The following is a 60,948-nucleotide window of genomic DNA, read 5'->3' as shown; positions in this document are numbered from 1 at the left end:
ATATTAATGATACACTTACATGTACATGCAAATGCATGATCATTTTGCGCTTCTTGCTCCCAGCAAGATAGTTTCCTTCTACATTTAATTTTGTTGCTGTTGTGAGTTTATATTCATATTTTTGTTATCAAACAGGAATAAATAAATGAATATATAAATACATTTGTACAATGATAGTTGTACAATGATGATAGAAGAACCAATGAAAATCGCAACTGATCTTCCTTAATTCCTTTTCTTTTCTTCCTCTTTGTTTTCTGTCCCTTTCTCTCCTCTTTCCCTTTCACCTCCCTTCTCCTTCTCTCTCTCTCTCTCTCTCTCTCTCTCTCTCTCTTGCTGAGGGGGGGGGGGGGGGTAGGGGTACAAATCGGGACAAATTGCAACTGATCTCCCCTACCTTTCTTCTTCCTCTTTCCCCCTCCCCTTTCCCTTCCCTTACTTCGCTCTCTCTCTCTCTCATTTAAGTTTGCTGAGGGAGGCAGGGGCCTTTCGCCCCCTCCCCGATCCACACGATGTTAGTGGGATTAATCGCAACTGATCTCTGCCTCTTTTCACCCTTTTCTTTTCTTCTTCCTCTTTTGTGTTCCATTTTGGCTCTCCTCTTTCCCTTTCCATTCTTTCTCTCTTTTTTTTGGCGGGGAGGGGGTGGGGGTGGTCGGGGAGGGGGGGGGGCAGAGGGAAAGGCCTTTCTCCGCGATCCACATCTTGTTTGCAGGAAAATTGCAACTGATATCCCTTCTTTTCTTTTCTTCTTTTGTTTCTTTCCCTTTCCTTCCTTCTCTCTTGTTTTGCGGGGGGGGGGGGAGGCAACAGCATGGGCGGCAAGGCCCTGTCGGACCCCTTTTTCTTTTCTTCTTCCTTTCCTCTTCTCTCTTCTTTCCCTTTCCCTTCTTTTCCTTCCTTCTCTCTCTCTCTCTCTTTTGTTTGCTGAGGGGCCAGGGGAGGGCAGGCGAAGGCCTTTCGCCCCCGATCCACACCGCGTTGGTGGGAAAAATCACAATTGATCTCCGTACCTTTCTTTTTTTCCCCTTCCCCTTCTCTTCTTTTCTCTCTCTTTTAAGTTTGCTGTAGAAGGGGGGGGGGGACAAGGGCCATTTGCCCCCCCCCCCCCCTAATCCCCAACTTGTTGGCGGGTAAACTGCAACTGATATCTTCCTTCTTTTCTTTTCTTCCCTTTATCTCGTCTTTTCCCCTTTTTCTTTCCCTTCTCTTCCTTCTCTCTTTCTTTTTGCTGGGGGGGGGGGGGGCAACAGCCTGGGAGGCAAAGCCCTTTCGCCCCCCCGATCTTCTTCTTTCCCCTTTTTCTTCTTCTTCTTCCTTTCCCTTTGTCTCTTCTTTCCCTTTCCTTTATTTTCCTTCCTTCTCTCTCTCTCTCTCTCTCTCTCTTTTGCTGAGGGGGGGGGGGTGGCGAAGGCCTTTCGCCCCCGATCTCCTTTGTTCCCCCCTTTTCTTTTCTTCTTCCTCTTCTTCCTTTCCCTTACTCTCCGCTTTACCTTCTCCCTCTCTCTCTCTTCATTTTTTGTTGGCGGTTGGGGGTCAAGGCCCTCCCCCCCCCCCCCCCCCCCTTGATCCGCGCCGGGAAGACCTGTAGTGTCATCCCTAGCTAGCTGGCAAAGCTGAATATGGGTTATCCAGTCGTTTCATATATTTATACTTGTATTGACTAGAGTACGGACATTCGGTGCGGCAGGCGGACTATTGGTGCGAGACCTCTTCCGCACAGATTGTCCGTCGGACATTTGAGGCGCGCACGGAATGTCCGACACGGACATTCTGCGCGGATAAAATCCGCACCGATCGTCCGCTCTCGATCGATCTCTAATAGGCGGACGATCGGTGCGGGTAACATTCTACGCGGTCACACCGGCGAATTAGCGGGGATGGGGGTAATTAAGGAGCACTAATTTATTCTCCTCCCAATAGGCCTGTTTACTAATGATATGCGAGTGACGTCATAATCCCTCGCACCCTAGCGATTGTTACTACGTAGGGCAAGCTTTGCGTGGTGCGGCACGGTCGCCACATTGTTTTTCCATGCCCGCTACGCTATACACATACAAAGCCATTGCTAGCGACCGCGACGTTTTTTCACCCTAATTTCTACAATGGCATCGCCTTCGACATCGAGTTGTAGTTCCAGCAAGCCGTTTTCGCAGTGGACAGTGAAGGAGCTCACCGATTATTTAAGAAAGAGAGGAGTTACGACATCAGGGTACAACAAACAGAAACTAGTTCAACTTGCGACTGCTGTGGCCGATATCGCTTTGCCCCAAGACCCGGACCTTGCGAGCTTCGACTCCGCACGGTCGCTGCGGGAGAAGTTGGAGCGTGCGGGGTGCTCGTTCGACGACCCAATGAAAATCACCGGCTACACCGAGAACTTTGAAAGTATACCAGATTTCGGATTATACGACATTTTCAACTACCTGATAGTAAATAGAACTGACTACGACAGAAAGAAACTCAAAGCATATAATATGTCGATTCCAAAGTCCTTTCTTCCACAATTCTTAATCCATATTTTACACTTCTCCAGGTTCGTCTTTGGTTTGGGGAACGGGATGAAAAACACACCATTCATATGGGGTCTGTCTGCGTACCGTGAATCGCTGTTACACGTGCCGTAACAGCAATGCTTACCTCCCATTTTTGCGATATTTCGTCGGATTTCGGAAAATAAAATCGAAGATTTGTCATGTACAACTGAGAAAAACTATATTTATTTTAATTATATACCCTAAGGTTGGAAAACAAACAGTTTTAAACGAAGTTTATTAGGACGATGATCAGCCTTTTTTTCCTCGCATTCCCCACATCGCCGTATACAAAGTGTGTGTAGCAGGGCCGTAGCAGACACTGCGCTCGGTTTGTTTGCCAGAGCTTACAACCGTGTGCAAATTTAAAGGTCCGTGAATACATTAGTAAACAGGCCTATTCATGAGAAAATATTTAGCGTCGAATCAACCAGCCGGCGAATAAGTGGGGGGGGGGGGGGGGGGGTAATAGCATTCTTTTTTGCTCAACGCGGGGGGGGGGGGTAGGGTAGTGAGCGCTAATCTGTTTTTTCCCCTCAACACCCCCCCCCCCCTTTAAGCCAGGGGGAGGTGGGTGTTGAGTAAAGGGGGAGGGGGCCCGTCTTTTTTATTTATTCAAGAAAGGTTAAATTTACCTGTTTTTCGGCCAGGGGAGCCCCCCCCCCCCCCCCACCCCTTGTTGATCCGCCACTGCATTAGCGAGCGATGGAAGGTTTTATTTCAAGTGGCGTCGCCAGATCAATTTTTTTAAATAGGGGATGATTTAACTCTTAATGTCAATTTTCAGGAAAGTTACACCTTTAAGTTCAGATGATAGCCTATACATGTAGGTATAACGACACAAGAGCGTTGTCTTTTATATTTAGACAAGTCTTTTTATTTTAATACCATTCAGATATTTATTTATTCAAGATATCCATTACGTTCAAGGTCAGACCCCCTTCTTCTGCAAATCCCCCGCATCAATTCGAAGAAGGGTCAACAAAATATAATTTTTTCTGGTCCCACTATTTGGAATAGTCTCCCTTTAAGCATTCGTTCTTGCACCCCAGTCGCATTATTTAAGAAACACTCCCTGTAAAAATTCATTTGTTTTCTTTGTAATTGTCATTTTTTTTTTTTTTTAGAGTGTAATGCACTTGGAGAGTATATAACTATTATGTTTGTATTTTAAAATGTAAAGCGCCTTGAGCATGTTCATGTAAAGGCGCTCAATAAATACCAATATGTATGTATGTATGTATGTATGTCATGTATGCATTTGATATTCGTCATTGATATATTATGAATATAGTTCCTAATAACTATGAGATCAACGAGAAAAGGTACAACCCCTAAATTGTATAAGATTATGAAATCATGCAAGATATTAGATAGTGTTAGAATTATGGCTGTTTCTTCTTCTTCTTCCTTTTCTTCTTTCTTCCTAAGCCTCCGCCTCCTCCTCTCCTTTTTTCGGTGTCTCGCGGGGGGGGGGGGGGGGGTGGGGGGTATGCTGCGGCGGGTTCAGGACTCATCACCCACCCCCCCCCCCAAAAAAAGGGGGGCGGAGGGCCGGAGCCGTGTGGGCAAACGCATTGCGAGCGCGTAAGCGCAAGCCTTTTTTGGTGGAGGGCAATATAGGCAGATTTTGAGCGAAAGAAACACTTTTCTCATGTCAATAAATAAATGAACTAATTCAATTCATATATAGATAGATTAATAGATAAATAAATACATGAGTAATTGAATAAATGAGTTACATTGATTTAATAAAACAACAAATCAATTAATGATAAATCGGTATGGTTCAAGTATTGACCAAGTACTTCGAATCTCATAGCCGCCCAATTAATGGTGCGTGACGTAGGCCTACCATGCGGTTACTGGCTCAGGAAAAAGTATGATCAAGTAGCGGTTCTATGGGCGGCACTGGCGTACCTATGGGGGGGGGCAGGGGGGGCAGAGTGCCCCCCCTGACGGGCTCCAGGGGAAAAAAAGAAAAAGGGGAAAGAAAAGAAAAGAAAGGGAAAGGAAAGAAAAAGAAAAAAGGAAAAGGAAAGAAAAAAGGAAGAAGAAGAGAAAAGGAAGAAAAAGGGAAAAGAAAAGGAAAGGAATAAAAATGGGGAAAAAAAATAAAGAACATGGCCGTAAGCACCGGGGGGGGGGGGCAGTTGACCCCAGATATTTTGAAATCGTACAGTTTTTTTCCTGAAAATGTAGTGTAGGCCTATACCAAATCCTTTTGAAAATGCAAAATTACCCTCATGACCAGTTCGGTCGCTCGAACTCCCTTCACTCCTTTTGCTTTTGAGATTCTTCGAAAACTTTTAACGCATCTTTCTCCCTTCCCCCATCAGAAAAATATTCCGCATACGGCCCTGACAAATTAAAACAAATGAAAATAGGAAAATATAAGTGATATAACTAATTTGAAACTCTTCGCTGGCGCGAACTGCTTGCTAGCCTTTTTTGTATTAAATGTTTTCACTTCCTCGTCCCCCTGAAAAAAGAAAAGGATTAGTATTGCCTAGAATACAATTGTGCCTGCCTCGACGGGCCCCGACCTGCAACCATGGCAACAATAACACACAATATATGTACCAAATGTTACTAAAAGAGACTAATTCATTTTTCTCGCTCGCTACACTCGCTCGCGAATAAAATGAATAGACATTGCTTTGGAAACAATTGTGCCCACCCTTGACCTGCAACAATATCATTAAAAATGGAAGAGTTTTTTCGCCCTCTCGCCAAAAAGTAATTGAATCGCGTTAAACGCGATTGCGTCCATCCTGACCTGCACCAATAAAAACAAGTTTATTTATTAATTTCTATTAAAACAGAATTTTTTTTGTTGCTTGCTCGCTATGCTCGCTCGCCAAAATGGAATTGACACCGCTAACGTGCCCGCCCCAACCTGCAACAACCAGTTAATAATTATGTACGAAACGTTATTCAAAGAAGTTTTGGTGTGCTCGTGCTCGCCAAAACGGAATTAACATCAAGCTTAGACATGATTGTGTAAGCCCTGCCCTGCAACAAAAAAATCTGAAATTTATGAACCAATTATCATTACAAAAATTTTGCTCGCTCGCTACGCTCGCTCGCCAAAATAGAAATAACACCGCTTTTAATAATCACGTCCCTGACATGGAACAATTAAACCAAGTTTATATACCATATTTTCCCTATAAAAAGAAGTGATTTTTTTTTTGCTCGCTCGCTACGCTCGCTCGCCAAAATAGAATTAACACCGCTTTTAAAAATCACGTCCCTGACATGGAACAATGAACCCAAGTTTTATGTACCATATTTTCCCTATAAAAGAAAAGTGATTTTTTTTTTCGCTCGCTACGCTCGCTAGCTCGTGGAATTATGTGCCCACCACTAACCTGCTACAATATCATTAAAAAGAGAAATGTAGGGGGTTGCCTGCCCGCCAAAATGGGATTGACATTGCCTTAAACACGATTGTGCCCGCCCCCTACCTGCAACAATGAAACAAATTTTATATAGCAATTCATTGAGAGAAAGATGTATTTTCGCTCGCTAGCTAAAATGGGTATAAAATCACCCTAAACACAATATTGTTCCCGCGCCCTGCATGGGACAATTGAACCAAGTTTATGTGGCAATTATTAAAAAAGAAGTGATTTTTTTCTTGCTCGCTACACTAGTTTGCAAAAAAATGAAATTAACGTCGCTAACAAGTGAATGTTCCCACCCCCAACTTGCAACAATACCAGTTTATATACCAAACGTTACTTCAAGATTTTTTTTTGCTCGCTCGCTCGCTCGCCAGAAGTGAAAATTAGCATCGCCTTTTTTGTTTGTTTCGGTCGCTTGCCCCCCCTGACGGAGTACCCCAGGTACGCCACTGATGGGCGGGGTTTCCCCTACAAAACCAGGCACATGAAGAAATGAACGCAAGAACCCTTCAGGCCTAAGCCCCCCCCCCCCCCCCCCCCCCCCCCCCCAAAAAAAAAAAAAAAAATAGCGGGAAAATGTTTTCAAGAACGAATGGTGTCGATGCTGGAAGAAACTCAAATTAAAAGGGAAACCAAGGACAGGGGGGGGGGGGGGGTAAAAAAAAAATGAGTGAAAATATGAAGATAAAAGATTAAGAGCCCTGAGTGAAACATATAGAGAGAGCCTAAGAGAGAGAGAGAGAGAGAGAGAGAGAGAGAGAGAGAGAGAGAGCCTTAGAGAGGGTTATAAAATTTGTCCTAGAAACGCTTAAATTCCCCTCAAAATACTCCTCCCCTCTCCAAGTCCTTTCAGGCTTAGAGAGCCGATGTGATATCTGATCTGTTGTGGGAAATGTTTTCTTGGGTAAAGAAGAAAAAAAGTTTCGAGAAAATTCGATGCTCAATAAAGACTGAAAGGAAGCCTACGTAATCCACACAAAACACGTTTAAAATGGCCGAAGATGACGATAGATTTGACGGTATGCTGATGGCGATGGCCCAGCAACAAGAGCAAGGGATTCATCAGGTGAATATCATATTATCAATTAATCATAAGGAAGTTTTTAGTGTGTGTAATGTACTATTTATCTAATTTTGCAAAGCATATCTTTTGCTACATGTTCGTCTCGGTCCCACGCACTCAGTATTGTGTTGTTAGTTTCATTGAGTTCCTTTCGACAACGGTTTGCTTTCCATGCACTGTGTACAGAGTTTAACAGTTTTGCATTGAGCTACACCACATGCGCAAAATCCATATAGGCCTATGCATAATTCATGAGGCAGCTTACATTCATATTCTTAAGCAACAGTTCATCGCATGTGCATACTTCTCTTCTCGCACATCTACCTTGCCAAGCCTCCTTGCAAGTTGCACACACTCGGCACTCGCACTTGTAAAAACTAACAGTAACATCAACCGATAGATAAACATGACAAGAATCCAGAAAAAGATATCACAATATTTCACAAATTATACAAAATCAGTCAAACTTACTGTTTAAGAATACATTTTTTATAAGCTAGGGCTGCTAAAACTCGAATTAGAGTAAAGTAGCCGGTAAAACGACCAGCTCCAGTTTTCGGCCGATCCATTGGATGCATGGTAAAATCCCTTTAAAATACATCGCATAATAGCATATCACGTATCCCACACATACCATACCATGCCAGAGTCACTGAAGAACCACATTTGCAATGGAAAATATATCCTAAAATATCACATTTTAGCGATGTAATCGGCGGTCCCGCTACCCAAATCTGAAAAATCGAGTTTCTTACGCGTGTATGTAAGAAATATGGGTACCATAAAATATGCTTTATTTCAAGTATTTTTCAGATTTAGAGCCCGATTTTGTGTTAGTCGCAAGCTTAAATGTATCTCATCGCATGTATTAAATCAATGCAGCCGGACCCCGCCACGCACACACGATATGTCTGTCTAATTCAGATTAAAATTGTCCGGAAAATGACGGGCTTTCGTAAATGATGCTCGACAATTCTTGGTATCAACGTATGGAGAATGAGGTAAATAATGCCATGTCATTTCTGAACTGCATTGTGGGACAGGCTTTCAGTGAATTTTGTAGAAAGAACTTTGATAATGATCCGATAACATAACGATATCGTACCGATAGCCAATCTTCGTCGGCTGCTACAGTACCATCGGACAGCTGTGCGCATGCCTCGTTCAGCAAACCGTTACAAGTGCTTTCTTCTTTTTTCATTTGTGGTCTGTGTTTGTAGAGATTGATTGGTTCCTAAATTGTATGAAACATAAAATCAAGAGAATTGAAAGATCTGTCATGTGATTTGATTCAAGGCCCTGCAGTGGACATTGTGTGTGTGTGTGACTGTAAATGTAATTGGGTTTTTACACTTAAAAGTTAAACTTAAAAAGTTAAACTTAAACTAAAGAAAGTTAAGTTACAGTTACAGAAGTGTATCAATCAGAGATGATTATTTACGTCTTGGGGACCAACTACTAGTCTTAACCTTTAGGGCTAGGGGATAATATGAAATAAGATATTGATAGTTGATAGCACCTACGGTAGCCTTAATTGCCACCCATACCCGTGCGTGGAGAGCGATGTAAACAAAACCTAAAATGCCTTCGTAATCCCCACGTAATATTTCATATTATCACCGAGCCTTTTAGTTTAAGGCTAGGACCAACCTTAATATCACCATCCAAAAGAAGTGGTTCAGTTTCGAACCGGAGTCAATCTGAGTCAGTTTGTGAGCATAGACAGAGAGCTGACCAAGTTAATGTGGTGGTTAATGGTGGTTATGGTTATTTTACCTGACTGTTAAGAAAGCATAAATGCTTGTAAGTAAACAACCAGATGGCCGATGGCTTTAGGTCCTCTCTGAGGGACCTGGTAATGAGGATTAATGCCTTACCAAAGGGCACTAGTGCATCGACTTTGTTTGGAACCCGGGTCACCAGATTGGAGACCACTGCCCTACCAACTGAGTACTGCTAGACTGCTGGTAATGAGTTTATGATTTCTCCAGTGACAGATTTTCTCCAAGGAGACCATTGTAAAATCTAGCCATAGAATATCCTGGGTCAATTCCATCACAGTGGCAAATTAGTATATGCTTTTGTGAATCAATTTTACTCAGATGGTCAATTTCACACTAACATCCTAGCCTCAAATGCAATATCACATTGAAGCTACCGAAAGAATGAGCTATCACAACGGTCAGTAAGATATGTCGTCGCCGTTTTCACGAACCGGCACAAGCCACCGAAATCCCTTCAAAATGTAGTTTTTATTTTTTTTGCATTTTTAGCATAAGTTATCAACAATCTTTCATCTCACCAAATTTCAGCATCCAAAACGCTTTAGTTTTTGAGATATCCATGGTTACACAAATGACAAAAACGACACACGAGCCAAAAAGCACGATTCATATTTTCACGAACCGGCACGCGCCGTTATAAGTCAATGGGCTGTGCCGGTTCATGAAAATATCTTTGCGCTTACAAGACCTAGACGACGCGACACAGGCGGTTGTGCCGGTTCGTGAAAATAAAATACGCGCTAAGACAGCGCGAGCGCTTTTGTCTTGCGCGTAAAGTTACATAGGAAAAACGACACAGTGGCTTGTGCCGGTTCGTGAAAATATTTTTGCTACGTAAACAGCAAAATAATATTTTCACGAACCGGCACGAGAGTCCAAAGCTTCGTAATATTAATAGTAATTGTCATTATGCTTAACAAATGGAATGTATAGAAAATACAGAATATTTTCCTTTCATTGATATGTATTTTGTGATATAAAATTTGACATAAGGCATGTTTCTGGCGAATTCAAAACGGGCTAAACGTAAAACGCGTTTTTCTCAGAATGTACTTATTTCGTTGCGCGTTGGGCTGTGCCGGTTCGTGAAAACGGCGACGATGTGTGAACAAGTTTGATTTCCCTCTGTTGAAGGTGGTAATTATCAAAATTGCATTTTACTTTTAAATATGATCAATTATGATTTATTTGGTTTCTTATCCTTTATTGAAAACAGCTCATCAATAATTTCTTTGGATTTCTGAGGAGAAAAACAGACTTCTTCGCAGGTGCACAGAAAGGAGAAGCAGAGAAGGTAATTTTTGTAGAACTAGGATTTTATTCTTTGGTTTTATTTTGTTATTCTTTTCAAATTGTAAAATAAGTGTTCAAAAGAGTTTTGAAAAATCCTTAATAGGTTAGGATAAAGAGGTGAATAGAAATTGTTGCAATATCGATTTAAATTGGTCTATGACAGATTATGATTCCAATCCAACCCATGAATTTGTAGAGTGCAAATTTATTATGACTGTCTTTCTTTTCTGTTAACAATTTAATTCGAATATTTAGTAAACATGTAGCCAGCTTAAAGCTGCATAGTGCAAATTTAATTTTTTCTGCTTTTTTGTCATTTTGAAGTAATGCCAAATGCCATTAATGAGATCTACATGTATAAGGTAGTACAGTGGACTTTCTCTTTCACTAAACAATTGACATTCACCCTTGACCCTTGACCTTTGACCTGCTGATCAGGTTGTGATAGGAAGCTTCAAGGCTCATCAGAAGCTTGCCCTGGATGCTAAGAAGAAGAAGGAAGACGAAGCAGCGACAGCTGAGAAGGCTAAAGCAGAGCGTAAAGCCAAGGAGGCTGCAGCAAGACTAGCTGCTGAGACAAAGAAGAAGAAAGAAGAAGAAGTCGATCCACCCAAAATACAGGAGCTCACAGATGAAGAGGCAGACAGGTTACAAGCTGAGATAGATAAGGTCAGTCATTGCTCCCTTTTATCCATGGAAACATAGAAATAACCTTAGGTTTATTTTGTTCTCTTTGATACGTGATCATTCATATGTAATAACATCAACAGATCAATTTGGTATTAGGGGGGTCAAGGGTTAGATTTTTATGGCATCCAAATGTCCCAGGTACCTGTTAGTCCCGAGTCCTGTCAAAATGATAACCCTTTAATTGATCCCTTTTCAATAATGCAGTCACATTTTTATGATTTTACTACATTTACTTCTATTCCAGTCCGTGATATGATGGATGCTGGTATAGGGTTGCGTTTATCTAGGAAATTTTTGGCTAGAATCAGGTTTCTCAAACGTCTTTCAGGCAAATTTAGAAGTAGATAAACGCAAAGCCTTTTTCAAACGTCTTTAGATATGGGCATATCTAAAGACGCAAAAAGGTGCGTTTTGTATGTCACATACAGCCAGAATCACGTTTCAAAATGATCGATAAACGCAAAGCTGTTTTGTACCTCACATACAAATAAGACCGCCCAGGTGTTGTGTACAAGCATACGTGTGAAGTTGACCTCCGAGAAACTGTCTGCGTCCCGGGTCAAAACAGCTGGGCAGACACAAGGCCTTTATTTTGAATCGTGAAGGGTCGATAAACGCGACATCCCGCAAATCACGATCGTATAGTGGGGTACGATAGTGGGGTTCGATAGTGGGGTACGATATGTACATATCTAGTGGCAAGCCTAGATAAACGCGCTCTAGTATCAGACGGAAGAAGTTGAAGTAGAATTATTTGAATTATTCAAGCAAAAACAATCTGTAATCTGTTTTTGAGGTCCAACACGCTTATCACAAAAACTCTTTCAGTGAATGGTGGTCAGAGCTGCTTCAAAAAAGCAATATATATACTATAGCATATACTAACAGCATAGTATATATACTATGCTGAAATAACTAGAGGGCTAGAGGGACGTTCATTAAAGTTTATAATTTGACATTTCAGATTTCTAATCACTCCCAATTTCTGTATTCATTTGGATGTTATCTGATAGATTCTTGATAACTCTTTGTTTGTTTGTTGTTTTTGTTAATTTTTAGGAGAAAGCAAAGCCCAGTGAAGGAACTGAAGCCAAAGGGGATACTGGAACTACAGAATCAAAAAAGGAAACTAAAGAAGACGTGAGTTTGTAGAAATATGTCATTAAAAGTTAGTTCAAAATGTCTGTCATGGTCATGGATTTAGTAAGTTTTCTTTGTCAATTGAGTAGGTCTGAGACCGACCCAATAATCAATATTCTTCAATAAGCTTTCAAAGCTAGGAGTCCAATATATAGGTCAGTAACCTTTCTGGCTGGACAAATCTGTTCCCCCCTATGTTGTACTTTTGAAATTCCCAAGTTAAAGCTAATGGGCATCGTATGTCAACAGTACATGGATATAATTCATTCTGGATTGTTTATACTGCAGAAGATTGATTGTTTGAACTAGTAAAATAAAAAATCTCACAACGAATCACCTTTGATAAAAACCACAACTGTCATTTTCCCATAGGGACTTGTGTAAAGCACATGGTGTTGGGCCTACTTACCTTGATTTCCTTATCGTTCTATGCTCATTACTCAGCCCCTATACATTTTCTATCAAAATCATTTAACATGTCATTTATTTGTAATCTTGAACATTTAGTGTAAGTTTTGTTGGATTCTGTGAGAATTTATTTTCTATCATTACCAGAACTCGAGCTTAAAGATAAAATTGATTTCTGGTCATGCGATTGCACTGTCAAGAAACGGTGTGGTATCGATCAGAAAAGGTTGATCATCTAGCATATAAGTATTGGTGTGTACTGCAAGATTCTGGAATCATCCAAATGATAAGAGATTTGGCCTACCGGTAGTCTTGGTAAAGTTACAAGCACTGTACACAGAAATATGTATATGGGACTACACAAACATGTGGCATAAAAAGCCGTCCCGATTTTTATGCTTTAACATGCCATATTTAAAATATTAAGGCATTTAAAGAGCCATGCTTTTCAGAGAACATTTTATATCTAATGTTCTTCCACACTTGCATTATAACAATGATATAAAGCTCCCAAATTATTTGTTTACCTCTTCCCAGAACTCAACTTTTTCTTTAATGTCATTTTTTATTTGGAGATTTGTCAACATGAATAGAACCTTGTTCAGAGAGCTGTATACCATGTAAATACAATATTTGTCTATGAAGTTTTACATCAAAGCAGGGAAAGGTAATTTACACCTACCTACCTGCACATGGTTTTTCTGGGGTGTTTCACAAAGATCCCAAGTCAAACTTAACTCTAAGTTGGACTTAAAAGTTATAGAGAGCCATTTGTAGCCTTAAAACAAAATATGCCCAAAAGCGAAAAATCAAGTATTTTAGACTTTTTATAAATTCCACATCAAGAACATTAAATCTCCTTGATAATAGAAAATATGAATGATTTGAATCAACATTTTATGTCTTTTGAATATGCTAACGGCTTTCCATAATTGTTAAGTCCAACTTAGAGATAAGTTTAACTTAGGATCTTTGTGAAACACCCCCAGGACTATTAATGTGACCTTCTTGCTTGCTTGATGCTGATTATAAACCATTGTGATTGTACAGGATGAAGATGAGGAGGAGAGTGAAGAAGACAAGAAGAAGATGAAACCAAACTTAGGCAATGGAGCTGACATGCCTAACTATGTATGGACACAGACACTAGGAGAAGTAGAGGTAAGATCACAGATTGGATTTGACCTGACTGCTAAGAAAGCAAGTATATACTTGTGGGTAATCAAGTAGATGAACCTGTGGCTTTAACTTCTATGATCAAAAGTTTTGGATATGTGCTTGTTTTAAATTCATATATGGTATACAGTGAAACCTGTCTATAAAGACTGCCCAAGGGAGACAAGAAAAGCAGTCTATATAGACAGGTGGTCTTTATGTGCAGGTGCCTATAGTACATGTTTCAATGAGAAACCATTTTCAAGGGAAACAAAAAATGTGGTCTTTGTAGACCGGTGGTCACTAAAATAGGTTTGACTGTATTATTATTATCAAAGTTAGTCTGCTCTCAAGATACCAACCTATGTCAATGGTAAAATCAGTTATCTGCTATATTCATACTTGTATATATATTTGTATATTTTCATATGCCTTGGTCTTGTATGACAAGTTTTTTTTTAATTTTCAGGTACACATTCCAATGCCAATGGCAGTTAAAAACCGCGACCTTGTCGTATCCATCACTAAACGACGTCTGAAGGTCGGGTTAAAAGGTCATGAACCTTTGCTGGATGGAGAGTCGTGCAATGAATTGAAGGAAGAGGAGAGTCACTGGGTCATACAGGACAAGAAGATTGTTATTCTCTACATAGAGAAGGTTAGATTTAAAGGGATCATTTAACAATGTTAAATCTGAGATGCATGACCCTACGTGTTATCTGTGTCTGTGATATGGTGTAATATTGAAGCCCTAAAAAAAATTGCGTTTCAAAATGATCATGAAGTGCCTCAAAAAAGTAAAAATCTTTTAGTGACCGGTTTTACCATACTCGTTTCCCCCAATAGACTGCAGTGTTATGAAAACCGTTTGTCAAACAAAAAATTCGGTTTTGATTTCCAATCATAAATATCTTGATAATCAGACAGGCGGTCGACTTTTAAAAGTCATGGGGTTCCTGACTGACCTAAAGGTTTATAATTATCATTGCAGCATGAGTTAACCCAGGATTTTTTTTCAGAATCTGAGACAAAGTTACCCAATCCTTTTACTAGACTGGAAGAATTTTGTTTTCTATGCTTGAGATGAAGGAAAGTAAAATGCTCAATCATGACATACCGGTATAAGAAGTGTAATCCAGGGGGGTGTTTCACAAAGCCTTTTTTCAATGACAAATAACAAAAATCAGTGACAAATCTGCTGATAACCAATCAGAAGCAAGGATTTCAGTAGCTTATAACACAAATTGTCATTTGTCACTGATGACAAGTTTTGTGAAACGCCCCCCCTGGTAGTGTAATCATACAACTGCTTTAGGACAGGGTTGGTGTAGAAACCAAGTCATTGTAGGAAATCTATTTATTTTCTCCTGATTCCTTTCATTTACAGATCAACAAGATGGAATGATGGGATAGGTTAGTCAAGTCAGATCCTCAGATCAATCATATTCTCCTGATTCCTTTCATTCACAGATCAACAAGATGGAATGGTGGGATAGGTTAGTCAAGTCAGATCCTCAGATCAACACCAAGAAAGTCAATCCAGAGAACTCTAAGGTACCAAGATTTTGCTCTCTTTAGGAGTGCTGGGGGTGTTTCACAAAGATCCTATTCAACTTATCTCTAAGTTGGACTTAACAATTATGGAAAGCCATTAGCATCCTTGAAAATATTTTGTAAACGTTATTTCAAAAGGCATAAAATGTCAATTCAAATCATTCCTATTTATTATTATCATTTGAGATTTCATGTTCTTGATGTGGAATTTATGAAAAGTCTAAAATACTTCAATTTTTGCTTTTGAATATATTTCAAAATAAGGCTACAAATGACTCTCCATAATATTTAAGTCCAACTTAGAGTTAAGTTCGACTTTGAATCTTTGTGAAACACCCCCCAGGACTTTGTCCATCTTATCGCAATTTCTTACCTTGTCATTTATTTCAAAGCTTTAATTTCTTTCATTTATGACAAAGTTGTAGTAATGTTTGGATGCTAGCAATTCACGTTCCGCCCTCACTCTGAAAAAACTGTGGAACCAGAATCTTTTGTATGCATCAAGCTTTTGTGAATTTTGTGAGCGGTTCAGATTTGTGAAATAACATGTCATGGAGTAATTTTTGCAATTTATGAATGCCTTTTTCTGCAAAGTGAAAGGCTTTTCAGTAGGGTATATAATGGTATAGCAAAATTTATCTCATTTATTCTTTAGATCAATCATTCAATTCAAGGTTTTATTTCGAAAAACATAGAGTACAATGATGCACATGCTGCAGCTAAAAAGCTGAAATGTATGTGTTTACAATGATCGAGGATACATATAAATAGGAAAGAATATCTATATCTAGATAAGACATTTTTACTAAGTTTTTTAATATTAATAAATGGTGTTTTTTGTGATTCTAGCTGTCAGACTTGGAAGGAGAGACTCGTGGCATGGTAGAGAAGATGATGTACGATCAAAGACAGAAAGCTATGGGATTACCATCATCAGAAGATCAGAAGAAACAAGACATACTCGACAAGTAAGTTTCCCCCTCTCTCTCTCTCTCTCTCGCTCGCTCTCTCTTTCTTTCCCCCTCCCTCTTTCACTCTCTCTCTTTTCAAAAGGAAAAATACCTCTTTAAGATACAGGGATGGCAGTTTTCAGGCAAAAGCCTAAATTTAGGTGTTAGCAATGTATTTCTTGCCACATTTCATGCTTATTATATACAAAGTAGATCATTTTAAAAGATTTTCAGACCTACTTGTGAATTCTGATAACCCTAAAGATAGGAATTCTCTTTTTTGTGCCTCGCTACAAAGTAGCTGGAGGCATTATGTTTTCTGGTTGTCCGTCCGTACATCTGTTTGTCCCGTTCTGGTGATCACGTTATCTCAAGAGTTGATTGATGGATTACCGCCAAACTTGGGTCATGTATGTATCTTGCAGAGCCAATGAACTATATAGATTTTGGGGTCACAGGGCTCATTATGTATGCAAAATCAGCTCGTGATCACACTTTTATTAGAACCAACAGATGGATTACTATCAGACTCATGATATGTATTTATCTTGCAGGAGTGTCATGTATGACAGACATGAGCGCTATACAAGAACCCACTATTATTATTATTATTATTATTATATGAAAAATAGCTTGTAATCACGATATTCTGGGATGTTGATGGATTACAATCAAACTTGAATATTAAAAGTTGCTTCCGTTTTGATTTGTAAAATCGCTCAATGGCGGAGGCATCATTTTCGACTGCACACAGTCGAAGTTCCGTCTAGTTGTGTTTTGGTTTTGGGGAGGTCATTTTATGACCATAACAAAAAGAGAGCTGGTGCATGAGTTGGACATAAATGGGGATAATTGTCTACATCCGCCAACAAACCTAAGTGTGATTTTTCTGTTTTCTACTGCGATTCAAGGCAACAACTTTAGCTATGAATGTTTAATTTATCTTTAGTAGCAAAATGTTTTATTCTGCAGCCCTTCTAAATACTTCCACATAATCTCTCTCTTTGTTTTAGATTTATGAAGCAGCACCCTGAAATGGACTTCTCTAATGCCAAATTCAACTGATGGTGATTTTCAAGCTCATCCACGTCACAAACATATACAACATTCAACATTTTAAGAGTGAATCAAAGGTTGATTAAACATGCAGCTTGTTACTAAAAGAATATATCCATGTTGGACTTTTGTACATCTTATTTCACTAAATGAGGACTTTGATATCACTCAGAAGATTCATGTATGCAACAGTTAAAGAATTCATCAAGTATCGTAAACCAAATGTGTGAATGTTTCAGGAATAAGGAGTAGGGTTAATGCTACTTTAATATTCCAGAAGTATTCAAAATGGCCACCGCAAGAGGTCCATTATTTTTACTCCTTCAAAGTATCCAATTTTCTGCAGTGTGCAGAAAGAAGTGTCTCACAAACTGAACAAGTATGGCCCATTTAAAAGAATTTGATTTATATTGCTAAAAGTTACATTTACTACCTCCCTCTTTAATATTATATGCATATTCGGACTGCTTTTATGAAGTCGACATGAAACATTAAAGGAAGCACTTTCATAATTTGCAAGCATGCATACAAACAAACATGAGGTTTGTGAAATGCAATGTTGTCATTCATTTTCTCTGTGATGGTTGTAGATTCCTTGTCCATTGATACTAGTGCTGTGATAAACCAGTAATCTCTTCTATATGATGGGTTTGTTTGAGGGACCAGGGGATGGGGGTCCGGTCAGTCATGAGGACGCTTCTCCTAAAATTGCACGTACCCGGTAATCATTTTTGTGATACGTCCCCCCCCCCCCCCCCCCACTCAGTGTTATTTAGGGTACGGGTATGCATGTTCCCCCCCCCCCCCCCTCCCCCCTTTTGAAAACACCCCCCTAAGTCTGGTGTATAAAGACAATAAGGGCTGATTTTTTTGCTGATATTGTTTGTGTACTACGAGCCGGACTTTGCTGCGTGAAAAGTAACCCTTTACCGGACATTTTGGGAACATAAATGCGGTCCCTCCGTCCCCGGAGTAGGGGGGCTGGGGATACGTCTCGTGATGTAGTGACATACATCAGTCACACTGCGGACTTCACATCGACTCCACACTGACCGATTCCTGAACCTTGAGAGTAACATCATTTTGTGTGTTCCGTCTGCTGCCGGTCCGGTGTCGGCTGGCTATTAAAGACATATTTCAGTACATGTAGTGAGTCAGAATGCATACATTTGTTCTGAAGGTGGATGTCTGTCCATGTAGAACATACAGGGTTCAATGACACAACGACGTAACTCCATATTTTGCCAAAATTAGTATTTGATATCAAAATGTTCAGAAAAATGTGGGCTTTCCAGGAAACACAAAGACTTAACTCCACCCAACACCCCATTGAAGTCGATGGCTAGTGAAACATAGACGTAACTCCTCAAGGCCCAAGTGCTCAGTGACACAGAAACCTCCTTTTCTCAAAATGGAGTTATGTCTTTGTGTCACCGACCCCTCTATATAAAAGACATGAAAATGCCACATTGATGCAGACAAAACTAGTTAGCACCATTTCATTTCTACAGATGTTGATTGTTCTCTTTACTTACATTGATTGTAGTTGCTGCCATACAATCTGTATACTCAGACTTGTGACGTTACTTTCTTCTTTCAGGTTGTCCTTGTTCATCATCATGAATATGTTCTCTTTTGTTATGTAATGATGGATGTCAGTTCAATTTCTTTTCTACATTAAAAATTTCATTTCCATGCAACTTTTTGCAGTTCCTGTGTAAAATGTTGTTTTGTTTGTTATTGTACGAAGCCATTACAAAAATATTCATGTTTAGCATCCCTGCTCGCTTCCTTTTTGGGGGCCGCCTCCTTTAAAACAAAAAAGGGCCTCCTCCTTCCTATTTTTCCAAAAAGGCAGGATGCTAGACATGTTTTGTTTTTTTATTTAGGGGGGGGGGGGGGAGTGTCATCAAGCACTGGCTTATTTGATATTTTATACCTGGTCAAGTGTAATTGAATACATGTAGAGAATGAGGGATGAGGAGGAAGGGGTAGAAGGAGTAGACAGGGGATGTAGAGGAGAGTGAACGAGACAGAGAATATGAGGGAGAGAGGGAAGGAGAGAGAGATAGAGATATATAAATGGAGAGATGTACAAAACAGGGAATGGAATATGATAATGGAAGGACTGCATACATAAGGAGGGAATAAAAGAGCGTTGGAAGAAAAAAAAGGGAGATGACAGAAATAATGAGAAGTGTTGGAGAATGAAGAGGATGGGTAGTGAGTAGTGGACTGGGTTTACAGAATGAGGTATAGAAGAAGAAAGAAGGAAAAGTTGAGATTGAGAATATATAGGACAGGAAAAACAAGGAGAAGAAATAAAAGAGATACTTGGAGGATGATGAGAGAGAAGAGAGCGGGAAGAGGCTAGGCAGGAGTATAGAGTGATGAAGTGTGACGTCATTTTAAAAAAAAATCAATTTTTAGAATTTCTCAATTTTTTCTTCATTTTCCGAAAAATGGTCATATCTCAGCCAATACTTAAAGGTACTATGTCCCTTTTGCAGCCAACCTCAAATTCTGTAGAACTTTGCAGGAATTATGAATATGTCATGTATGTCCTATCTGTGAAATTTAAACATTAGCAGTGTCCTCATATTCAAATTATGCAAGGAAACCTGTTTACTTGCTAGACTTCACTGTCAAGACACTATTGAGTGACTGACTGGCTTTTTTCTTCTTTTGTAATAACATACATGAAAAGAGTTGTAAAGGGTACATGAGCATTTGTCTACATCAATAACCCACTTCTTGTGATGGCCAAGATTAAACTGATTGAATCTTTGCGCAGCATAAAACGTATGACCATTCGGTACAATTGTCTGAAAATCAAGACTATTACTTTTGGGCTCTATAGCCCTAAAGTCGATTTGACAACTAATAGTCGTTATTTTCCCACTTGAAGACATTTTCAAGCCCCACCTTTTTTAGGGAAGTTCTAAATTAGTATTATCTTTCAAATGCAGTTGGAATTTAACTTTCTCATTTTTTTGGCCTGCAAATGGGACATAGTATCTTTAACATGTTCAATAGGTTTTCGACATTTGGACATTATTTTGTATGCTCTTTCGGAAAATGAAGAAAAAACAAATATTTCTAAAAACAGATTTGGGCAATAAAAACAGATAGTGAGAGACGGTAATATGGAAGATTGAAAAATGGAGGATGGAAGAGAAGAAAATAGAAGAGAGAAAAGAAAAAGAATTAATGCAAATGAGAGAAAGGTAAGGAACAATTATTTATGAAAAAATGTACAAGAATGTAAAAACAAAAGTAGAGATAGCTTGAAATACAGAGAATAAGGATGGTTTCTAACAGCCTAGATGACAAAAACAAAACAAATGAGTTGTGATATTTTCACAAATTATATTTCATGTATACTTTTTTTTGCATGTACAAACCGATACTTACAAAATTAAATTATTACTCCCTTTACATAGAATTATCTAGGTGGATAGGGAAATTAAGGGCACCATAAACTTTTTACATAATTAAAGGATGGGGACAGTTGAAACTCTGTCATTGACATCAACAATATTATATTACTTTCATGGTAGACATATTGACAAATATTCTCTATGCTGTGAAAGGAAATTCCCTATTGATGGAGGATACATAATGACTGCATTACATTTTTCTCATGAACAAATTACTTTGACCTTATAGAAGTGGAAGTATACATATAGTCCATTAGATTCAATGTTTCCAAAAGGTTCAAATCTTTGAGTTCTATTCAATCAGACACATTTACCTATTCAGATGATAAGATCATACAGGATTTTTATAAAGCTTTCAATTATACTTATTCAACTTTTGAACAAAAATAAAATAATAATTACAATATGTTTTGCTACTTTACCATATACATGTACAATTCATCTTTTGAATGAACTGTTTGTTTAACTAAACATATTTTCAGCCTACTTTATAAAATCCTGTACTCTTTTCCACGATAATGTCAAAGTATAACAAACTGACATGAATCAATTTACTGTACCTTTCTATCTACTATTTATTTTACTTAATTGATTTAATATGGAAAACTTTAAACAGTAAGTATCTCAAGATTTTCAATGTTAAATGTAGAATACAATTGTAAAAGTTCAGCTCTATATATGCATTATTTATTTCTATAACGGAATCACAATTGTTGTGAATTGAATAGAACAAGATAATTTAAAAAAACGGTTACACCATCTCGTTAGCGCCCCACAATGGATAGCATTGCAAACTCATATAATTTTACAGTAAGACTGATATGATTTACATCAAATTACATGCTTTGACAATGGTGTGTACCATCATTTAAATGAAGAGAGTGATTCGATCATGTGCAAATGAATTTAACATAACACTTTCCACTTCATCAATGTCCAAGATTCCAATATAAGTTTTTTGCAGTCACATTAATCCAGAGATGCCAATCTCTTGACACAAAAATCAGACTGAATAGCCTAAAAAAAGCTAACTCCTGATCTGTCTTCCTTCTAGTAGGTTTGATGAACCCTAGAAACTGAAGCTCAGAGACAGCTCGGATGAAACATGCTCTGAGAGATGATAGTAGTCGTTGTCTTAGCAACCACCCCATGTGAGCCTAGCAACATGATCTGTTTTCCTTCTAGTAGGTTTGATGAACCCTAGAAACTGAAGTTCAGAGACAGCTCGGATGAAACGTGCTCTGAGAGACGATAGTAGTCGTTGTCTTAGCAACCACCCCATGTGAGCCTAGCAACATGATCTGTCTTTCTTCTAGTAGGTTTGATGAACCCTAGAAACTGAAGCTCAGAGACAGCTCGAATGAAACGTGCTCTGAGAGATGATATTGGTCAAGGAAAAAGGACAAAAACTTGGTACAGTTCAAATTTTAGTACATGTAAGAATGTTAAATGTCATAAACACACATATCTTTTCAATTTGAAGTAGAAAATAGTTAACATAAATCAATTACTCGCTAAGATCTGCCAAGACAGCAAAAACAACAACAACAACAGCAACAAAATCTGACTTTTCGTCCACAATTCAATTGGTACTCCTCTCAAAATTGACAAATATCCCCTGATTATCAGCATTTATACCAGCACCAGTGAGACAATGATACAAAAGATCCCCAAATTATGTCTGAGTTAACGCCCTTGTGCTCTCACAAGATAACAAGCTTTGTAAGGATACTGTAATACTGGATCAGGTTTCTTAGCTGTATCTGCATTGTCTGTCTCACTCTCTCCCTGGATCACAGTCATAAATGCCTGACAAATGATAAGAAACATTGTGAAAACAAGATCAATTTGAGGCATAATATAAAGTTTGCTAAAAATGAAATCTGAAAGAAAGGCTCCAAAATTGTGATACCCGGTTGATGTAAGTTCTCTAATGGACAAGAGTTTTTTCTTTTCAAAATTTTCTTTTAAGAAGACAACTGAAATATTAGAACTCGGGGACCGGTCATTTCTCTGTGCTGCCCCTAGATTATGGAATAAATTACCACTAGAAATAAGGAAAGCCCCATCACTAGATAATTTTAAATAAAAACTGAAAACTCACTTGTTCATATAGTATATATAGCACAGCATTTACGAGCTCTTGCAGCGCAGTAGAATATATCCACATAGTTATTGCGCTTACAAATGAATATTATTATTATTATTATTAACTCTTGAGGCTAATCCACACAAAATGCTGTAAACCATCATAACCACAGACACCCCCTTCCAAGAAAAAAAGGAAAATGCTAAAGCAAAATAAAAGATAAAAATAAAAGCAAAACAAGTGCACTGCACATTTTTGTATCTTACAACACATACATGTAAAAGTGACTATTCATCAGGGCCTTTGATGCAAACAGTTTTCACCCCATTTGCCATTAATAATTGATACCTAAAGTTTACCCGTATTTATTGTGATGTTATTCATTTTTCATTTATTTATTTATTCACATACATTTTTTGTTCATACCTGGAGCCAATCATAGATATTAATGAGCCTTCCACATTCAAGATGAAGCTTGTATACAATACACACATCAGGAAGTGAGCTGGTGATCCCTTCTTCTAATGTCTCACAATCAGGATTCTGTATACAGTCATATGATAGTTACAAAAGATGTGGTCAGTGTATACCAATCACTCATCTCTAGTCAGAGGAATTCATCTAGATAGTCTGAACATTTTGAAACAAATGTGTCATAAGGACAATAATTGGATTTATAAAGCATGTTTTCCTCTTCAGTACAAAACATTTATTACTATTATTCCATAATAAGTTGCTCAAGTACTCAAGCTTTCCAAGAATGTGTTAATAAATGATAGCTTGCAACCAAATTGACTAATGTAAGCTAGTCTGAATTGTACAATTGAGTGATCCTCAATCTCTTATCTTGCCATTAAAGTTGGGGGGAAAATAATAATATATGATGCTGTTTTCTTGCACATATCCTTCTGCCACAATAATATCCTCCGTTTTTACATTTCTATTTTACACTATGCAAATTTTGGTGCAAAATCTTTCATATTTGTGATACATCCCTTTTCTACAATGAAAAAAATAGAAAAGTCTACTCTAGATTTACCTGGAGGTAGTAGTTAGGGTTACTAAGAGCGGTTTGGATTGCTGCCCTTGGTGGTGCATTGAGACGCTGTCTGATCTCGGATACATTATTATAGTAGAAGACTTCATGCAGAGGTAGGTTCTTTGGACATGGTAGATACTCCCTTTGAACAAAAACAAATACACAGGAAAGAAGTATATTATACACTAAAGGGTAGCACAATCTTTTATTCGGCACCACATAGCTTTCACGCACTAAGTTCTAATGAAACAGCAAGGTATCAGATATTCTAAATATCAATTTTCCACCAAAATAAATAATTTCTGAAGCGTTGTTTTATAAAAGCTCTTCACACCCGAGCTTCTCTGTACTACAGGCATGTTTCTCATGGTATCTATACTGTTTGTCAAATCATTAACATGAACCTCATGCATGCATATGGAATCGGGTGTTTCCTGTATTGAGTTTGGGCGATGACAGTAATCGGTCATTTTGTTGATTTTGGGCCAATGATATCACTGATTACACACAGCATTAGAAATAAATGGATCAAAAATAGTAAAGACTCAACTGGTCAATTTGAAGTACATTATACCTAAACGGACAAAATCCTACTTGTAAAGCAATAAAGAAGCCCTTTGTAACAACAAGGATAATGTGCTATACCTAATACTAATACTGACTTGGATTAGAAATATTACTCCAATCCTACCTGAATAATGCATCAAAGAAGTCTAGTATTTCATTGCGGAGTATTTCATATGGGGTCATCCTCCTCTTCTTCTTAGCATTACTCATCAACATCTGCTGTAGGGAATGAAGCGTCGTCTTCTCTCGTCTCCCTCTCAGGTTAGTTTCTTCTGTGTCATGTTCGTTCTGTTTGCTGCCCTCTGTGTCAACCTCCTCTTCATCATCCTCCGTGCTGTCTATCTCAACAGGCTGGTTGCAGGTATCTGTTTGGATTGGAAATGAAGTACATTTAGCATTGTCAAGATTACAGAAATTAACTGATAAAAATAACATTCCATTCTCGTATTCCAATCGCAAAGAACATATCTAATAATAATAATAGTGGCTACTTGTAGAGCGCACAGATCCACCTTTCGGCGCTCATGGCGCTCATATCTCTGTTCTTTCGGGTAACTTTAATCCTAGATTCAGCTCCTGTGGCTATTATCTGTGCACAGAATATTCTGAGGAGTATATCCTACCACATACTCACATACTACTCGGTCAAGATCTAGACTACTGCTAATAAAAACCCATCTCTAAGATATACACCAAGTGAAGATTACAACTCTTAAACTTCTTGATTGCAAATCAAGTTCAAATCTATACAGAGATGCTCTCAGATGCTCTTTCATGCAGATTCCTGCCCCATCTAATATCTTATTTTCTATTTAAAGTCTTGAATAGCTCCTAGTATTGCCATCTTTGCTTTTACATTCTTAACTTCTTAACTGCAATTCAAGTCAAGTTTGTGAAGCGCTATTTCAGGGAATAGTATTTCATCCTGCTTATTTCAAGAATCTTTGAAGACCGTACCTCCAAGGGTTTCCATCTTTGCTTGTAGAGTCTCCAGCTGAAACCTTGCCTCTTGTAATCCCTCGCACCGTGAGAGGCTTTCTTCACACATCGTCATCTTTTTAATCAATTCATCTCGAGCTAGCATTCTGATAAATGGATTACAAATGTGTATAGAGCTGGGAGTTAGTAAGACGTGAGGTTTTCTTTCATGTTTATAGTTTGCAGTATGTTTGTGGACAATAAATTCATGCGCAAACTGTTTTGCCAATATCGTTGATTTGTTCACTATATATGCCATGGCATACATTTGCAGTTCATCTCAAAAGAACAAACAATAAAGAGGTATAAAGGAGTTCTTAATAAATAATTCCGAAGAATTCAAAGGCATGCCATGGTACTACAATTCAAACACTTTATAATCAATCTACTGGTACATTTAATTTTCTTGATACAATATAAACAAAGATACTGTAAATGTGCAGATGAAATGCAGACACATCATGTAAAGAAGCTCCACAAACTGCCATGAGAAAAAATCAGAATATTTCTATCACATAATGGTATTAATAATTATTCCCTCCCATCCCTGATATAAATGATAAAAAGTGAACTTTGATCGTTTGCCCTACTCACTTCATGAACTTGAAGGCCTCTTGATATGCTTCCGTTGCAAATATATCTCCCTCTGTTGCCATGGCAAACAGCTCTCTCATCTGCTTGCCTAGAGGATGATAAGGCAGTCCCTCGGATAGGATGTGAAGACATTCCAAGACAGGAAAGAAGGCTTTATGGTACTCATTCATCTGTTTCAGAAGCTCTTGAAGGGTTTTCTAAAGGGCAGAGAAGAGATAGACAATTATATCATTTCTTCTTGCTATCAGCCTGGATATCAGCTCTCTCTCTCTCTTTCACTTTTAAAGGTATAGACCAGTTCTGGTCATGCGATTGCATTGTGAAAGAAACGTTGTGGAATCAATCAGAAAAGGTTGATCATCTAGCATATAAGTATTGGTGTGTACTGCAAGGTTCTTTAATCATCAAAATGATAAGAAATTTGGCCCGGTCTTGGTAAAGTTACAAGCACTGTACACAGAAAGATGTATACGGGGACTACACGAAGTTATATCTATCAGGTCCAAATAGATATAATAATTTACCAAATATATCAATTAGTAGGCGGTTTTTTGGCAAGATTTGTATGATCACTCATTAGTCAAAACATATTCTTTCACATGATTGGTAATAAGAGCTTCCATTTCATTTTTTGAGAGGTGGGTGTTTCCAAAACTGATCTTTACCTTTAACCTGATCACCTCAAACTCTATGGCTTTTATTATATATCTTTTTTTGCTTCTCACTTCATTTATCTCTTATCAATTCCTAAAATTACATATCTCAACTGAAAAACGAAACATGTGAAAACCGACAACAAACGCACCATTCAACTCTATTTATAATCTTTAAGTTTTATGTCTTACAATTATCAAAAACATCCTTTAGTTGAACTGTATGTCTACACTATTCAATCTGAATATAAGATGTACATGTACCTTCAATCAAACACTTGGTTTAACAGGTACTGTACATGAACCTAAACAGTTTAAATCAATTGTTAGTCTTGCAAATAATCTAATAAATTTGAACCTTACCTTCATGTGTTGATCTTCTAAGACCAAACATTATATTAGCTACTGCCTGGATGAACCTTACCTTCATGTGTTTATCATCTAGGAGAAGAGCTCTCTGATCACTAGCAGGCCGACCATCAACATATCTGCACAAAAATTAAGATTAGAGGATCATAAAATTTCTTGATTATTCATAAAAACAAATATTACAGTGAAACCTGTATGGAAAGAAAACCATCCAAGGAAGAAACAGTAAGTGGTCTTTACAGGCAGGATGTCTTTATACACAGCTTCCTTTCATATTTTTCAAGCATTGTTTCGAGAGGAAACACATAAATGTGGCCCATATAGAAAAGTTGTCTTTCTATAAAGGAGAAAAATAACTCAATTTTGACAATACCATAACAAAAATATAGAAAAATACAGATGTATAAACAGTAGAAAAGGTGACCATGTTGATGGTTCGTGAATTAGCCTATAACTGCAGGGTAGCAATCTATCTTATATGAATGAAATACACACTTTATACTTCAGGGCCAAGAAACTGTATCATGTCAGCAATGGTGATCAACCCCTTTTTTTTTTACTTTGAAAGTGTGTTTTTTAATATTTCTTTATCAATCTGAAGAGAGAGTATCCCCATTTGTCCTATTACCTCCTGAATGAAGAAGCTTGTCTGAAGAGCTCTAGCTGGTCATGTGACAGGTTACGAGTTCTGTTGATTGCATCTCCATAGCGACAGCATAAGATGCTGAGTGGCTGGGAGAAGTAGTGATCTAACACTGCATACTGAGATTGAGGTCAACAAAAGAAATGTAATTCAGCATGTTCCTCTGTATGTGATGCTCATTCATAAGTAAAGGAAGAAATAAAATCTATAATTAGCATATGAAAATATAAAATATGAATGACCAAAAAAAACAACTTTATATTTGTGTTCAAGATTCAAGATAATTTATTGTCATGTAAAAAATACATAAAATTTGCCTTCGGACATTTAAAGGTGCTTACATGTTCCTATCCAAAGACATGAAGCAAGAAAATCCAGTTCATGTAAAAGTGGAAAATACAACTTCTCAACAATGAAGAATAAAATGGATTTCGTTCTCTTCAGAAAAAATGGACAATCATGGAATTCACTTAAACAATTATACAGTGCGTCCCAGAAAAAACGAAACCGAGAAGTATTGATGTTTTATCATAACTTAATAACAACCATAATTAATGAATGATACATATTTGGAAAGCTTTAGAGTCTCTTCTTTCAGTTGATGGTGTCATATGAAAGGGCAGAAATTCAACTTTCTAGAAATGTGAATTTTTCTTCGAAATTCAGATACCGCCCGCCAAATGTCTTTTTGGTTTCCTTCCTTCAAATTGCTTTTAATCACTCATGCGTGAAAAATGCATCATCTGAGTAGCATCACATGAAAGAAGAGACTCCAAGCTTTTCAAATATGTATCATTCATTAATTATAGTTGTGATTAAGTTATGATAGAACATTGATACTTCTCGGTTTCGTTTTTTCTGGGACGCACTGTACAAATCCATTGAAAAAAGGTGTATGTTTAGGGGACACAAATTGTGCTACTGTTCAATTTTTGACCCAATTTGTCCACAAAAAAAAGTGTTGGATTCTTTAAAAGTAGGATACCTTTGCAAATGAACTACACTTCATCTCAATGTTTGACCTTAATGTGACCTTTCAGTATACTGACCTGTAACCCTTGTACAAAGTTCATGACCTTAATGTGACCTTTCAGTATACTGACCTGTAACCCTTGTACAAAGTTCATGACCTTAATGTGACCTTTCAGTATACGGACCTGTAACCCTTGTACAAAGTTCATGACCTTAATGTGACCTTTCAGTATACTGACCTGTAACCGTTGTACAAAGTTCATGACCTTAATGTGACCTTTCAGTATACTGACCTGTAACCCTTGTACAAAGTTCATGACCTTAATGTGACCTTTCAGTATACTGACCTGTAACCCTTGTACAAAGTTCATGACCTTAATGTGACCTTTCAGTATACTGACCTGTAACCCTTGTACAAAGTTCATGACAGAGAAATCATGGTAGAGAAAGAGATCTAGTAATAGCTGGAAGACCTTTGACCCCAGCTTGAGCGGATGCTTGGCTGTCAACAACACCTAAAGGGAATAAACAAATCAAAAGGAGGATTTTAGCTGTAATATCAGAGATACCAACCTCTTGACACGAAAAAACAGACAGAGTAACCTAAAAAGTCTGATTTTGGAGAGAAAAATAAGATTTTCACGAAAACTCGACACTACCACTAGCCCGTCGGCCCCGTAAAATTTCAGAAAATGTTGGCTCTTTCATTAAAATTTAATGAGAAAATTGTAAAGCAAAGTTTTTGTTGGGGTTGCGAGGGTTTACTTGTCCATGTTTCTATGCGATTCTGCTGTTTTTATGGGTTTAAACCAACAACAAACTAGATGGAACTTTGACTGCACGCAGTCAAAAATGATGCCTCCGCCATAGAGCAATTTTACAAACCAAAACAGAAACAATTTTTAAATTCAAGTTTGATTGTAATCCATCCGTCGGTTTTAATGATAATGCATGCACAACCTATTTATAGGCATACATAGTGAGCTATGTGACCTTTGACCCCAAAATCTAATCAGTTCATTGGCTCTGCAAGATACATACATGACTTGAGTTTGATAGTAATCTGTCTATTTGGTTCTTATGATAATGCAATCACAAGCTATTTTTGGATACATAAAGAGCCCTGTGACCTTTGACCTGGTGACCCCAAAATCGAATTATTTCATTGGCTCTGCAAGATACATACATGACCTGAGTTTGGCAGGAATCCATCAATCGGTTCTTGAGATAATGCGATCACAAGCTATTTTTGCATACATCATGAGCCCTGTGACCTTTGACCTTCGACCTTGTGACCCCAAAATCTAATCAGTTCATTGGCTTTGCAAGATACATACATGACTTAAGTTTGGCAGGAATCCATCAATCGGTTCTTGAGATAACGCGATCACGAGCCATTTTCGCATACATAATGAGCCCTGTGACCTTTGACCTTGGATCTCGTGACTCCAAAATCTAATCAGTTCATTGGCTCTGCAAGATACATACATGACTTAAGTTTGGCAGGAATCCATCAATCGGTTCTTGAGATAACGCGATCACGAGCCATTTTCGCATACATAATGAGCCCTGTGACCTTTGACCTTGGATCTCGTGAATCCAAAATCTAATCAGTTCATTGGCTCTGTGAGATACATACATGACCAAAGTTTGGTAGGAATCCATCAGTCGGTTCTTGAGATAATGCGATCACGAGAACGGGACGTACGTACGTACGTACAGACGGACGGACGGACAACCCGAAAACATAATGCCTCCGGCTACTTCGTAACGGAGGCATACAAAAACAAAAAAACAAAAAATCATGTTTTTAGATTTTAAGATCGTATTACACTCTTATTATCGTACTGAATACGATTTAATTGTACTGGTTGGCATCTCTGTAATATCAAAGACATACACGTACCAACATAACCCAGACAATACAAGAGAAGTCAACGTGGGCAAAATAGCTGTTTTGTTATCATGTCATTTCATGGGGTGGGGAGGTGGGTTGGAATACAACCCCGTCTGAAAGAGGACCAAAATAACCTGACATTTTACGGCTAGCAGACAAGGTTGGCAATTCTACCCCCCTCCCCCCCCCCCCCCACCTATATTTTAAACATGATTTATATCAAATTAATCCAATGGCTCAATCTGAAATCCCTGACCGTTTTTACAAATCATTAAATCAGTGATTACAAATAGATCTATTTAAAGAGAAATCCCTGCAATAAGTTGCAATCAACGTGCAGATTTTTCTGAATTTCATATCATGATACATCAACACCAATCTATCTATCAGCAGCTAATCACTAAATTACAACAAATATCAGAATGTACTTTCTACTGTGATTTTGCTTCTTTCTCAAAATCTGGCTGGCAAACTAACTAAGAACAAATCAACTCTTTTGAAGGACACTTTATTGATCTTCTTATTTAATAACTAAATAAACGCAAAACTACCAAACAAACTGATATAAGTTCTCACCTTATCAATAACTTTTGAGAGGTAGATAGAAGAAGGCTGAGCTTGGAACTTCTCAATACTGAGACATGATGAAACAGACTGAGGTAATAGACGATGGATCACTGTCACTGATGTAGCTATTCCAAAGGTCAACACCAGAGGGAGCTTCTCCAAATACTGACTGTCAAGGGTCAAATCATTTCATTTTCAATTATTACAAGAACTGAAAGATTCTATACAAATTTTGTATTCTGCATATGAAAAGGGTAAATAGAATCTTAACAAATGTACATATACAGTACTTCTAAGAATAGGCTCCCCAACATGAGTATTCAAGAACACAGATAATTGTATTTAATCGGTTATTGGTAACAAACAAGTCAAGATACGGCATTAACAAAATTAACATTGAATTTCAATCTCACACAGAAAGTGATTTTTAAATAATGCTAATATATTTTTCTTTTCAAATAAATTTGTTCATCTACATCTCGTGTGTGTGTGCATTGGGTTTTTACAGAAGTGTATCAATCAGATATGATTATTTAAACGTCACCATCCGTAAGACGTGACTCAGTTTTGAAACTGCGTCCTCGGCTGAATCAGTTTGTAAATTCCATTGTTAGCTGGATTACACGCGCATGCCACAACGCCTCGTCTTTCGCTAGAAGCAATTTTAACAGCGCCTGAAATCAGTTTGTTACTTCCATTGTTAGCTGGATTACAGGCGCATGCCACAACGCCTCGTCTTTCGCTTGAAGCAATTTAACAGCGGCTGAAATCAATCTTACTTGAACATACCTGCAGATGTGGATGAAGTCCTGGATGACCACGGCCTTGAAACCTTCAAAGTCTTCCAGGACGATGATGATAGGAGGACACTCTGGGTAAGAGACTGGCCCACTCATTGATCTGCGCTTCCTTGATCGACGGGGCGATTTAAACGTTGCTGTGCTGCCGGGCAATTTCCTCTTCTGAAGTTTGGAGAAAAGAGAAAAAATCAAGACTAAAACTCAATTCCAAATACCATCTTACTATGATCATAATAGCATATCACACAATTTTTAAAACAAATTTACTGCACAAATGCTGTAATCCTTGTCAACCATTGTTATGAAATGTTTTGTATTTTATCTGTACTCAAAATCTAACTTGTACATATGATATCTGGAATATAGGTATAAATGTAATATTTTAAATATGAACAAAGCAAACTGTGAGCAGAATTTTCATGCAATCTGCTCAGCATCTGGAACATTTTACAAGGCTCCTAATGACAAGCAAACCACCCAAACCACAAATCATAGGAATTTAAAGGAATCGCAATAAATACAAGACTATATCATACCTGTACATTATCCTTATACCAAGCTTGTAGAACATACCTGTACATTGTCCTTATACCAAGCTTGTAGAACATACCTGAACATTATCCTTATACCAAGCTTGTAGAACATACCTGTACATTGTCCTTATACCAAGCTTGTAGAACATACCTGTACATTGTCCTTATACCAAGCTTGTAGAACATACCTGTACATTGTCCTTATACAAAGCTTGTAGAACATACCTGAACATTATCCTTATACCAAGCTTGTAGAACATACCTGTACATTGTCCTTATACCAAGCTTGTAGAACATACCTGTACATTGTCCTTATACCAAGCTTGTAGAACATACCTGTACATTGTCCTTATACCAAGCTTGTAGAACATACCTGTACATTGTCCTTATACCAAGCTTGTAGAACATACCTGTACATTATCCTTATACCAAGCTTGTAGAACATACCTGTACATTGTCCTTATACAAAGCTTGTAGAACATACCTGTACATTATCCTTATACCAAGCTTGTAGAACATACCTGAACATTATCCTTATACCAAGCTTGTAGAACATACCTGTACATTATCCTTATACAAAGCTTGTAGAACATACCTGTACATTATCCTTATACCAAGCTTGTAGAACATACCTGAACATTATCCTTATACCAAGCTTGTAGAACATACCTGTACATTATCCTTATACCAAGCTTGTAGAACATACCTGTACATTGTCCTTATACCAAGCTTGTAGAACATACCTGTACATTATCCTTATACCAAGCTTGGAGAACATACCTGCACATTATCCTTATACAAAGCTTGTAGAACATACCTGAACATTATCCTTATACCAAGCTTGGAGAACATACCTGCACATTATCCTTATACCAAGCTTGTAGAACATACCTGTACATTATCCTTATACCAAGCTTGTAGAACATACCTGTACATTATCCTTATACCAAGCTTGTAGAACATACCTGTACATTATCCTTATAACAAGCTTGTAGAACATACCTGTACATTATCCTTATACCAAGCTTGTAGAACATACCTGTACGTTATCCTTATACCAAGCTTGTAGAACATACCTGAACATTATCCTTATACCAAGCTTGGAGAACATACCTGCACATTATCCTTATACCAAGCTTGTAGAACATACCTGTACATTATCCTTATAACAAGCTTGTAGAACATACCTGTACATTATCCTTATACCAAGCTTGTAGAACATACCTGTACGTTATCCTTATACCAAGCTTGTAGAACAGGGAAAGTACAAGGCACCTTCTTCATGTTCACTTCTGGCATTGTGTCTTCATCTTCAGAAGCCTGCAAGTAAGAATTATGTATATATTATGATCGATTCAGAATAACAGAACAAGAACTTGTGTTGTTCTTCTTTAGTACGTACAGAATTTTGTTGAAAGTGTTTAAAGAGCTTCAAGAGAAAAGATCATTACTTTATTAAGGCTTGCACTCATGTCATTTTAAATGTTTATTATGAACATTAATATCAACACTAAACTGGAAACCGTCAGCTGGAAAAAGAAAGGGAGGAAGACCAATATATGGAGGAGAGCAATGGACAATGACCTAAAAGACGGAAAAAACAACAGGACTCAGTGGAGGAAGCTTCTGGATCAGTTTTTGATCGCTTTTGGTCAAAAAGTCTAAGGTAATATCACTATTGACCACTGAGAAAGAGTTTTGGAGATGAATGAGAATTATTGTAGCTTGCTTCTCTTACCATGTACTCAATACCCATGAGCTGTGACACCACCGACCCCATCAGTCCTTTCAACGTTGTACAGTCTCTGGACATGAGACAGACCACATGAGGGCTCACCCTCTCCTGGAACACCGAGGCTAACTTGGTAAAGACGTCATGATGGTCCGTCACATTCACACCTGTATGTTAAAGATAAAGTTGAGTTCTGGTCATGCGATTGCATTGTGAAAGGAAAGGTGTGGAATGGATCAGAAAAAGTTGATCATGTAGCATATAAGTATTGGCGTGTACTGCAAGGTTCTGGAGTCATCAAAATCATAATAAATTTGGCCCAGTCTTGGTAAGGTAACAAGCACTATACACAGAAAGATGTATATGGGACTACACAAATGGTGTCGGGGCTACTTTACCTTGATTTCCTTATCTTTCTATGCTCAATACTCAGCCAGTATACACTTTCTTCCAAAATTGTTTGGCACATGACATTTATTTGTAATCTTGAACATTCAAGTGTAAGTTTCGCTTGATTCTGTGAGAATTTTTTTTTTTTTATTATTTCTGTCTCTAGGTCGATGATACAATAGTCTGCTGGTTAGCCACATTCACATCCAGATATCAAATAATACATTTGTCTTCAAAACTAGTCTCAAGACACATTTATTCAAAATTGCGTTCGATGATTAATTATCTCTGTTCACTTTGATGTGTATTCCATATGTATTGTTATTTGTAGGTTTATTTGCATTTTTAGTTTTGTATAAGATGTAATTGTATATCAGTCTATTTTGTGTGTATAGCGCTTAGAGACTTCGGTGGTAAGCGCTTTATAAGTAACGTTTTTATTTTTATTATTATTATTCTTCTTGTGATCTGCATTGATATGGAAGGTTTAAAAAGATGACATGATCATCACTCTTTAGTAACATTCACATTCATGCATCGATTAGGAACATATCATTGTCATTAAATCTGCATTAGTACAACAGCTTCATGAAGAGATAGTGGATAATCACAATCCACAACGAGAATAAAATTTTAAAAACTTTGACTTCATTTTGAAAAGCATTTCCGCATCCCGAAAATCGCAGAAATTAAAGTTAATATGAGTTTAAATGATCACAATCTAGAATTGATATTCAAGTGCATGTAAGCAAGTCAGTATACCAGTGACCCTCTTTCATTACATCAACTTTGACCCATCAAGATCACCTTTAATCTCTTGTACCAAATCAAATTTACAGAGCCCATTTTCAGATATATGCGAAACTTGTTTAACAAGTCCTTAACATAATAATTTATGTAGGTTTAATAACCTGTCACAAATGCAGCTGTTGGGATCTCTTTCAGTCTAGATCTAGTCCTACTTGTATCCAGATCCTGGTCTAGCCTGAATCCAGCCTGAGCATTCTTGATGAAGTTAAGAAGATCATCAAACAGCGTCTTGTTGACATCGGCCTGCAAAGACTACAGACAAGAAGACAAGTGTTCATGATCAGTGGATGATCAGTGGAAGATCAGCAAACAGCGTCTTGTTGACATCGGCCTGCAAAGACTACAGACAAGAAGACAAGTGTTCATGATCAGTGGATGATCAGTGGAAAATCAGCAAACAGCGTCTTGTTGACATCGGCCTGCAAAGACTATAAACAAGAAGACAAGTGTTCATGATCAGTGGATGATCAGTGGAAGATCAGCAAACAGCGTCTTGTTGACATCGGCCTGCAAAGATTACAGACAAGAAGACAAGTGTTCATGATCAGTGGATGATCAGTGGAAGATCAGCAAACAGCGTCTTGTTGACATCGGCCTGCAAAGACTACAGACAAGAAGACAAGTGTTCATGATCAGTGGATGATCAGTGGAAGATCATCAAACAGCGTCTTGTTGACATCGGCCTGCAAAGACTACAGACAAGAAGACAAGTGTTCATGATCAGTGGATGATCAGTGGAAAATCAGCAAACAGCGTCTTGTTGACATCGGCCTGCAAAGACTACAGACAAGAAGACAAAGTGTTCATGATCAGTGGATGATCAGTGGAAGATCATCAAACAGCGTCTTGTTGACATCGGCCTGCAAAGACTATAAACAAGAAGACAAGTGTTCATGATCAGTGGATGATCAGTGGAAGATCAGCAAACAGCGTCTTGTTGACATCGGCCTGCAAAGACTACAGACAAGAAGACAAGTGTTCATGATCAGTGGACGATCAGTGGAAGATCATCAAACAGCGTCTTGTTGACATCGGCCTGCACAGACTACAGACAAGAAGACAAGTGTTCATGATCAGTGGATGATCAGTGGAAGATGAGCAAACAGCGTCTTGTTGACATCGGCCTGCAAAGACTACAGACAAGAAGACAAGTGTTCATGATCAGTGGATGATCAGTGGAAGATCATCAAACAGCGTCTTGTTGACATCGGCCTGCAAAGACTACAGACAAGAAGACAAGTGTTCATGATCAGTGGATGATCAGTGGAAGATCATCAAACAGCGTCTTGTTGACATCGGCCTGCAAAGACTACAGACAAGAAGACAAGTGTTCATGATCAGTGGATGATCAGTGGAAGATCATCAAACAGCGTCTTGTTGACATCGGCCTGCAAAGACTACAGACAAGAAGACAAGTGTTCATGATCAGTGGATGATCAGTGGAAAATCAGCAAACAGCGTCTTGTTGACATCGGCCTGCAAAGACTACAGACAAGAAGACAAGTGTTCATGATCAGTGGATGATCAGTGGAAGATCATCAAACAGTGTCTTGTTGACATCGGCCTGCAAAGACTACAAACAAGAAGACAAATGTTCATGAGGCCAAAAAAAAAAAATTGTTTGGTTGTCCTCGATTGCTATTTTGGAGTAGGGGCGGGCGGGCGGATTTTTTTTTTTTTTTTTTTTTTTTTTTAAACTTCATGTTTTGTGTGTCTTTTTTTTTTTTTTTTTTTGTAATATTTTTTTTTTCCATAAAAAAAAAAATCATTGGGATTGTCAAGCATTTAAACAAACGAAGTCTATAAAACACTTTAATATGGTAAAAGACTAGTTTAATATACAAGGAATATCAAGACCAACACAGAAAGTATTTTGGGCTTTGAAATACAGCACCTTTTAAATCTCCATTGTACTACCGGTACTTATAGCTACTTGCGCCCTCTATGTAGCAAACAATGCCTAATCGGTGACCATTGGTCCCCCATTATCCTTTTTATCTTATATTAACTGAGAGCTGATTTGATGAGATAACCACCTGTCCAGTGACCTTGCAGGGTGGTCTAATCCCTCCTGTAAACTAGAACAGATGAGCTTTAAAATGAGTTACAGAATGCTCAGAACCTGACTAGAATGAACGGCATTTTGACATAGAAAAATAAAAATGGCAAGTTTAATAAATACCTAATTGTGTACTGAAAATACCAAACTGGCAACGGATCGCATTTTGATCCTTGCAAATGCATAAAATGGTATTTTAGGCATTTAAGATTGCTCCCACATAAAAAATTAAATTAAAAAAATATTTAAAAAAAAAAAAAAAATGAATTAAAAAAATTTAAAAAAATATTTAAAAAAAAAAAAAAATACGAGCGGCCCGATACTGACGAGCGGGCGGTCGAGGACAACCAAATGATTTTTTTTTTTTGGCCTGATCAGTGGACGCTACCATATTTGTAAGCAAGATCAAAAACCAAGTCAAAATAAAAATAATAATAGTAATAATAATAATAATAATTATAATAATAGTAATTATAATAATAATAACAATTATAATAACAATGATGATGGTGAGGACGGTAGAAGCTTCTTATAAAGTGCTTAGGTCTGTCGAGCAGGACGCTCATGGCGCTATACATAATATAGATGAGAATACAACAACATACAACTTTTTGAAACAGAAGGCATTTCAACTGAAAGCATATAACCGACTAAACCAATGTAATGAAAACAGTTTTCAAGCATAGAGATGATCTCTGCTTTCGAAATTAACTTAGGGCACAATAGGAAAACTGACATAGGGTACAGTACAAAATTAAATAAAATTGAATTGGCTTAAATTATGGTACAATAATCATTGCTAGAGCAATGTAAAAGTTTGGAAAGAGAGTCAGCATTCCATAACCCAATATATATGGTTTGGATAGTACAGTCAAACCTGCTTTACAAAAGCCACTTTTTGTGTATACCTTGGGCAGTTGCTATAGACAGGTTTGACTGTATTTTCTTATCCAGGCCCGAGTATGGTTCTGTTTTGAATGCATGGTATTTCCTGGTAATACTAGATAGTTCTCACTTTTCTTTACAGCTCTAATGAAATAAAAAGATATGTGCAACAGATCTTACCTCAATATCATCATTGATGAGCTCCCATTGGGTATCCCCGGTCTCGTATCTCAGCTTACAATCCTGACTGGTTTCTGATTTACTTTCTGGTATGAAATAATCACCTGAATTCATTCATGGGTGAAACAAACACACAGACATTGTATTCTAAACTTATGTATTGTGAAATCATTTTGAATTGTCTAATAGTAACAGAGTTTAATTCACACTAAAATTAAAGGTCTACATTCATAGTTGCAATGTCATGAAAAAAGCAAATATAGGGAGAAAGAGAGACGGAGAGAGAGACAGAGAGAGAGAGGGAGAGAGAGAGAGAGAGGGAGAGAGAGGGAGAGAGAGAGAGAGAGAGGGAGGGAGAGGGGAGAGAGGGGGAGGGGCGAACAGTTTTTGCTTATAAATCTCCCTTTTTCTATGTTTTGTGTTTAATTCAGGGGAGATATAATGACAATGACCTAATATCTTTTTTCAAAATAATTCCTTCAATTGAGTCTTTACCATCTCAATCAAGAATGTCATGGTAATTGTTAATCAGCAATCTTACTCCTTTGAAAACTCTGACAAAACTTTTTGACATTATGAGTCCACTTAAAGATAAACTTGAGTACTGGTAAAAAAAAGAAAATTATTTCTCACAGAATCAAACGAAACTTACACTGAATGTTCAAGATTACAAATAAATGACATGTGCCAAACAATTTTGGAAGAAAATGTATACTGGCTGAGTAATGAGCATAGAAAGACAAGGAATCAAGGTAGTACCAACCCCGACACCATGCGTGTTGTCCCATACATAGCTTTCTGTGTATGTGCTTGTTACTTTACCAAGACTCGGTCAAATTTATTATGATTTTGATGACTCCAGAACCTTGCAGTGCACACCTATACTTACATGCTACACGATCAACTGTTTCTGATCCTTTCCACACCTTTTCTTTCACAATGCAATCGCATACCAGTACTAAAGTTTATCTTTAATATATCCAACATATTGGAAGAAATCTTAGCCATCTTGTGTACGATTACGGGACCATCTTAAGATAACCCAAATTTATCACTGGCACTTTAAAGGACAGGTCCACTCCAAAAACAGGTTACTTTCAATAGAAGCAGAAAAAACAGACAAACCAATCAAACAAAAGTTTGAGCAATTGAAAATCAAATAAATAATCATATAAGAAAGTTATGAATTTTAAATGACATGGAAATCTTTGAAAATCACAAGACAAATTGGCAACTAACTCATGAGTCTGTGACGTTATTGCCTTACTATCCAGTATCCACTAATTGTTTTCTTTATTACTATCAATATAACTTGGACGCTGGTGTGAGGAAATAAGATTTTTAGGGAGAAAATTAGAAATTTTCATTATCAATATAGATTTTTAGGGAGAAAATTGGAAATTTTCATTATCAATATTATTGATAATGAAAATTTCTAATTTTCTCCCTAAAAATCTTATTTCCTCACACCAGCGTCCAAGTTATATTGAGAGTAATATGTTTTGTGTTCAGTGGTGCACACATACATGTATAGAGTATTTTTTTCCTTCAAATTATGAAAATTTGAATTTTGATAAACTATTTATATAAAAATCAATGATTATGAATTGAAAATATTCAGAAAATAGTATTAATTGTTAAAAAGTTCATAAAAGATTTTGTGAAATGTCATGCACGCGATTGCAATATGATAAAAATCATATAACCTGGCCGGGCAAATTTATTAAGGCCTAGGGAAATCAAATTTAGGGTAAAATTAATGGAATAGAAATATATAAAGCAATTGATAAATAGTGAGGCAATGACGTCACAAACTGATAACCAAATTGGCAATTTGTGTAGTGATTTTTTGAAGTTCCAAAGTTTTCATAATTTTTCAAAAAATAAATTTAAAACTTCCATATTCGATATTACTTTTATTAGTCATCCAATATTATTCAATTTTATTAGCTCTGTTCGTCTTGTTTTTCTATATCTATTAAAAGCAAATTATTTTTGGAGTGGACTTAGCCTTTAAATGCCACTCACATGAGATCAAACAGAATTAATTTAGTCACATGAGACAGACTTGACCTTCTCAGTTTAATGACATAACCATCAACAAATAGATCTACAACAGATATAATTTGTCTTCCTTTTAATATATTTTCCCCTTTTTCTTACTCTTACTTTCAGTCTTACTCTTAGTTTGTAAAGATTGTCTCTGAATCTGATTCAAATTGAATTTAAAGTGAAACAGCAACACAAATTTGACTCGTTCATTTATTTACCAGTTGTCAGTTCATTTTTTTAATTCATTGTTAAATTAATGAGGCACTGCAATTTACCCCCGGGCCCCATCCTGCACCCCACACGGTCCTCGCGCGCGCGCGCGCAGCACTAGCACAGCTCTCATTTACAGTACATCAAATAAATACACGGGTGGGGATGGGATGACTTACCTGGATAAAGAGGCTTTCGTCTCTTCTTTGACTTGAACACAAAACATCCCTGAAAGAAGATAAAACATGTGCCATATTAAGTTTCATGATTATGATATGGTAGTATGCAATAACAATCGAGTAATGACACTTCAAAAATCAAAATACAATTTTACGTACCTTTGAAACCGAAGTTGTCGCTTCACACGTGGATTCGCGGTCTTCCATTTCAAGTTTTTGTTGTGTTAGTCTCACCTCAAGCATGAAGAATAAGCCACATTCACCTGTTGGCTGTTACAAATAATTCTAGTTCAATAGTCAGAATGCAAATTGCATACATTTCGTGTTAATTTTTAGGTACGAAAAGCCATATGAAGCGTATCTTTAATTTGATTTGTTCTGTGGAATGAAAATATAAAAAAACATTTTGAGAGAAAGAATATCGATTATGTAGACGCGCCCGGATGGCGCGTGTTAAACCTATGGGAAGTACGTTCTTTCCCTTCTGAATAGTGTCTGCACGTACGTGAGACTAGTCATGTTCGCTAGCGCATTAGCGCTGCGAAGAAGTTTGTATATCCATCGCGAACTATGTGTTTAGATAACATTCCTCTTCGTTTAAGTTAGTTAAGTTTTATTGACTAATTATTGTGATGTTCTCCTTATTGACGTGCTGCCTCCTCTTCAGATTTCCAATTTGATTTTAATTGTTGATGTAATGATTTTCCATGCGGTAGTGGATTACATGTAACACTATTAAAAACAGACCTCTACTACTTATACTGTCTAGTACGCACACGACCAGTATTAGTCTGTAAATCAAGACCCCTTTTAAAAAAAAGCCCCAATCTGTGCCGCATAAAAAAATAACGCGCCCCGGTAGCGTTATTTTTTCTGCGGCACAGATGTAAACGTAGGCCCTAATTAGTCACAGCGAAATTTATAACAATTAACTTGGATGAATTTGCATAATCAGTCATGAAGACAAAAGATACCAATTAATATAAAAGGTATAGACTTCTTTGACATTTTATAGTCAAAAGAAAAGAAAGGAAGGCTAATATTGAGTACTTTCAGATCCAAATAGAAGCAACAAACAACATGATTCAAGAAAAACTTGGCATAATTTGAAAACCTTATGTGAAAAGTTAAACACGAAAAGAGTATCAGAATGTTATAAATATCCAAGGGAAATTACGTCATGATGAAAAACTAATGCAACCAAGGGTTCTCCTTGATTGAACACACATTCAACACAATTCATGAGGCAATCAATTTTCGCTAACGAACCACCTCCAAGTCAAAACGTTTTCACTGCAGACAAGTGAATTTGTGAGTTATAAACAAAAGTGATGATAATTTTGAATTATCGCCTGTCGGTGAAAAATTAAAGTGGACCAGATGTTAAGAAGACTTTATACAGACCAATTTTAGCCATTATGACAGTTATAAGACGATGAAAGTAGCTAAAGTGATATCACTGAATAAAAAGAATGACATTACCAATGTTGGACAGTTATGGGCCCATTGAGCGTACAGTAACAACAATTTGTTGAAAATGCGGTTTATGTTCAAATTGAAAAACATTTCATAGAAAACAGCATAATTTATGATTTTCAATTTGGATTTCGACAAGGTAATCAACTGAAGCATGTCTTATTTGTTTGACAGATTATTAATTATGTAAGTTGAAAATTATAAAAAAAATCTAGGAATTGTTTTCCTTTAGGAATCCCGCTGTCCCTTTAGGACTAGACTCTAAGGGCGCGTCCCCCCCCCCCCCCAACAAAAAAATAAGGCCACTTCAGCCCTCAATCCCCCCCCCCCAAAAAAAAAAAGAGAGAGAGAGAGAAAGAGAAAGAGATAGAGAGAGAGAGGGGAGAGAGAGAGAGAGAGAGAGAGAGAGAGAGGGGGGGAGAAGGGGGAAGAGAGAGGGGGGGGGGGGAATGAGCAGAGATAGGATACACTTGTCAATATCTGAGATTTGTAGAGCGCCCTCTTTATATCATATGCTAAATATAGTTACCCGATATGATAGGCATAGTACTTCATAATTACAAGGGCGTATCCCGAAATTGTAACGGGACTCGGGAAGTGGAGGGTTTGCTATTTTTAGGAATCAAGGCTTTTAATCGCCTAATATTTCTAATTGGAACAAATAATAGAACGACTATAAAGATAAAAACTGCGCCGCAATAAAATATGATTAAAAAAAGACAAAAACAATTTTACCGACATACAAATTGTAAAATTTGCCGACGAGAAGGCCCTAGGTCTAATAAGTAGAAGAAGAAAACATAAAAACAGCTGGTCCCAACAGCTGAGCTGGCAAATTATTGTCAAGTTACTTTACTACTTTCCCCATTAAAATGTGTCATTTTTTTTTTGTATCTCTATTTTGCGAGGTTTAATACTTTTTGAGTTTGTGTTTCTCATCAGATTTTACACTCCAGCTTCACCTATTAGTGTATTGGATTGTTTGTCAGTATGACAGGGTAGGGTCAATAACTTTAAAGTAAATCATTGCTGCTATGTTAGGAAATTCTCTTTCTTTAGAGCCTTTCTTCAGACAGAAATGAGTCCCATACAAAAACATGGGCCAACTCCCATCAATAGATAAAGCTAGTGCATATATAATTACTGTTTATTCATTGATGCTATGTCGGGGTTCCTCTACACTACTTAAAGGCAAAATCTAGCATTTGAAAATTATTTACCGCCGTAAAGGCGGTGGTGGCCAAGATTTATACAGTATTGCTATTCTGATTCACGAACCTTTCTTATACGTCGATTTCTGGTGATAGTCCATTCTGTATATGTTATGTTCAAAGTATAATAATTTTCTGGTAATATCGATTATTCTATTATGTTCAATTATATTTTTCAGAGAATCCTTTTGAAATAAAACACCCTATCGGAAAGGGAAAAAAACAAGATTAATAGGCTTATCATCGTAGCAAAATTTGTGTTGCTGCTACAATCATCGTTATAATTATTATGAGATCTATGATTTTACGTTTCTTTTTGCCGTGGTACAAATAGATTTTTTTAAATTCTTATCGCAAATTGAAACAAATTTCTTCTTCCTAGGTATACTATAGGCTTATTTTAATAATACAATTTAATCATTTTAAAAGCTAAAACGGAGATAAACGTGAAAAATGCCCGAGTCGTGTCTTGGAATACATGTATCTTAGATGTTCGTTTTGATTATTTTCGTACCCATTTCTTTCCCCCTGTTCAATACTGATAAAATGTTCAAGTTGTCTTTATCAAAGCCCTATATTATATTCATATTTCCTTTATGCCCGAGAGAGAGAGAGAGAGAGAGAGAGATGGAGAAATAGAGAATATATTAATCAATATTATCAATCCAACGATAGCTCAAGTGCCAAAAACACCATGATGATCAAATATGGAGAGTAAAAATGAAATTTGAATAAAAATCAATGCACTATGCACTGAGAGGCTTCAGTTGAAATCATAAATTCTCTGTGACGGGCTTAGCACTAGTTTCTGAGGGACCTATCACTGAAGATCCATAATTTTACAGGTGCCTCGAACAGTGTGCATGGTACATGGGAGTTGTCCATTTCATAGTGGCTGGTGTGTTTTTGAATTGGGGGGATTGATTTTGTTGTAGTTATAGATTTGGAATGTTATTTTATTCTTTTTTCTCAACAAACAAAATCGAATACATTAATTGCACAATTAAGATACAAAATAGTTCAAAATTACCGTAGATCTACAATCTACCATAGATAATCCATATATAACGTGCCGGGTTCGCCGGCATTGTTGCTTCTATTGCTTCTCTCTACCCAGGCTATAAAAGGGTATCCTGTATGAATAGTTGAAGAAAAGGAAAAATAGAAGTTTGGGAGTCCAGCCGTAAATGGAGATATACGCTGATTTGGGCAAAACATTGACCTAAGGGGGCGCTATAACAATAGAGGAGTTGGGTTAAGTTGACCATTTGTACGGTTATTAGTTTGACTTTGTATACATCTAGAAGTTGAACAACATTAATTATGTTCCCGATAGTATGACAGGAACTGGTAAACAACCCCTGGACTTGAATTTCTACATTAGATTTACAGGTGTTCATTTACGATAAACACGTTGGACTTGAATTCATGCACAATAGACTGTTCTCCGGGGATCTGACATTCTGCCTCAGAGGCGGCAGAGCGACTTCCAAAGTGGGGGGGGGGGGGGGGCACCAATAAAAAAGGGCACTTTCTGGGAAAAAAGGACACATACAAAGGGAAATCTCAAAGCGAAAATAAACAATTTTTAGACATTGGTATATACCCCTAAAATTATCAGGGATGATTTCAATATTTGTTTCTCTTTATACATCGTATAAAATATTGCTTTTTAAAGCATCATACCTTGCAGTTGGGTGTGATGGTCGAAAAAATCATTTGCGAGCGAGGAAAAATATAAGATTTGTGAGGTCACAGTGCGAAAACTACATCTTCTAAAGAGGAAAAACCAATCTTCATCGGGTTATAAATCAGCACATTTTCATAACAGCAAACTGAAAAGACCTTTGATAAGTAACATAATTATAACATCTATAAATGTGAGCGAGCGTAGCGAGCGAGCTTTGGGAGATATTGATGTTAGTCGCTTGAAATTAGGGGCACGTTTAATGTTGAGAGGAAAGGGGACACTTATCGAAGGGATAAGACACTTATTAGAAAATAAAAGGAGCACGTGTCAAAGTACAAAGGGTTATTATCAGAAATGAAAACGGGGCACTCACCAGGGATGAAAAGGCACTTATGAGAATGGAAATTGAGCATTTGTCGACGGAAAAAAGGCAACCCTCAGATTTTGATAGGGGCATTTATGAAAAAGGGATAGGTTCCTCATAAGAAAGGAAAAGGGGCACGTATCATTGTTAAAAAAGGTTAATTATGAGAAGGAAAAGGGGGCACTAATAATAAAGGGAAATGTGCATTTGTTGAAAGAAAAGGATCACCGATCAGATTTTGATAGGGGCATTTATTGGAGGTGAAAGGAGGCTTTTATGAAAAGCGGAAATTATGAAGGAAAAAGAGCATTTATTAGGAAGGAAAAGGGGTACGTGTCAAAATAAAAGGGGGTGTTATTAGAGATGAAAAGAGCACTTATCAGGAGGAAAAGGGGGCACTTGTCAAAATAAAACGATTTGTCTCTCAGAATTGAATAGGGTCATTTATCAGACATGAAAAGGAGCACTAGTAGGAGAATGAAAAAGGACTATTTTCATAGGTGAAAAGGGGCATTTATGAAAAAGCGAAGGGCTCTTTGTTAAATGGGGGCACTTATCATAAGGAAAAGGGGCACTTATTAGAAAGGAAAGGGGGCACATGTGAAAATATAAGGTGCGCTTATCCGAGTTAAAAAGAGGTAGTTATTAAAAGGGAAAGGGGCACTTCTTACAAAGTAAAAGGGGCAATTGTCAAAGTAAAAGGGACACCTCTAAGATTTGAATAGGGCAATTATCAGATGTGAAGGAGGCGCTTAACAAAAGTGAAAAGGGGCGCTTCTCGTATCCGAAAAGAGGCACTTACTAGAGATTAAAAAGGGCACTTATGAGAATGGAAAATAGACACTTATTGCAAAGGAAACTGGGAACTTGTCTGGGAAAAGAGGTACGTGTAAAAATAAAAGGGGCACATATCAGAGGTGGAAAGGAGAGGGGGGACTTTTAAAAATTAACAGGGGCACATATCAAAGTAATATGGGCACTTTTTATGTAAAAAGGGGCGCTTCTTACAAAATTAAAGGGGCACTTTTCCCATGGAAAAGGGGGCACTTTTTGGGTACTTGAAAAAGTACTCTGTATTCGCGGGGCTGTAGGCTCCTACTATTTTCTTCGGTACATAGTCCTAACCACTCTATTGTGCCTTGTGATTTTATATTTATTTTATATTTAATTGAATGTATAACTTCTCTCTGATTGGTATATTGAACTGATCTCGAGGTTGGGTGACCTAAGGGTCATTTTATATATCCTATCTTGTAAGGTCATGTGACTTTGAAGCCTCGTCGGGCGCCTGAGTATTTAAATGCCATGTGCGAGATGTCCTGCTTAATTCGCTCGATCTATAGGGCGGCCCAGCCTCTGAGAGAACAAGCTATTTTAAAATGTCCTTAAATAAATAATCTTCGTTTGAACTATTGGAGCTTCGGCTGAGTTGATAGATAATAAAGTGGACTTCAATATATCCGAGCTGTTTCGTTTTCATTTTGCTTCTGAACTCGTAGTCACCGACCTACTATGGGCCCATTACACTGTAAAGCTTTTTGATTCGATCTGCAAATACAAATAAAAAATAACAATGACAAATTGAGTAAATCATTCATGTTACACAAGATACAATACAAAATATCTGAATAAACCAAATAGCTGTATCTATAAAGATTCATTTAAACCAATTTTTCTTTTGTACTTTAAACTGTCAATCTTGACTTCGTCCTTGAACTGTCAAAACTTCAGAGTAACCAATGGCTACAAAACCTTTTGCATTTCCTAACATGCACTACTTTGATAAACTCATATTTTCAGAGTTTTTCAAACTGACCTGACTTTCCTTTAAACAGATTATTGCCAATTTGCATGAACCAAAATAACTGTAAATTTCTCTATCTTGCCTCCATACACAAGTTTGATTATTTACATCTATCTGCATATAGCATAAATTCGTTCTAAACCCCTCAATATTGAATTGTCACTTTAAATGTATTGTATGACCTTCCACTGACTTTGACAGGCACCTAATTTGTATATTTCTGCTCGCCTATAACAACTATCTTATAAAAATGTCTTCTTTCAATTTAACTGTTTGATGAATTAAACTTAAAGGTATTACAAAGTTTTGGTAAATTTTGAAAATTGGCTGGATAGTGATTCTTTACAATTTTATTCAAAGAACAATGTTTTAGAGTGTGTGTGTGTGTATTAGGTTTTTACAGACGTGTATCAATCAGATATGATTATTTACGTCTGGGACCGACCTTTAAACGTCACCATCCGAAAGACGTGACTCAGTTTCGAACCTGCGTCCTCGGCTGAATCAGTTTGTAACTTCCACTTTTTAGCTGGATTACAGGCGCACGCCACAACGCCTAGTTGTGGCGTTAGAGCTAAATTAATATATTGACCTTGAGAGGGCGCTATACAACATAAAGAGTTTATTATTTACAATTTCATCTCTTTAGACTCGATTTCAACCGCGACAACGATTACTGAATATTGTAGGATCGTATATGCTTCCAATATGTTCATTTGAACCAAATTCATGACCCCATACCAACATTTTGTATTACCTTTAAAAATCTGACTTGCTCTAAAACTATACAACCAAAATTGTTTTAACCACAGGTTTTTCCCAGTAATAAGCTAAAGATTACACTTCATACAAAATAAACTATCTGGCATTAAATGGTTCGCTTTTGTAGATCCACTGGGACTGAAGTCCCTCGAGCATAGACTAGCAAAAACAATTGAATAAATGACATCTATAACATGCTGGGGTAGTGGCGGATCCAGGGGGAGGGAGGGGGCCGGGCCCCTGAGAAAAAAACGTGTAAAAACACGTTAATTTTACCTTTTTGGGGAGTTGGTCCCCCTCACTCCCCCCCCCCCCCCCACTCAGCGCATTTTCGGCCGGCACGATTTTCAAATTTTCGGGAGCATCAAGACAAAAAATTGGGCCCCCACCCCTAAGAAATCCTAGATCCACGCCTGTGCTGAGGGTCGAGGAGATTCGTAGTCTGAGATAAAAGACTCAGTTTTATTGGTTGCTCCATTGCCGTTTTATGGGTAGAATATAGATAGCTCTTTGTCAACTGTGAAATATTGTCATGCTCGCCAACATAGCTGACCCTCAATATCTCGAAATGTTCATCTACCTGGTAAAAGCTTTAATGATTTTCGTGACCGCTAACTCGCTAACCTGTAGTAGGTTTCTTCAATGTGTATGTTGTGTGTCAATATCAGGCGCGTACGCAGGGGGCTTGGGGAGGGGGGGGGGGGGGTTAACCCCCCTTTTTTAGGTGTGTGTTTTGGAGGAACCCCCCTTTTTGTGTGTGTGCTAAAGGGTGACAACAAAAAAGTGACCCCCCCCCCCCCCTACTGAACGAAATATCGGTTGGCATAATTTTCCAGTTTCGGGGACAAAAAAAAAACCCCAAAATATGTGCTCTAGGTCAGTGAGGAACGGACTGAGAAGGAAGAGCAAGATGGTGAAGAAGAAGCAGAAGAAGAAGAAGAAGAAGAAGAAGAAGAAGGAGGAGGAGGGGTGCACGAACAGGGGAATCAGACGAACTCCATGAGGGAGGGAAGGAGCTAACATGGTCAAAGAACAATTAATAAAAAAAAGTACAAGAAGGGAGAAGGAAAGGCAAAAAGGGAAAGCTTATATTAATAACCTGACGAAAAGGGGAAAATGAGTGAAAAGAAGAAGACGGAAAAAGGACCGAATCAGTGATATATGAATAATGATCAATATCTATGCTAGCTTAGAAAGTACGATATTAGATTTTACATAATATAATGTACACATTTGTAAGTTTGAGTGTGACCAACTGAATCCATTCAGTTGAATGGTTGTTTCAATACATGTCGGTTAGTCTTAGGACAAGCGTTTGATTTGCAGGAGCTATTGGTGGTGGGAGATACAAAGCATTTTATTGAATCTGTGCATCAATGCTCTATATTGTTCTTCAAACAGGAATTTCGTTTTTCAACGACCGCCCTTTTCCTTCTGAGAGTTTACACTCAATTGTACTCAAATACAAAACCAGGATAGCGCCATCTTCAGCTCAGGACAGGGAAGTAGAGGTCGCAAAGTTAGTAGATGCTCATACAATAAAATCTAAAATCAGTCAAGTTCTGGAATCCTACCACTACTACTTCCACAGCCACTACTAACACGACGAAAACCACGATGGCACGACCATCACCTCCATCACCACCAATATCGCCACCGTCGTCACCACCAATATCGCCACCACCACCACCACCACCACCACCACCACCACACCAACAACAATCACCACCACACCGACAACAGTCACCACCATTACTAGTACTATTTGTGTTTTAGACACCCTGTACAAAGATGAGTGAAATAGTTATTTCAAGAAAAATAATTGACAGGATTAATGTTCTATAACGAACACCTGGCCCATGTATTGAAATGATTAGTACTAGTATAAAGATATCGACTACTACGAGAGGACTGGCTGTTTTTATACGCTCAAGGGAAATTTGCCTCCGCTGCTATCACTCCGAGGCGCGCCACCCAACCAGGCGCGCCTTGGGGTGATAGCAGCGGAGGCAAATTTCCCGAGAGCCAGTATAGAAACAGCCAGTCCTCGAGTATTAAAGCAGTCGATATCCCTTTTATATGCCGAATTCAAACAAAAATCTACCAATAATTCTAACCTTATCCTTTAAGGACCAAAAAAACAAACAAACATGTTTAGCGTCCTGCTTTTTTGAAAAATAGGAAGGAGGAGGCCCTTTTTTTTTCTTTCAAAATGGCTGCTCAAAATGGCCGCTCGGTACATTTTCCCAGACAGTCGGGCTATTTTTCAAATTGGCCGCAGACAATTTTTTTTCTTTTTTAAAATAAGAAATAGATCCATTTTAACAGTGTTTTTCATGTTTTATTTCTTTTAATTTAAAAAATAAATAAATAAAAAATACAAAATTGCTCAAAAAATAATAATAACAAAATAGGAGGCGGCCCCCAAAAAGGAAGCGGGCGGGGATGCTAAACATGTATATTTTTTTAATGGCCTTATCGAATAAAGTTTGGTTAAAACATCACGGAATTTTGCCGGGATTTTACTCTTGGACTATTAAATGGTTTTGGCATTTTTCGTTTCTTTACGGGAATGGCTAAAATCAAGACTGCAATTTCGACCAATCAGATGGCTGGATTTCTTAAGTGAGGTATATAATGAACTATACTCACACCTCGTCTTCTCTATTATACCAAACAATATCTTGTTCATCAAACTGGTCCCATTTTACTGATGATATCACATTCAAAGAAAGGTACATGTATTCCCGCCTTGAAATATAATCACTGCTACCAATATTATGTCGTCATTCAAAATACATTGTTTAACATTACTCCTCGAATATATGAGCATAATTATTGGTACGTACGACGCTAAAAGAAGATTCAACATTTAAACAAATGTATTTCCTTCTCATTTTATTAATTTATTTCCTTTAAACAAAAAGAAAACAGATGTGAAGAGTATTCATGAGATAAAGAAAAGAATTGCAACGGCAAGGATATATTTAATAAGATGAAAGCAAGAGTAAAACCATCACTCATCAACACAATAAGAAAGATGCAAATGTAATTTGTGACATATACAGATAGGATTATCTAGAAGAAAAAATATTAAGAAGCCTTAACCCTTAAACCAAAAATGTAATTAGCAATACCAGCTCTTTAAGAATACTCGAAACATAGGCAGAAAAGGAGGGCCATGACGGCCGATGTCTGTAACACACCCGGCACTTGATGTTGATAATGAGGGGGGAGGGGGGGGGGGGGGAGGTTAAAGTGTTATCATTTTTTTCTAGCTTGCAAGGGATATTGAATTCATAATGCATAAGTTCAAAATATAATAATGAATCGATGTGATGGAGGGATGGAGGCAATAATGGTTCTATATAAATGCATGATACGATATTCCTTCTTCGTATGGACAATGATGGACATATGAATTTCTAAATAACAGATTATAAATAAGTATTGTAAATATTACATTTTCTATGAAAGTTTGGTGTAAGTTCAGTATAGCTCAGACCCTGTATCACGTGATGTGGTTGACAAGGTGGGGCGTCGGCAAACTAACAGATATTACGTTCAAATTATCTCATCTAAAAATAAATATCTCACCAATCACCAAAATTCATGTCCATAATTACAGTAGTATACTAATGGGGGAGCTGCAGTATAGGCCTAATAATTATTGCAACATCAACATATCTAAATATGAATTGATATAAGGCTAGCTTTGAGCACTTTTAATCATCATGATCTGTCATTAATTTATTGCAGGAATCTCGCCGGATAACCTTTCTTTCTTTTTCAGCCATTATCGATCCACTGCAGGATGAAGGCCTCAGCATGCTGTCTCCAAATAACTTATATATAACCCATCGTGCCACAAGTACATCTTGAACGACGAACCTTGCACAAAGCTCCATTGTTATTCACACCCCTCCTCCGACTGACAATGATGCATACCAACACAACATACGTCCTCCTGTGGGATACAGTATCCTCCTCGTGATGAACAGGACTGTGAATACAAAATAGTGAAACATTGATATAACAATCAATGAGCAACAATTCAATTTGTTTGTAAGCAAGATATTAGACTTCATGCGTAATCAAGGAGTATAAAAAGTGAGATTATTGCAGAAAGTTAGGAACAACACCGACACGAATTGATAATGTTTCAAAATTGCATTCTTGCCCTATTTAATGATGTTGATCTCGTCTTATTTTCTGCTGAATAAGCAGTCATATGAGAATAACAATTTCTTTCACTGACAACAGGTACAGAACAGATAAAGGAAGATTATGACATTAAAAAAAAATCCTGGATACAAAATAAAAACATGAGAATGTAACAGTTCTACTTGTTAAATATGATTCACTTTCAAAAGTACGCATTTCCTTTTATATGACATATTCATCTATGTAAGGAGGAGGCGATGATCTTATCAAGACACATTAATTTTGACGAAACTTAGACTGTAACGATACAAGGGCTATTTAATGAATGAATGAAGAAATAAATGAAGGAATTAATGGATGAGTGAGGGGTGAATGGACTTATAACAAAAAGGTTAGTTGCAATAATAATATAACGCGAGTATATAAATTATTTATCACCTTTCATTCCCATATGTTCTTATCTTTATTAGAAGGCTTATATTACACTTATTTTAAAACAAAACTATTATATTAATGGGGAGGAGTGGAAATCCATTTTCAAAGGTGTCATATTAGGGATCACTTTCTCTGGAGCTGAATCAACTCTAAAGAAGTGATCGAATAACTCTTTTGAATCACAATTTTTCGCATGGATTTCCATTTCAAACGATTCCAGTACATGTATACAATGCGTATAAAAAAAAGTCCACACTTTGAAAATATGCTCTAAAATGATACTTTCACTATATCTGCATGATATCTATTACACGATTGCGAGTAAATAAGCGAATGCTCACTTAAGCGTAACACATTGTCAATACTTTTAGTGCCATCCTATTGAATCGATCGTCATCCATTATTTTGTAATTAAAAATCATGCAGATATCCTTCAATGATAATTTTGGAGGATGTTTTCAAAGTTTGAACCTTTTCGTTACGTACTGTAGAGCACTATAATCTTATTGCGTATTTTACCTCGTCATCGTTGGCACCTCCTGATGCACCCTGGTATGTAGCTAGTACACATAGCATGGCCAGCATCAAGTATGTAGTATACACTCTCCGTGTGATTGGCGCCATCTTATACGTCACGTGACCTATCCACCATATGAAGCAAAGCAGAACAGTAGAACTTGCAATGTTTCCCTTTTTTCAAAATCAAGTCCTGAGTAATATTCAATATTGTTTCAAAATATCTTTATTTCGTACTGTGTCACCACTCGCAAGTAAAATGTGTGCATGTACAATGCATAGTTTCATTTTCACAGCAAAGAAGCAGGAGATTGTAATGTTTTTAAATTACTATCATGGCAAGGACCATATTAAGAAATTGAATTGAATGAGTCACCTTACAGGTGTAAGTCAGTGTGAGTAAAGGCCCTATCTCACTGAGCGACGGATGCTTGCGAACGTAGCTAATTTGGGGTTTCGCCAGGGTTTTTAAAAGGTTGCAAATGTTTGTAAAAGGTTGCAAGAAAGTTCGCAAACAGTTTTTCTTATCGGAAAGAAATTTTGGACATTCAAAGAGGTGAACCCTGATTTTCGCCAACATTTGTCAGAAAAGTTGGCGAATCCAAATTCGCAACGTTCGCAAGCATTCGCCGCTCAGTGAGGAGACTAGCGCTCTTTAGTGATACGAACTCGGGACCTCCCGGTTACGAGATCACTGGGCCCATGGGTGTCGATCCCGGGGGGGGGGGGGGATACACCCCCCCCCCCAATATTTAAGGTGGGAGGGTGGCTTGTACAATCACCCCCCCCCCCCCCCCAAAAAAAAAAAAAAAAAAAAAAAAAAAAAATCACCATCAAAAAAAAAAAAAATGGAGAGAAAAATTAATGATGAGAACCAATATGGAGTCTGTGACGAATTCGTGATGAGATTGGAGACAAGGAGAAAGATTTTCGGACATTAGTATGACTTATAAGATAGTTCTCTAGTTGTTATGTTGTTTTCTTTCACCCTTTTAAAAATTCACGTTATTGTATCTTTATTTGTTTGTTTTTCACTCATTTTATTTCCTGATATTTCCCAAAACATTTTTCAAAACGCGCTAAAAGTTACAGTCGTGTATATGTTTAACTCTTTAAATTTGGGAATCATTGCCAAGGAAAAAAATTATCAACCTATTCCTCAATATAAAGAACTCTTAAAGGTAAAGGAAAGCATCTGAGCAAGAATATCACATGACTTTTGGCTAGTTCAAACTGAAGTGATTTTTAAAGCTATGTGGGGTTGATGATGCGCTTTTTTCTAAGCAAGTAAAGTAATAAAATATTGTATCATTGAAGAGAAAGACGGTTTTGTCCGAATGGCAGCATGTAGAAGACGAAACTTTCAGTTTGTTCCCTGATTCATACTCAGTACCTATTTCGTTATTGATTTCATCCATTTCTTTGTATTTATATCTCTGCATGTAAAACATTTGAAGAGCTATTTTTCGAAAGGAGAAAAATCTTTTGATAGCAAATGGAGATAATGATATACAATTTCCTCTATTTACCTTGAACAAAATTATTAACCTAAATTACGAGAGAAATTATGAACACATGCACCTTTTAATAACAATTTTCAATAGACACCTGAACAAAATCAGGTAAACAAAGAGTTCTTTCTTACGTTGCACCAGAGGTGGCCCTCCCGGGGGGCAAGGGGGGGGGGCATTGTTTTGAAAGCACCTGAAAGTGCCCCTTTAACTTTTTAAGAAGTGCCCCTTTTACTTTGACAAGTGCCCCTATTAATTTGTAAAAGTGCCCCTTTCCCCTTTGAGTTTGAGTTTATTGAATGAGTTTGAGTTTCAACTCTGATAAGCGCCCCTTTTATTTGGACACGTGCCCCTTTTCCTTCGACAAGTTCCCATTTTCATTTTCAATAAGTGTCCATTTTCCATTCTCATAAGTGCCCTTTTTAATCTCTAGTTTTTTTGTTGTTTTTTTTTCACAAATATATTGAGACCATCAGGTCCGCAGATGCATTTCGTTTTATTCTTCTTAACAATCAGTGTATAAGTGTTTAAATGCAAGAAAATGAAATATGATGAAATACACATGAAACAACAATCTTGAAAGAAAAAGAATGAGCTATAAAAAGTGTGTAATAAACGAGAAATGTATATTGACCATCAATTTAAGTGCACAAAGTGCTAATTTGAATGCTACAATTTTTTTTGGTTTTTTTTTGTTGTCGAAATAAATCTTTATTCAGATAAAATCATGGATAACATCATAGTACATAAATATTCATAACAAAGCACTTAATCACATGCCTAAATGAGGTCAAATTAAATTATATCTCTATTTACTTGATAGCAGATTTTAAATTAGTAATTGTCTTCTTCCACTTAATAATATTCAAATTCGTTGTCTTAGTTTTGTTTTCCTCTACTTCTATTTTGTATTTCAACATAAACAAAAATATTTGCTTATTATTCTCGTCACTACATTTTTATTAAAATTGATTTCTAACACTCGCTTTATAGATTGCAAATAAAGCATAATGAAGTATTAAATCAATATCTGTAACATTTTCTTTTGCGTCATGAAAACCATATACAACACGAATGGGTGAGAATTTAAATTCTTTACAGAAGGAGTTACATAATAATATTTCAATAACATTCCAAAATCGGTAAATATTTTCGCATTCAAAAAATACATGTATAATAGTACCAGGTTTATTACAGTAATAACACAAATTGTTTTCTTTGATTTTCCATTTGAATAAATTAACAGGTGTTTAATGTTGAATTGTATCAAATAATTATCACGAACATATTTCAATTTAAATAACCATAAAGAATCCCACTTAATAGTAAAATTTGTCTGTAAGGTTTTGTTCCAAAAGTCTACCGCCCTAGATGGTTTTTGGATTAATTTTATGAGTTCCGTATATATATATAACTGATTTACGTTTGTAATCGTTGAAATCATAAACTTGTTCGCCGTATTTTATGATTCGCCTCCATCTTTGCTGTATTGCGGTTCTTATTTTGGCATATTCACTCAACCATCTACCATCATAATAGATAAGTTTATCTTTCAATTCTTTGACTGTCAAAAATCTATTTCCTATCACTATATCCCCTAAAAATAATATACCCGATTTTATCCAATTTGTATACAACAATGCTTTTCCTTTAAATTTGATATCACAATTTAACCAAATCATTTCTTTTGTAACACTTCCATAGGTGTGGTGTATATCTTTTACATAATTAACTCGCTGTACAGTAAACCATGTACAAAGTAAGTCACAATAAAAATCAGGTATTTTCCCTCTATAAGAAGTCATATATTTTGGTAAACATTTACAGTTCATAATAATATCAATCCCTCCCAGTTTTTCAATCCAATACTCAAAAAAATTATCCACTTCCCTTTCTTTTCTTGGATTTTATAAAACTTAAGAAGCTAAACAACCATTTTATTCGTATAAGACATAAGAGCGTACACATGTCAACCATATTCATGTCTCCGTTTTGAAGAGTATTTATCATGTTTTCCTTTTTCACTTTTGCTCTATTACCCCATAAAAAGTTATAAAATAACTTTTCATACGCTTTTATCCATTCCATAGGGCATGATAAAACTTGAGCTGTATAAATCAATTTTGAAATAACAAGGCTTTTTAAGATAATTACTTTCCCTTTAAATGTCAAGTTCCTCCGTTTCCAAGAATTTAAAAGCTGTTGTATTTTAATGAATCTTTCTTGAGACCAATTCATATTCACACCCAAAGATTTATTCTTACTGAAGTATATACCCAGAGATTTTAAAAAAAGTATCACACCAACTTATATTCTTTATTGTCTCTGAAGGAAAAGTTTTTTATTCGTATTTAAATGTATTCCTGATACCCTTTCAAAATTTTCAATCACATTTATTACCTTCCTTCCAGATTTAACGTCTTGTACAAAAATTGTCATATCATCAGCCAGTTGAGCTACCTTAATTTCTGTTATGTGTCTTCCGATAGTAATACCTTTAATATTTACATTCTGTCTTATTTTGATGCTTAAAACTTCGACACTCAGGATAAAAAGTAGGGCAGACAGGGGACAACCTTGCCTTATGCCTCTAGATGGTTTAATATTACCAGTAAACCATCCATTTACTGTAACTGATAAGCTTGGATTTGAATATAACAATCCAATCCATTGCCGAAAGGATTGCCTAAAACCATATAACTGCAAACACTTGTCAATGTATATCCATTCCAACGAGTCGAAAGCTTTTCTAAAATCTGTGAAAATAATTGCCCCATCTTTTTAATATCTAGTAAGTGCCCCTAGTTAGGTACGAGAAGTGCCTCTTTTCACTTTTGATAAGTGCCCCCTTCACCTCTGATAATTGTCCCTTTTCCTAATGATAAGCTCTCCATTAAAAAAGAACCCCTTCCCCTTATCATAAGTGCCCCGTCTTTGGTAATTGACCCTTTTCAGGTACGAGAAGTTACTCCTTTTCACTTCAGATAGATGTCCACTTCACCTCCGATAAATGCCCCTTTAAAATCTGAACGGTGCACATTTTTTTAAACGTCGACAAATGCCAAATTTCCTATTCTCATGACTGACTTTTTCCATCCCTGGTGAGTGCCTCTTTTTGAGGGTGTAAGAAATGCCCCATTTTTACCTCTGATAATTATGCTTTGTACTTTGGCACATGCTCCTTTTCTTTCCTGATAAGTGTCCCCTTTTTCTCTCATCATTAAACGCGCCCTAGCTAATTTCAAGCGATAAGAGCAATTTCCCCTAAAGTTCGCTCGCTACGCTCGCACGCATCTAAAGATGATTTACTTACGTTACTTATCAAAGGTCTTGTCAGTCTTCCGTTATGACAATGTGCTTATAACCCCATTAGGATTGGGTTTTTCTCTTTAAAAGATGTAATTTTTCGCACTGCGACCTCACACATCTTAAAATTTTTCCTCGCTCGTTCGCTCGCTCGTTCGCAAACAATTTTGTCAACAATCAAACCCAACTGCATAGCGTGATGCTTAAGCAATATCTTCTATAATGTATAAAGTGAAACAAATATTGAAATCATCCCTGATAGTTGTAATCACAATGTAGGGGTATATACAAATATCTAAAAAATTCTACTTTCGCTTTGATATTTCCCTTTGTAGGTGCCCTTTTCCCCCAGAAAGTGCCATTTTTTCTTGGTGCCCCCCCCCCCCCCACGTTGAAAGTCGCTCGGCCTATCCTGAGTTACACACATGGATCTAGTGCCTCTTGAAAATAAGCTCTTTGTATGTACATAAACAAGCAATACAACAGAATACTCCAGTTCGATATTTTGGAGAAAGATTATTATGTCACAACTTATTTTTGTTTGATTGAAAAGCTGATGTAAGCCTATTTATTGTAGTCAAACGTGAAGGGATAAAACAGTTAAGGTGTTTTTGAAGGTTAGAATGTTATTAAGTTTGAAGTTTTGTTTATAACACCCTTCCAATAATAATGCAGCTCAACTGGTTATAGTTTTTGAAGAAAAAATAGTGCTCTGGTCAGGGCCTTAGGGGAATATTATGCTTATATTTTAGAGCGTATCTGTTATGATAAGTATGTCTGGGTGAAGAAGGAGATAATGGAAGTTTGCTGTTTGGTTGTTGGAACGTAAGTTTTATATTATGTTCTTAAGAAACAGACAGATTGTATGAGATCTGAAGAGGAAAATTTCTTTCATTTTGAGAACCAAATTTTGCATCAGTGATATTCTGTTTTATTGAATTGAGTTTCCCGCAGAGAAGAGAGTCAAATGAAGAACCAAAAGCAATATGTTTTTCATTTACTAATGAGAACTATGTTTTTTGAGATCTCCTTACACAGAATATTGGAATGGGTTTTTTCACGATTAATGTTGTTTGGAGACATCAATGTTCATAAAATGTATGTTTCTATCACCAGGAAATAAACAATTTTCTGTCTACATAAACCTTTCCTGGTTGCTTATTAATGCATTTGCCCACTGTTATCATCAGGCGCGTACGCAGGGGGGTGTTTGGGGGTTAACCCCCCCCCCCCCTTGGTATTTTTATGTGTGTAAACCCCCCCAAAAAAATCCCTAAACCCCCCCCCCCCCCTTTGGATTTTGTTTTTTGTTTTTTGTTTTTTTAATTATTTAAAAAAAAAAAAAAAAAATTACCCCCATGGCTGACCTAAGAAAGGTGACCTTACCCCCCCCCCCCCCACTGAGCGACTTTTCGGCTGGCTGAGTCGTTGTGATTTTTTTTGGACTACCAAAAAAAAAAAAAAAGTGTCCGCTTACCCCCTCCCCCCCCCCCCCCCCCCCCCCCCCCCCCACTGAGCGACTTTTCGGCTGGCTGAGTCGTTGCGATTTTTTTTTGGACTAGCAAAAAAAAAAAAAAAGTGTGTCCGCTTACCCCCCCCCCCCCCCCCCCCCCCCCCCCCCCCCCCCCCCACCAATCATCCCCCCAACCACGGATACAAATCGACACCCTTGACTGGGCCATATCTTTGCGTATTTGGCTTGCGTGTTGCTGCGTATTTATGGCAAGCCGTTTTAACAGTTATTCCGATTTCTTTATATCAAGAAAAAGGAATGAATGTTAAAACGGCTTGCCATAAATACGCAGCAATACGCAAGCCAAATACGCAAAGGTATGACTGAGGCATTATCTGAGCGGTGAATGCTTGCCACGAATGTAGCGAATTTGGGGTTTCGCCATGGTTCGTAAAAGGTCCAAAACATTCACAAATAGTGGCAAAGTATTGCCAAATAGTTGCTAAACTTCGCTAATACTATTGCTAACTTTTTCTTATAGTCGCTAATACTAGTCGCCAACTGCCAAAATTCGCAACGTTTGTAAGCATTCGCCGCTTAGTGAGATACCCCCTTAAATTAAAGGACAGTAGCGCTCTTTAGTGATACGAACTCGGGACCTCCCCTTTACAGCTCATTGTATTTATGTTATTATATTACCAAAGAAGAAAAAAAAAACAGTCAGTCACTCAATAGTGTCTGACAGTGAAGTCTAGCAAGTAAACAGGTTTTCTTGCATAATTTGAATATTAGGACACAGCTAACGTTCAAATTTCACAGATAGGACATACATGACATATTCATAAATCCTGCAAAGTTCTACAGAATTTGAGGTTGGCTGCAAAAGGGACATAATACCTTTAAAATGTACTTCTTCCCTTAATAATAAAGTATAATTTACCTATTTAAGAGTTTTATGTTTTTTCTCTTCTCATTCTGTTACTTTGTATAGAGTCGGCTTACGGTTGCACCATGTGAGAAGGGGAGGACTGGGGAGTCCTGAAAAGACTGTCGGTAATCTTTCTTTCTTGAGTGTGTGTAAGCCTACTGTATATCTACATCACCATGCAAGCCGATACTTATAAGCAGCATCTATTTGTTTTAGCGCTACAAATTAATCGATGTCATTTTCAATACAATTACAAACTGACGCAGTCAGAAAGACGTCTCATGTGCAACAGGAATAACGTAAGGGCATTTGGGCCTACCTGATTTCGATGCGGTGTTTGAGTAGAATTCGGTGAGATGATGATATACTCCCTCGTAGCTTGATGTGACGAAGTGTCTCTATCCAGCTTTCTGTTGAAGTACTGTCTAGATAGCTTCTAGTATTATAGAAAATCGAAGCCTGCAATGACCTTCAGCTCGTAACCGACAAGTCACCGCATTCAAATTAAATTGCGAATAGTGCTCAACAACATGCTGGTGGATAAAACTTTCTAAAATGTTATTAAATATGACCTCGGAACGCAGTTTGATTATTTTTTAATCAAAATTTTAATCATCGTCAATGTCATCATTCTGGCATCTCTCTTTTTTAAA

At 37.2% G+C, this 60,948-nt stretch overlaps 2 protein-coding genes across 7 annotated transcripts; one reads left to right on the top strand and one right to left on the bottom strand.

Annotated features, from left to right (window-relative positions):
- The first annotated feature begins 6,875 nt into the window (after window positions 1-6,875).
- LOC589717 (nuclear migration protein nudC) lies at window positions 6,876-17,573 on the top strand. The gene is made up of 9 exons (XM_030994889.1): window positions 6,876-7,010; window positions 10,008-10,085; window positions 10,523-10,753; window positions 11,834-11,914; window positions 13,373-13,483; window positions 13,947-14,135; window positions 14,948-15,031; window positions 15,881-15,999; window positions 16,995-17,573. Exons 1-9 carry the CDS (start codon window positions 6,936-6,938, stop codon window positions 17,044-17,046), a joined length of 1,020 nt encoding a protein of 339 aa, XP_030850749.1. The 5' UTR covers window positions 6,876-6,935; the 3' UTR covers window positions 17,047-17,573.
- A 2,821-nt stretch (window positions 17,574-20,394) lies between these two features.
- LOC592407 (origin recognition complex subunit 3) lies at window positions 20,395-40,922 on the bottom strand. 6 transcript variants are annotated; one of them, XM_030994884.1, is made up of 18 exons: window positions 40,835-40,922; window positions 40,676-40,724; window positions 38,235-38,338; window positions 35,212-35,362; window positions 33,917-34,077; window positions 33,403-33,498; window positions 31,635-31,807; window positions 30,855-31,014; window positions 28,459-28,896; window positions 27,395-27,528; window positions 26,822-26,885; window positions 25,745-25,941; window positions 25,130-25,257; window positions 24,297-24,537; window positions 23,606-23,747; window positions 22,993-23,109; window positions 22,210-22,286; window positions 20,395-21,718 (listed from the first exon to the last, which is right to left on the bottom strand). In XM_030994884.1, the coding sequence occupies exons 1-18, from the start codon at window positions 40,916-40,918 to the stop codon at window positions 21,613-21,615; spliced, it is 2,622 nt and encodes an 873-aa protein (XP_030850744.1). In that variant the 5' UTR covers window positions 40,919-40,922; the 3' UTR covers window positions 20,395-21,612. The 6 variants fall into 6 exon arrangements, with proteins under 6 accessions (XP_030850744.1, XP_030850743.1, XP_030850746.1 ...); XM_030994883.1 differs by having other exon boundaries at window positions 21,610-21,849; XM_030994886.1 differs by having other exon boundaries at window positions 21,610-21,849; window positions 28,783-28,896; window positions 40,835-40,921.
- Between the last annotated feature and the right edge of the window lie 20,026 nt (window positions 40,923-60,948).

This window comes from Strongylocentrotus purpuratus, unplaced genomic scaffold (genome assembly GCF_000002235.5).
Source record: "Strongylocentrotus purpuratus isolate Spur 01 unplaced genomic scaffold, Spur_5.0 spur5_scaffold_21, whole genome shotgun sequence".
NCBI lineage: Eukaryota > Metazoa > Echinodermata > Echinoidea > Camarodonta > Strongylocentrotidae > Strongylocentrotus > Strongylocentrotus purpuratus.
This window is presented reverse-complemented; position numbering and strand designations above follow the sequence as displayed.

Coding starts and splice junctions, on each gene's coding strand:
- LOC589717 (XM_030994889.1), top strand. CDS start 6,936: ATGGCCGAAGATGACGATAGATTTGACGGTATGCTGATGGCGATGGCC. Junction 10,754..11,833: donor TACAAGCTGAGATAGATAAG/GTCAGTCATTGC, acceptor GTTAATTTTTAG/GAGAAAGCAAAGCCCAGTGA. Junction 13,484..13,946: donor AGACACTAGGAGAAGTAGAG/GTAAGATCACAG, acceptor TTTAATTTTCAG/GTACACATTCCAATGCCAAT.
- LOC592407 (XM_030994884.1), bottom strand. CDS start 40,918: ATGCTTGAGGTGAGACTAACACAACAAAAACTTGAAATGGAAGACCGC. Junction 23,748..24,296: donor TTCTTTGATGCATTATTCAG/GTAGGATTGGAG, acceptor TTTTGTTCAAAG/GGAGTATCTACCATGTCCAA. Junction 21,719..22,209: donor AAACCTGATCCAGTATTACA/GTATCCTTACAA, acceptor ATCGTCTCTCAG/AGCACGTTTCATCCGAGCTG.